Here is a 61,822-nt window from a genome sequence, read left to right as displayed (position 1 = left end):
TGAGATTATATCCACACATTCTAAAAATCAAAAATTTTGAATTAGTTTAACTCTTGTTTAAATAACTTTTAATATTTCGATAATGTTGGCTTTAATTATTTCTTGAGTATAAATACTGTAATCTATAATTTTCTTCTGAATTATATTTTACCCGGAATAATCTAAGTACAGCAACTCCAAAAACCTTTCGTATCGTTAGTAGGTTGACTTCAGATCTGGTTTATGTACAAGACACCGTGGTAATCCATGTTTTAACTCTGATTCAATTTGAGGTAAAACTTATTTCAACATTTTTATCACTGTTTTTAAAATTTTTGCAGTAAAACTTGCATTCTACGTGTTCTTTGGAAATCTCGTGGAAGTATTGTTTTTTTTTTTATGCGCAGCGGTTTGTTTAAGGGGGGGGGTGAATGTTATTTCGGCACTATGACGTCAGACACCAAAGAAAATATCGTGTAATGACACCCTTACACAAGCAGAGTACAGTGGTTATCTTCTGGGAGGTGACGTAACTTCTTGTCTTTGTTATACAAAATGTACCTAAGTAACATTTTCATCCATGATGTGTCAATGTTACGAAACGTGTCTTTTTATAATGTATAAATCTTAAACTACGAAAATGACGTAATACATTATCCGTTAAAGTACAGGTGTTCGTTGTGCAGTGGAGCGCCGTTAAGCCGCGGTATTTGGGGGTCAACCTGCTTAACCGCGGTTTAAATCTTTGTGACTGAAAAGCCGAAGTCGCCAACATCTCCGCCGAGGATACTCATCCGGGCCATTGCGTGATCATTATAATAATGTATAGACTATTCAGATACAATTGACAATTGCCGTTTTAACACAAACGACCAATGCATTGCGATGGTTCGCTTTTCCCCTTTTTAATAAATAAAATAAACACAATTTTGATTAAGACTTATTAATAATATAAAGATTGCAATAAAAATAAACCTTTTTATTGTAAAATTTCATCTTCCCGTGTTACATGCGGGCCGCCATTTTAAATCTCGTGGTAGCGCAGTTGCATAAATTAAATTTTTAATACCGAGTTTATTAACGGGCAGTTAAACAAGAAAAAACAAATACATTTCAAACCACTTTATTTCGCATTTTTTAAAAACCTAACAAATATAAACAAAAAAAGTTAGTTTTATGCTGAGTTATTACATTTAAAATTCTTACGAATATATACGAAACCACATTAAATTTTTATCCACTTTTTACATTATCATCACAATTTTATTCAATTTATTAATTTTAAAAATTACAAATACAGATAATATAGTTCAAATACAGTTTATTTCTTGGTAAAGTATGACGTTATTGTTGCTTGCTTCTTGCTCATTGTTGCCCTCTTCTTGGCGTCTCTAATCATGGACTTTAGTTGTAGTGTTTTCAGTTTGTCTCCCTCACGCTTGAAGTACTCTAGGGCTACCTCGAGTCCTTTGACGGCTTCATCTGCAGTTCTTGTTGGAGCTATTGGGGCAGGATCTTCTTCATCTTCGCTCATGGTCTCTTCTGCTGAAATTGAGGAAGCTACTGGTACATCATCATCAATGGAGAACCACGCTGACAGAATTTCTTGGACGGGAACAGTTGAGTGGACAGCTTTCATTAACTTCTGCTCTGCTTCTTTCACTTCTGCTGTTTCATCTGCGTTATAGATCTGCTCCTCAACAAGTTGCTGTTCAACGAATTTTTGGAACTTAGGGATGAACTCTTCTGCTGCTGCTACAGTGTCTGCTGACTTGATCTCGCCGTTGATTTTTACTTGCAATAAGCCGTGTCGCTGCTTCCACCTTCTTAACCAACCACTTGAAACAGTAAACTCTGGATCTGCATTAGGGCCATGAAGTTCCTTGTGTAGTTTCTCTGCTTGTGCTTGAATAACTGGTCCAGATATGGGAATTCCATTGTTTCTGGCTTCACAAAATGCATTGAACGTTGCCTTGTCTAACTCAGGATCTTGTGCTGTTCTAGCTCTCTTGCGTTTCAAACCACCCTCATCAAATTCATCAAGAAATGCTCTTAATTTATCCTCATCTTTAATCCACCCACGCAATGTAGACTCAGGTATGCCTAACTCTCTACTAATTTTAGCGCGAGTTTCGCCGTTTCGTATTCGTTCTATGACATTCAGCTTTTGCTGAACGTCATACGATGCATGTTTACGTTTGGTACTCATGGGGTAGGAATTTGTCACTATGATATGCTCACTATTAATTCAGAAACTGAAGTGATTTCTATTGGGTTTGTGGTCAATATTTATACAATTCCATAAAAATAACGGATTATCGAATTAAAAATAATACTTTAATTATTGATCACTTTTTTCACGGATTTACCGCGGATTAACTTTAATGTATGGAGAGGTGTGATTCGGTAACAATGGCGGCCTCCATAAAGCTGACATAGAGAGCGGATAAGGTAGATTAACGGTCGATTTCTATTGTAATATATTTTATTTATTTCCCAAATTAAAGCAAATCCTTTTTAAATATCCCCTTGAAGTTATAAAGCCAGGATTAAATTCGTAAGCCGCGTTTTTACACGTTCTTAAATTACCGGTTAGCCGCGATATTCCTCGCTCACAAGACTTGCTACAGCGGCTTAAGCGATTTCGTTGTTTACTGGTCCGCGGCATAATGGCGCTCCACTGTATCGGCAAAACCAAACAGAAGTGAGGGTAGCATTACCCAGCATTCCGTACGGTTACCAACTTTCACGCGAGCTATTTCATTGCCTTATATGGTCATGTTGAAGCAATGCATCCGGCGATGACCTCAGCAGGCGGTGTGGTAGGTCGGGCTTATCGATTCACGTTAGCCGGGCAGGGCTTACACGGAACAAAATATTTTTTGCAAATCTTGAGACGGAATGGGGATGGTGGCTTTTATGCTGAATTGCAGTGTCACGCAGGAAAACCACCAGTTCCGCGTGAGGTAGCTGTTTCAGGAAAAAAAATTACGAGCCACGCAGCAGCTAAACTACTAGAACATACATTCAATTTGGTGTACATATATGTTGAAATGAATGCAGGGTACTTTTGAAAGATTGTAAATTATGTTTAGACTTACAAACTTTCACGTTTTTAAGGTGAATATGTTCAAGTTTTTATAATATTTCTTATTCTGTGTTCAATTGTTTTGTCAACATTTTTTTATTGGATAAGAGTGTTTTTATTAACTTTTATCCATAATAAATCATTTTACTTTAATACGCGTTTCACCAGTAACAAATTATGCATTGCTCGTTAGATCGAGTACACGATAGAAGAGAAAAATGGGACAAACACTATCGGTGAAAGACAAAACAGTTCACGAATAATACATATTAAGTGTATTTGTATGTAATATAAAATGTCCTTCCTTTGTAAACCATGTACTGTTTTAACACGATCAAATTTATTTGCAAACTATAGCTTCCATACAAAAAGTTCGACATCTAAAATATCGCATAACAGAAGTAGTGAGATAAGGCCTAGCGCGTGTGTATGTAGAAGAGTTAAATTGACGAAAGAGGTCTGTGATATCGATTCGCCTGGGCTTTCACACGCTGTGTAGTAAATACATCAATTTCTGCTACACCTAGCGACGGACCGATGTCTAGACAAGTAATTCCGTTTGTCTAAACGAGGCCGACGTAGGAACTTGAAATAATTACAGCTTTCTTTTTGGCTTACGTATTTACCCTCCACCCCATTGCGAAACATCTTAACTAATTCTAGTACAGTATGTGCTTTATTATTATATTTAACTGATGAATTTTTATGGAACAATTTGACGAGTCTCCCACGCTTGTACAGCGGTAAGTATACGGATTTACAACGTTAAAATCAAAGGTTCAATTCCCCTCGCTGGACTCAGCAGGTAGCTCGATGTGGCTTTGCTATACGAAAAATACACACACACAATTTGACGAACGTAAATCAACGAAATTCACAATATTATTAGCGAATGGTGGAGGTTCTGAAGTACATACCTCGAAACCACAGAGAAACATCATTCATTGCTTGGGGGCGTGAGTGCGTTATAATAGTGACAGCTAAATTCCATTGTTTGATAAGAGAAAAATTTCCTCTTTAGTCTATCACTGAAGTTACGAAAGGCTAGCGTAGCTTTGCGAGTCAACAACATCGTAAATTCCGTATTTGATTCACTTAAATTAACAAAAACCTTATTTCTTTAAAAATAAATTTAACGTGTCAACAACAAACTGTTTTGTTTTTAAGTAGGAAGCCACAGGCAGAGGTATCTGTGCACTGCCCACCACAGGTAATGTTTTGTTTGTTTTGGAATTTCGCACAAAGCTACTCGAGGGCTATCTGTGCTAGCCGTCCCTAATTTAGCAGTGTAAGACTAGAGGGAAGGCAGCTAGTCATCACCACCCACCGCCAACTCTTGGGCTACTCTTTTACCAACGAATAGTGGGATTGACCGTCACATTATACACCCCCACGGCTGGGAGGGCGAGCATGTTTAGCGCGACGGGGGCGCGAACCCGCGACCCTCGGATTACGAGTCGCACGCCTTATGCGCTAGGCCATGCCGGGCCATCCACAGGTAATGAACCCGGTTTATAGAATTGCAAGTCCGCAGACATACCACTGGGGGCGCCATTTACGAATGTTGGAATTAAAATTAAAGAGGCTAATTCTTCGTTAAACAGTTTCGTAACAATATTTTCGCATCAGGTTTTTATTGCACGCCGGATGAGCGATTATAGATGTTACTTAGTTTTGTCTCTGTTGGAAATAAATGTTATTTTTAGAATATTAATAACACGAAATACTATTGTGAATAAAATTATTTTTGTTGCTATTTTAAAACAAAGGTTTATAACAAGAGTAACATTTATTTTTACGATATAGTGGAGTGAGTGAAATGTATTATTTTTGATAACTTATCGGGAATCTTCTATAATATTTGCAATTCTTATTTTTCATTACGAAGGTGATGGCTAATACACACAAGTCACTAAACCATATTAGGGAAAACATATTTTTGTGTGTTAAACCAATAATCTCTGTCGTATAAATATAGGTTTAACCAGATACTTAAGATTACAACACTAGAAGTCGTTACTTATATAAAAAAAACAACAAAAAACTGTCGAATATCACGTTTTGTCAGTTGATGTGTAATCCAGTAGGAACATATCGTGCCAGTTCATGAACTTTCTGGCTACCCATCCACCATCTTCAACGTTGAATTTTTGTTTTGAAGCTTAGAAATAATAATTGCAACTAAAATTCGTGACACAAAAATTGTTTATTGCTAAACGCAATAGAAATGTAGCTGTTTATTAAACAGACATCATAACAAGTCATAAATGAGAAATAAAATGACAGAGGTGCAAGCCTATCACATGCTCTTCTACAATGACTTTGAAATAGATCGTGAACGTATGGTGGTGAATATAGTTCTCGTCATGCAATACAAATTAACTTCAGTGTGACAACAGCGCCATCTATTGCAACGTTATAAAATCTTCCTACGTGTGTTTCATTCCAAGTTGGGTAGATCTGTAGAAAGAAAAGCAAAGTCCATGGGAAACAAATTAGGGCTTGTATTAAACATTATGACGTTCGATATCTGGATATTTCAGGTAAGAACATTTTAATTTAAATCAATAAATTTCACTGATATTTCATCAATACCAAATTTAAACAAAACTTACTTACCTCAGAAATAGTTCACTTAGATTATTGTGTGTTTAGGTAGTTTATAATGGGGAGAAAACATTTTTACCTATTGTAATTCTCTTCAGATCCATTTTATTAAATAATTTTAAATTAATTAACAGGTAAAATGTAACTTCAGTAAAAAAAAAAAATTCAAGGTTGCTTAAATTAAGGTAGTGAATTTTATAAACTGTTGTAACAGTTGGTTTAATCTAGCATGATACAACCTCTTGTTACGATTCAACTTGTGGAAATTATGTAACAAGTAACCTTCACTTTGAATGTGTTACAAGTCAAGTTAGCTACACTGACGTTTGTTGGAAACTTTAGTCTGACTGATTCATAACACGAATTTAAAATAATAGTAACAAAAACATATATTAGACATATATATATATATGATATGATTGAGAGGCTGTAAACCAATCCACTACTTGCTTGACCACAACACAAGTAGTAAGAAGTTTCATACTCACACTTAAAATGAGACAGGAATAGCTTGAAAGCTCAGTTAGTACAGCAATAGGACTAGTAGGTCAAAGGTTATGAATGTAAACCTTGGTCTCAGAGTTTATTTTCACTTACAGTAATGTTTCTTAGAAAGTTTACTTTCACTGGCTCATAAAATTGCATGGTCTTAAAGGATTACCAATAAAACTTTAAAGAAATCCTTACTTTGAACATGTTAAGATGGATGCTTATTTGTCTGAGTCATAGTTTTTAATGTATGTTTAATAACCAAATCTCATAATCAAAAGGTCACTAAAACGGGAAAATTACCAAATAGATCTTGTAGTTACACACAAGAAAAAAATCTTCCAATGAACTATAAGCTACCAACATGGGTCCACATCGCCACTAGCTTTATAAAAATTTAAACAGAAGTACCATCAATAAAGAAACTAATTCCACTAATACTCTTGGGATACTCTATGTATTTTAAACAGAAAATGAATGTTATTATTCGGTTGTTTTGTCAATTAGTTAGTGTTACACAAAATCTTGTCCAACATAATGCACAATGTGGTCCACATCAGCACTAATAAGCAACGTGAGGACTATGGCTACATGATCTAGAAGTCTGATGTCATTTCAATGAATACAAAATTATCATTATTAAACTTTTATATTCAAAAAGAGACGACATACATTTAGAGAGGTCAGACCAAAGGCTTGTGAAAAATCCATGCCTGTTTACAAAGAAGGAATTTAGGAATAAAAATGATAAGTTTTGGATGGACTAGTATCTATAAAAGATCCGTTTCACTAGAAATATAAGCCATTTTCCATTAAACTACAGCTAATACTTGTGTGGAGACATTTTAAAGCTTTCTATTTCCACTTCCTAGCCAAACATACTTTAGCCTGATAAGACCGATGGCACCAGTGATACCAATTAATTCCAAACACTCTTTTAAGAGGTCAATGCCATTAACAAGAGATCTCATATTTTCTTGCCTGATTCCCAATCAGTTTTAGCACAAAGCTACACAATAAGCCACGTGCAACCTGACCACCAAAGAGGATCAAACCCTGGATATTAGTATTGTAAGTCCACAAACTTACAGCTGACCCATTGGGAAACTATAGTTTTTCCAAAGTAAAAGGTTAAGCTAGATGTTGCCATTTTCTTAACCCGTTGAACTTCAAACTTGCTGCTAATATTTGTGTAATTATACTAAGAATTCAGAACTTATCTATTCAGGGAATTTTTTGTTGTTGTGGAACAAGAAAACAGAAACACAACAAACAAAATGTGAAAACGAAAACAAAAAAAAAAAAAAACTTACCCTCATCATCACTGTCTAATTCTTCATCCTGCAAAACAAAGTGAAAATATTATTAACAATTCTATTGTTCACTGTCACAAAAATATTACATGTGACAGTAAGTAATGAAGCCTGAAAAAAAGTTGTGTGATTACCATAAATAAAAAAATTATTGTACAATTATGATAAACAAAAAGAAGAGTGAACATTATGAGTGTTTTAGACAAGTTCACAATGTTATAATTAACTAAACAAGTGAATAGAATCTTAACCACTAAGTGTCATAAAACATCCTTAAATATTATTTTATCATGAAACATTTTAATGAAGTTCTAGTATGCAAATCTATAAACCAGCCAACATTTGTAAGTCAACAGAAATGTACAATAACTTCTCACAGAAAATATTTGTAAATGAAAAAGGATCCTTGTTTGGAAATGCTAATAGGTTTCAGTAATAATATCTACAACCCACATTTATTTAAACTGGGTAAAATATAACGTAACTATAAGATGATGTCTACATACAAGTCAAGCCTCAGATAAGGTATTCAGACATTTAGACAACACTAAACTGAATTCTGACAATCCTAGTAGATGTTAAAGTGAATAAGAGACAAAATCTTGGTTTGTTTTAAGAGAAAGTAGACAGAATTCAAGCTAACTGTTACTTTTAAATTTCATTTTGCCACAGGTCAAGTGGCCATAAAAGTGATCTCAAAATATACGTTTTAAATGTAGTTTAAAATTCTAGGTTATCAATCATAGAAACTGAAAAAAAAAAAAAAAAACATAAATATTGATGTCACAGGTATCTCTAAATAAATCTCACCAAGGCTGATAAATCACCACCACCTCCACCAAGTCCACCCATCTGACTCATCATCTGAAGAAAGAATTAGCAATATTAATCATCACTTCAACAATAATGTTCTAGTTGATAACATTGTGGTTTTCATATAGTAAATACGACCATCAGTTTCACTCTTACACCCCTGTGAAGTACTGGCTTCCACTACTGCTGATGGTTATTCAATCTGTATGCCAGTCAACACATTAAAAAATAAAACTGTCTTTACTTGGGCCTAGTGCATTTTGTCTCTCCAAATTTTAAACTTATATTCCCTCATCCTATTATCTTCAGAATACAAAGAAATTACATGTTTTTATCCCCCTGAACAACATGACCTCTGAAAAAAACCCTTTATATGAATTCAATATCCATGATATTTTTATTGGATCACACAGATGAGTAAATGCATGAAAGTTATGAAATAAGTTTGATTAAACCAGAATAACCTTTGACACCAAAGCTAAAGGTCAGAAAGTTTCATACTACAATGTTTCCAATTAATAACTTCATGCTGAATAAATATTATTATTATTTGTTTGTTTTTAAAAATTCACATAAAAGCTGCATGAGGGCTCTCCACACTAAGTGTCCATAATTCAAAAGTAATAAACAATAGGGAAGGCAGCTAGTCAAACACCACCCACCACCAACTCTTGGGATACTGTTTGACTAATGAACAATGGGATTGATCATCAGATAACATTTTTATGGCTGAAAGAGTAAGGATGTTTGGTGATGTACAATATCATTAAGTTCAGAAATTATTATTGTAAGATATGCATCAGACATGCTTACAAACAAGGTATCAAATTAGACCAAGCAGCTGAATCAAACTTAAAACAAGTTTTATATCTCAGCTAATTACCTCTTCAAAGTTGGTTCCTGAATTAAGTTCATCCTCAGAATCATCTTCATCTGCCCATTTGTTAAAATCTACCTTTAACCAGTGATGCTAAAGGAAGAAAAATTATTTAAAAAAAAAAATTTTAGAAATATAAAAGAAACAAAAATGAATTAAAAAAACAAAAAATAAATAAATGGCAATGTACAAAATGTTTCCTTTAAAACATTACAATAATCCTGAACTGCACACAAAATTCTCCCGTGAGTCCAAATCTAAACTTTTACTATGGAAACAAAACCTGTGAGCACTTTGCCTTAAATCTTCCTAGTGTATAATAACACTGTGTAACACAAATTTTGTTCCTGGATAGTGTGTGTTATTTCTTAATTGCTTATGTTGTAAAAGTACAGAAAATGGCCATTATTCCCTTCAAACTTTGCTCTTGTGACCTGAATAATGGAATTTAGAAATTAATCTATTTTCTATGTAAAAACGGACAAATTTGCATATTTTCATTTACATAAGGTCTGAATAAAACAACATATGAATCAAGATTTACATGTATTTATACTAAAGTTATACAAAAATGTTTAGAAGTGAGTAGTTTTTTGAGATTTGTGACTGTAATGTAAATCTCTTTCACGTATCAGCCCCGAACATAGTCTCCCATTATGTTTTCGTCATACGCTCCCAGGTCACAAAAGCAAAACTTGAAGAGGAAAATAGGTCTTTTCCATTTACTTTAGGCATAAGCAATTGGGAAATAACACTTTCTGCCCAGGAACAAGAAAAAGTAAAAAATTGTGTTACATAGTGTTATTAATCATATCTGTAAAACAGAACTGCTACTCTCAAAATGCTACTTTCAGTTTAAATGATTTTGTAGACAAAATGAACAAGCAAGGTTATAAAACTAAACAAAATCTACAAAAACATTCACAATCTGTCTTTCCCAGGAACAAAAAAATTTAATATTTACTGCTTAACAAATTTAGAATGATAATTACCAATTCAAGATAAATAGCTAAGTATTACAATTCTAGCTTCAAACTTTAAATAAGTGAATATTTTAAATATGATTCACCATACAAGGTATCATCTGCCTCTGGCAGGTCAATGCGAGCAGGTCGTACATAGTGTACATCTATAATTTTTAATGAAAGGCATATTACACTACAGTTGGTGTGTCTTAACATAACAGGTGTTACTAATTGTAAAATAAAGTCGAGACCATTAAAAATAACTTAAAAACAAAAAGAGTTCCATCACCTTTTTGTCATCTTTCAGTAACCTGCTCCAATAGGGGCCTTCTTCACTTTTGATAAGAATAAATTCGATACCTCTTCCACATACTGCATACCGTGATTCCTTAGAACAGAAAATATATTTATGTGATTCAGCAAACCCATATAAAACATTTAGTAACCACAAAATACACCATTGAATATAATTATAGCAATGTTTTGTATGTGTGAAACCATACAAAGTCTGAGATGCCCTTCAATACAAACAGATGGATTAACCATGTCCAAGTATTCAAAACCACGTATTGATCTTAAACATTTGTCATTTCTTCATTTTAGTGAAAAGTGGCAGAATGGGATATATGTTAGTGAAATTAAATAATTTATATCTAAATGAAGTTAAATGAATAAACAAAATCATGAGGAATGACTGCATTAAAAACAGCAAATTCCATAAAATGCTTATGTGTGTGTGTGTTTGTCCACCAGAGGGGATCAAATCCCAGATTTTAGCAATACAACCCGTAAAATTTCACTGAATCACCAGAAGACTTAGTTCTTATTAGAAAGTGTTTACAGGTGACAGGCATGTTTAATTACATTAACATATTTCATGACCAGTATCATTTCATAAAGTGAGTAATGTCACTGACTCTGGGCATACAAGATATGTAACACAACCACCAACTGCATTTCCAGGTTAAACTGAAAAGGAATAGTCTTTTGATAAAATAAACCATCCTCTTTAGAGTTATTATTGTGCCTCTCTTGTGAAAGTGGGTTACTCAAGGTCCTCCCGTTTTTCCCTCCATTTAATTCACTGGCTCTTTTGGACTTTGTCCTAGCCATGGCATTGGTGATCCTGCAAGAATGTCCACTGATGTGATGTTTTATATGACCACTTCCAACCTTTCTTCTTGTCATTTCCAAACAAACTTCATGGATTAAAGCCATCATTGACATCTGTGGCCCTGGCCTTAACTTTCAAATTGCCTCTGCATCCTCTGGACATTTGCCAGGTCTCGGGACAGACATTCAACAGATCCTTCAATCAGCATACACTAACACCCATGGATATTATAATCATTAAATCCCCCCCGAACTAACTATAGCATATTTATGGACTGGGCAAAGGGGAATAATCCTATCTTCGAATACCCCAGTTTGAGAAAGTGAAAAACCTTTCCCAAAAAACTAAATAGCTGCCCCGATATTTGATTTATTTGTGGAATCTTGTACGCAGATACGTGAGGACTATCTGCACTAGCTGTTCTTAATTTTGAAGTGATAAACTAGAAGGGTGGTGTAAATACATCATACAGCATTTCTAATTCACTGCTTCCTGCTAGTACAGTGGACAACGTGATTCTGAATATATTCACAATTACTGGAAAATAAAATTTGTACTTTTCAATTTTGTGTACTAAACAATTTATCATTACAAACATATCTGTTTGTTTGAAGTTAAGGACAAAGAGATACAATGGGCTATCTGTGCTATGTCTATCATTGGTATCGAAATCCAGTTTCCAGCATTGTGAGTCCTGCAGAGATAATGCTGTGGCACTATGAGACTCCAATGTATCTTTGTGATTATGATGCAGAAGTTCATTTTTTAGCCCATTTGACATATTAAAAGGAATATATGTTAACACAAAAGCAATGTTTGAAGTTTGCAACCCAAATTGATATCCTTAATTTTGCTACTAACTCAAGTTGTAATTTCTTACATGGCTGCCACAACCATTATAGGTCAAATCTGCAATAGACCTATAAGCCAAAAATCTTTATTAAGGCACTTCCTTAATCTGTCTGTTAGATGTCACATTTTTATCATTAAAGGTACAGTTCCTACACATATTTGCTGGAACAACTGGTCTCAAAACTTGTATAATGTGTGGGAAAAGTGCAGCTTAACAATTAACACTGTGAAGCTAAGTTCTGCTTTATGTACAGAATTTCATCTTTAATGTTTTATAAAAGTTTTTATACATAAAACTTATTTAAAATAAACATTTTGTAAGGGAAGTAACATTTGGTCTGAAGAAACGAGGGTTTTTTAAATTGTTCAATTTTTTTAAACCATAGACTGCTCTGATGACATTACATCTGGTCATAATCCACTCTGTATATTACAATAATGTGACTTAATCAAGTTTAGAGATGTTGGACAATTTTAAAACCGATGAAGCAGCAAGAAGTGTATCCATATACCTTTACTGGTGTACTAATTTCATTAACCTTGCCATTAGTGCAACAAGTGGTAAAAGATCATTTTTGAGACTAAAACTGATAAAACACTTTTGTATTCCACGATGGAACAAAAACAAATTAAGTGCTCTAACACTAATTTACATATAAAATTAAACAAACAGAGAAAAAAATATAGACAAATTAAGGAAAAGTTCTGCCCCAATGAAAGCTCGTGAAGCCCCATTTATTGAATGTTAATCTCAGTTTTTATATGTATTTTTATATAATGTAGTATGGTTACAAGGTCTGCCTGGGTCCCTGCAATTCCTATGAAGTCACAGAATGAAAATATTGTAGTCGCATATTCATGCTACAACACATGGTTGTTAACAGTTAAGCCATTACACAGTGGTTGTAAGTACTTTTTGACTAAAATTAATTTTTATACTTATTGAGAACAAGTAATTTACTACCAAAATCACACATGAGTGAGCAGCAAATGTTATGCTGCAGTTAGTAGATTTTCTCTGTGTATACTGGTAGCATTATGCTTTGACAAAATATTAAGAGTTTCTTATTTGATTGATTAATTGTATATTTTATAGAAAAAAATAAATCTACAAACCAAGTCTCATTGGATTTGGTGTCAAAGTAAACCCATGCAGTACCTAGAAAAGAAACAATAGGTGCACCAAGCGTGTCATTATGGTAAGGAAAGGGTGAACACAGATTTCTGTTAAAAAATTTCAAAACATTGTTTGGTATATAGATAATGTAACTACAGTATATGGTGCCATTTTAAATAGTTAGGGTTACAATAAGATGCTATTGATAAGTACAAGTGAAATGCGAGTTAGAAGAAAAAAGTATTATAATAAAATAAATAAACCACTAAAAACTGTAAAACTTTACCTCTGGTTTAATTTTCTTCAAAAATTCTAGAATGACTTCTTGTTCTTTGTTCTCTGTTCCTCCTTTTCCCCTGTAGGAAAGAAACAAAAACCATGAGAGAGGAGAAAACAAAAGTAACGAATACAATGTGTCATTTAAATATGAAGCTTCATTTGTTTGTAAAATACATATAAAACTAACATATATGGAGTTACTCATGACGTTAGAAAAACACACTGGTTCAAGAAGTCTTGATACAACCTGAGTGCCTTTCAAATGTAGACCTTTCTTCTTCGAGGACAAATTGGAAACCACTTATGAAGTACAGTACTCAAATAGATTAACTAAGTGTGCATGGGGTGGTCTAACAGGTTGACCCCATATTGTGGAAGAAATTACTCTAATTTTAGACTTGTTATGTGTACCTCGTGAAATGCACAAGCATGAGACAAATTAGTCTATATTTGCTGTAATTTTCATAAAATGTTAACAGTAGCTATCATAGGTTAGGGGGATTAATGGTGCTCTTAATAATGCATATCAAGAACAGTTATTCTTACCCTTCTCCTAGAAGTCAGAAAAAAGTACCTTTTGTCCCTAGATTCTAAACACTGAAAGATACTCCTTATCCTACATACTCCCTAGATTCTAAACACTGAAAGATACTCCTTATCCTACATACTCCCTAGATTCTAAACACTGAAAGATACTCCTTATCCTACATACTCCCTAGATTCTAGACACTGAAAGAGACTCCTTATCCTACATACTCCCTAGATTCTAAACACTGAAAGAGACTCCTTATCCTACATACTCCTAGATTCTAAACACTGAAAGAGACTCCTTATCCTACATACTCCCTAGATTCTAGACACTGAAAGAGACTCCTTATCTTACATACTCCCTAGATTCTAGACACTGAAAGAGACTCCTTATCCTACATACTCCCTAGATTCTAGACACTGAAAGAGACTCCTTATCCTACATACTCCCTAGATTCTAAACACTGAAAGAGACTCCTTATCCTACATACTCCCTAGATTCTAGACACTGAAAGAGACTCCTTATCTTACATACTCCCTAGATTCTAGACACTGAAAGAGACTCCTTATCCTACATACTCCCTAGATTCTAAACACTGAAAGAGACTCCTTATCCTACATACTCCTAGATTCTAGACACTGAAAGAGACTCCTTATCCTACATACTCCCTAGATTCTAGACACTGAAAGAGACTCCTTATCCTACATACTCCCTAGATTCTAGACACTGAAAGAGACTCCTTATCCTACATACTCCCTAGATTCTAGACACTGAAAGAGACTCCTTATCCTACATACTCCCTAGATTCTAAACACTGAAAGAGACTCCTTATCCTACATACTCCCTAGATTATAAACACTGAAAGATAAAAGACACTGAAAAAGTGTCTACCATGTAAACTATTTATGTGAAGTGGGAAATGTGAGGGGCAGAGAGCCGGAAATGTGAAGCCTACAAAACGACTAAAAATAACTAGGTACTAGTTCTAGTGTTACTCATTTTCACGACTCGACCTAAAAGGTATACACAAAGCACTAAACTTGGACAGTCACTTAAGGAGTTATTTTCTTAACGAGGCAATAGAATATGATAAAACAAAATGTTGAAAGATATTAAAATACATAACAAGATTGTCAAACCCACATGTGCATCATGTGCTAGAATGTACCTATTTAATCCTACTAATCTGATGTACACTCAGAGTGAACAACTGAAAAGACAGAATACAGTTACAGACTCGGTCAAACTGACAGAGGTTGTTCACAAAGTTCAAGATCGGGTTCCTTGTTCCTTCTTACAGCAAAAAGTCCTACCTGCATCTTGTACAAGAAAATGTTTTTGATATTTAATAAGTAATTCTAAGACTAAAAATGATAATGAAGAAAACCAGGTTTGTAAAATGTAACCAAAGTGCCATTATGGGTGTTATGGAATTCATAATAGAACCACAGAACATCCAGTTGTTGTTACTGGGTAATCAGAAAGAGAGCACAGATGACAAAGAGGTTATTTTTCAAAATATTTATTCCTGAATACACGTGAAGAACACACAGTGAAAAAACATATGACTACACTATTAAGGCAACTTCTTCCTACAAACTCATTAAAACAGTGATGATACAATATGACAGCAGCCATATTGGTGGATTATGTTACCTGGATAATGGTAAAGCGCTTCATTTGGTGAGGATAATGGTGAAGTACTTCATTTGGTAAGTTGTATCACAGATATAATATGATTGGGCCTTTGCATTGATACTTTCAAACAAAGTGAAAAGGTTTGTGAATTCCTGAAATAAAATTGCATCAAACACATTCAGAGATATGTATGCAACTTTGTTGTATATGGGTTCCAACATCTGAAGTTTCATAATTTCAACATCACATACTTGTACAAAGTATCAGGTGCCTTTAGGTTTTATATCAAAACCTAAGGAACATACTGACATAAAGCCTAACAGACTGACAAATGTTGAGAAAAATGAAGTTGTACATAGAGCACAAGATGTGTTGTTTACAGACAAGTTTAAATGAACAAATATCTGATGATATAATAAAGAATGAGAAAACTAGCAACATGTGTACAGTTCTTCAAAATTTAGTTAAGAAAAATATCAAACACTTTGGAAAAAAATATGGATGAGTTAACTTGGTACTATGACGTACAGATTGCATTACCATATGAATGAATGTGAAGAACTGGGAGGCCATATCTCACCATATGACTGAATTACTGTTTTCTATATGGTAAAAATTATTTTATTGTGTCACAAACAAGGATTTCCACACTTTAAACACATAACTACCCACAATAACAATGACAAATGTGGCCAAATTCAGCTTTACTTTTCAGTTTTTATTATGTTTCTGCAATTTTATTATGTTTCATTAATATTAATAGATTCATACGCACTGAGATGCAGAATGCAAAGGAAAGTATTGATGTGTTTTCTGGTAGTGATGGCTCATGTATCCTTTTATGATGACATAGGTAACAATGCTATATCACCTACACATCTGGTAATAATACTTCATTCACAAGGAGACCTGTCAAATACCATTACTGAAATGTTTGAACTTAATAGAAAAAAAAATTATAAATTTCAAGCAGCCAATATAAGAGACTTTAATCTATGCAAAAACATAGTTGGGCATAATTAAGATGTTTTCTATATAAACAGCTGATATATTAACATACTCGATTCTTCAGGGTTTGTGTTGTTGTGAAATTTCATACAAGCTGGAAAATAAATAAATGTGAAGAAAATTTTGAGAAAGTGACCCTTTAAGCACCAACTGCGGTGAGTCGGAAGATGTACATGGCAAAAGTTTCTAGGGTTATTTCAGGATTAATGTCAATAATAGTGAAACAGACAACAGCAAAACAATCTACATTAGACGTGCAAGTATTCAAAACACAAAGGTGATCAAAACAAAATAGAAATGGAAGAATTATAGGTGACCTAATATACAATGAAGATATTCCAAATACAATGGGTGATGTTTGTAAAAGAAATTTCTCTGCTAAGGTGAACCTATCAGTAGCAGAAACAGGTGTTACAACACTGTTCAAAGACAGCTAAGAAATGCACTTAATAGCTTTTAACTAAAATTTCTTAAAAGCTACAGTTTACATTACTGCTAAAGAACCCTCAGAGCAGGAGTTGAACAACATATTTATTTACCACAAAAAACTGTGTACAAAGTTCCAGTTTTGTGGGAAGAATCTCCATTTTTCCCCACCTTAAAATTTGCAAGTTCTTATGAAATAAACTTTTACTCTGAAATAAGACCTATAAAAATAGGTGTTCAGTAACTGAGCTTGATAGCTTACTTTATAGTTTTCTTAGATAACCAAGAATATGACATACCTCATAAAGCAATGTCCTAATGTTTGAGAAAGAAATCAATTTTAAAGTAAATTTTGCTAAGTATCAAAATTCTAAAAAAGTGGTTTAGTTTAGTTTTTGAAATATTTAATTTGAAAAAAAAACTGCAAATAAAAACTAAGGAAACAAATCTCTATTTTGGCTCTAAGCTGTTACCTAAAATTACATTTGGTAAAGTCAAAATAGAATCTGTAGTGTGTGTTAACAATATCTCAAGCCCTATATTCTTAGTTTTGTTTTTATTGTACCCACATCCAGATTGTTTTTAAATTCCCAATGTTTTACTTTTATTATTTAATAACAAGGAACCCACTTTTTAGAAAATAAAAGTTTTGAGATGACTGGGTGATGAAGAAACTACAGGTCCACAATCCCTTTTCCAAAACCCTTGGGGCCAGTTGTGTTTCGGAATTTGGAATTTTTCAGATTTTAGAACAAATGTATCACCCCAGTAGGGTCCAGGGCAGCACCCCATAATCATTTTCACAGTGAAATTAAACACAAAGTCAGAAAATAAAAAGCAAGAAAAAAATATCACTAAACAGTAGATGCATGTGTGACCAGTAGGAGCAGTAAGACACAGCTGACATGCCTGTCAGACTGCTGGACCACACTGCCACACTACACCTGAGTGATGTGGGTCAAGTGGGTGTGGAATCAGGTCAACTGTTATACTGACGCTCTACACTCCAAAAAAAAAAAAAAAACTTCGGTTTTCAGAGCTTTTTGAATTTTGGAACTTTGGATATGGAATTGTGGACCTGTATTACAAATATATGATGTTTGGACAATACTCTGCCATCTTCAATCAAACATTCTCAAAACTTTTAGAGGCTTTTTTTATGGTCAACTATGAGTAAAAAATTACTTGATATAATGACTAACTTTACACAGTATACTGATAATAGACATAACTAATACAGTTCATGATGATTAAACTTGGCTATTGACTATACAATCACATTAGTTTGAAATGTAAAACACTAAGCTGTAGCTGAAAATTATCATTGAGATTTGTTTCAGAATACAGCTAGCATTTATAGTTTCTGTGTAACTAAATTCTCTGTATATAATGCATAGCAATGAGCAGCTGCGTAGCTAGACTAAAACAACCCCAATGGTCAAGAAAAAACATTCTACCAGTAAGAAAAAAAACCTTTTGAAATCAAATATATTCATCTAAATCACTACCTTAAATAAACCTTTGTGTCTTAACACTTTCATGATGGATCACAGGTCAAAGGCCAGTCATCTCATTTGTTGACTTGAATTCCAAATTTTATTGAACTAGTATTTAATGCATTTATTGCAACAAGTTTCAAATCAAATTGTAGATTATAATTCAAACTTTAATATTATATATGAGTTAATATCTTAATTTAAAAGTATACATTAAAAGAACACACCTAAATATTGATGTTTGTAAGTCACATGGTATGTTAAATGCAGCACTGTTTAAAATTAGATGTTTGTAATGTCAAAATCTGTCTGCAGTTTCATAAAAATTAGGATCTCAAATTTTCAATATTAACAAGCTAGAATATAAAATAAACTCGTATCTTTTATTCTGCTGTTGATTCAAACACAATAGTTCTGTTCACTTCTTTCCATTTTTTGGAAATGGTCTCTTATATGCACTTACTTCAATATATGACATGTAAATAACCAATTGACAATTTAGAATATCCACCTATTGGTTTTCTCTGCCATTTTAATCCATGGAAAAGCTACCACATTCTTTCAAACCAAGACTTATAGAAGGAAGATTGTATCTTTAGTCTGCTCAAAGTTTCAAATTGTTTTTAAACCTAAATACAGCTCAGTTACTGAGCTTAATAAAAATTATAGTAGAATTATATGGTATCATACAGTTACTTATATTTTTTAAGTTATTAAAATGTATATATAAAACTACCTTAAAAAAACAACTTTTGTTTGATATCTTTCATGTGCAAAATGTTAAAAGGTTTTCCAATCTATGTTAAGCAGTAACTTTGTTCAAAGGTCGTAGTAAGAAGAGATGACACGAGCGAATGTGCACCTGGTCAATTTAGGAGGTTTTAGAGATTACTCAAATAATAGTTGAGATATTTGGGATGAAGAATAGTTTTAATGATAACATGAAATCACCTTGCACTCAGACAAGTAATGAAACAGTCGCCATTTTCACAAACAAATTCTTAGTAAAATATTTCATTAAAAGATCAGGTTTTTTGTGTACAAAAACTTGTAATCTTCACTAAAAGTCTACCAAACTTTGTGAAGATACACAAACTATATCAAAAGTTATAGTACAAATATTTTAAGTGTGCAAGTATATAGATAACTTGTGTATATTATACCAAGCTCATTGTGAAAGGGTTAAAGTAATTATTTTACAAGTACGTGTTATAATATTTAATATTATGTTTAACAATTTTCTTTCACTCCTTACCTTCATACACAACATAGGGGTTGACTCCCTAAAGACACAGATCGTATAGTGTACAAAGTACCACATGTTAGTTACCTAATGTTCATATATTATTGGCTGGTAATTCTTGTTTGATACTGTGCTTAAACTTTTTACAGGAACACCACACTTCTGTAAAGAAGCCAACTCAAGAAGTACAATAAAAGTTTACACTAGAATTATGTTTTTAACTTATGCAGAATACAGAAGAACCTAAATTTTCAATACCTTTACAACATTCACAAAGCTTTATTTAGTCTTCTAAAAAATGTTTGGGTGCAATAAACCAAGCTATACAATATTTAGATTTACAAAGAAAATTTAACAGATTTTTTTCCTTTCTTTGTAAGCCTAACATTAGTACTTTTTGTGCATTTTTATACATACAACCTTAACAGTCAACAGTAAATATTTTAAAGTGTTGTTTGAACTGAATCTTTTCTGTTTAAGGTTCTTTTTGCCCAATTGTTCTATTAGGGTTTTATGTAATTCCTTGTGATCATTATTATGAATCATTATCATGGTTCACAATAAACAAATATACCTATTAGTTAAAGTTTCAGTATTACAACATTGCATAATTGTAGGTACAGTAATAAAACAGCCTACCTGAAGTAAAGTTTATCAGTTTCTAGTTTAATTGTTGGATTTTTACAGTCCTCTATAGCTATCTTAACATATAAAAGGTTTTTTCTTTGAGCCCATACCACTGGAGGAGGAAGAAGCCTGAAAAATATTAAAACAAACAATTTTAGAAAACATACACAGTTATGGTAACTCAATGATACAAACATACACAGTTATGGTAACTCAATGATACAAACATAGACATTGACAGCAAGTCACTAATTCTTAACTTCTTAAACCCATGAGAATGCTGCCAGCATCTAGCCAAAAATTTCTATTTACCCATTAGACAGTGACAGCATCCAATAACACTTGTCTCATGGGCTGAAAACTAACGAAATCAGGTTATTATCCCAAAATAAAGAAAACTGAAATTTATTAAGATATGGTGATGATTATTAGTAAATTATGAAAATAATTCTGGCAGAACACACAAAAAATTACTGGTTTAAAAAGAGTCGTCCCTCACCCAATATAATAATTAAACCAAACAAAATGTAGCCCTTTGCAGTGCATAAAAATGTGTATGTTACATGGTATTATTTGAGACATTCATAACTTACACAAAAGTAATTAATATTTATAAAAACAACTACTGGCAATAATAAATCTAAACAACCTTAATATATAAACCAATTTTATAGAAACTGTCTGGACCCTGTATCACTCTGATATCTTCATTTAGCATAAAATGAAAACTGCTGTTTCTCAAATTCAAACCATTGGATGTAAATGTTTTAAAATGCAATATAAAATAACTAATTTAGTTGTTTTTTTATAATAAAAAAGTTTGGAAACTTTATTTTTGATCTTAAATAAAATTTCCTATACAAAAAATTAAGAACACTGGGTGCCACAAATGTATGATCAACACAAATACTGTCATCATCTCTGTTTTAATGATTCACTAAAACACCAGGGGTGTTATACTCTGGTTCAAAAGTGTCTGATACATTTAAATCTATTTAATAAATAATGCAATTAATGTAAATGTATAAATAGCATCTCTTTAAAATGTGTAATTAGTTATCTCTAAATTTTCACTACAAAATCCTTTCAGTCTCAAATGGTTAGATGAAGCTTGCCATTTGACCAGCCTTGCTCTAACATGTTAAGCTTGTTTCTTCTCAAAATGATACGCTGTTTAAGAGAGACTCGACTACAAATCTGTTAACATTTTTCATCCACATGATAACTCACTTCAAAGACTATATAATTATAATAAATGTAACTTATTACATTGCTGCCTTGTACAATATAACATTAACAGTAAGAAAGCATATTCTCAAAAAGCAATGACCACTGATGAGGATGAAATGTCTCATACCTCTAAAACTGAAAGCAAAGTCACTAGATAGGTGAAAGAAAAATCTTAGATTAATTCTGTAAGACTACACTGTTAACATCCATAAACTATTTTAATGTGTACAAGTATTTGTTTGTTTTGTAATTTCACGCAAAGCTACATGAGGGCTATCTGCGTTAGCCATCCCTAATTTGGCAGTGTAAGACTAGAGGGAAGGCAGCTAGTCATCAATATCCACTGCCAACTCTTGGGCTACTCTTTTACCACAAACAGTGGGACTGACCATCACATTATAATGCCCCCACGGCTTAAGGGTGAGCATGTTTGGTGCAACAGGGATTCGAACCCACGACCCATGTACAAGTGAAAAATCTTATACCTTACAATATGAAAAACTAGTAAGAAATACATACGAATTAAAAATTACCAAATTATGTCTTATCCTATTTTTATTAACTATTATGACATCAGTATTACTAGCAGTACTAATTTGTTTCATTAACACTACTTAGACCTAGAAAGGTTTCAGTTTCCTAACTTTATAACGTTTCACAATTATAGTCTATGCTTTGTTTGTTTAAAACAAACAGTAATTGCATTACTATAAACGTAATAACAATTTGCATTCAAATAGCAACTTATTTTGGGTACTGCTAATGTTAGTCTACTAACAGTAATATTAGTTGTAGTACTATGACTGATAACCTATTGCTCACACTAGAAATGTCTTGTTCTGAATAATTCCTTTTTTTAGTTGTGAATGTGAATTTAATAAAAACCAATAATAATTAAAATTACTAATCACTTATAATAACAGTAATATTACATTATCTTACTAGACCGTTTTATTGTTGTCTTTACACTTAACTTAGTGCAGCACCTAATAGTAATAATATTCTATATTTAGTAATAAGTTTGACAAATATGAACTTGAACTGTTGAACCAACGGTAATATTCGGCACAACTTACAAGTAACGTTGATAACAACTAATTACTAATAAATCACTTAACCATATTCCACTCAGAAAATACAGGCTACATTGTTTTTTGGATACAAAACTTATCAAATGAATTTTAACTTACTCGTTTTGATTGTTAGTATTTACGCAGACTGACATTTCTTAAAAGTCAAAAGACGTGTTATATGCCCAATACCCACTTTATTTTCATGGAAAATTGTATAATGGTGCTAAGCATGTGCAATACTAATAGAACAGTCCCGCTGATAAGTTAAAGTTCCTTAACAATTAGACACAATATTGTATTAAAACCATTTACAGATAAAATTATATTTCAGTAAAAATATTATTCTGGTAATGCTGTTAAACTTTTCTTTACTTAAACTTGATTTTTATTTTACACCTATCAAGATCATCCCCAACAGCGTATATGTGTATGTACTCAGTCACCGACCATGTTGCTCATTGGATGAAACCACTTGTGAACTATGACGTTTGTAACTGACTTTGAATCGTACAAGTTTCCGCTATATAAATTGTATACAGATCAAGAGAGTAGTATTTAACAATGCTTTGATATGTGGAGATAATTTTCGAAAAACATTTTGGTAATGAAACAATAATTTGAATGAATCAATGTTAAAGTTTTTTTCAAAATATAAAAACATGATAGTTAAAATTTAAATTGCAACAATATAGACAATTATGTAACCACATGTAAATCATAATCAACATGGCAATATTCAAAGACTCTTTCAGGGTGAGTATAATAATTTAGATTACGTTTTGTAGCTTGTATCATATTTAATAACCGACTGTACATGATTTTAATAATGTTTTAGTTCTTCGTAACCGAGATTGTAAACGACTGCTTTCGGGTAGTAAATATTAGCCAATAGACTTATAGGAAAAAATAACTTGTGAAAAGACCACGATTTCAGAAATGAAACGTAATAACAAAATTATTCCGTATTTAAAACTGGAACTGTATATGCTATTCACTTTGTTATTGTTAATGCAAAAGAAGTATGTCGTCAGTGTTTGGGTAAGAAAAGTTCATACCCTGGAGGGTCAGGTTCTCTGTGACCTCTTCCTCCTTGTTAATGCAAAATTAAAAGGTTTCGCTTGTTTTGAATTTCGCGCAAAGCTACTCGAGGGCTATCTGCGCTAGCCGTCCCTAATTTAGCAGTGCAAGACAAGAGGGAAGGCAGCTTGTCATCACCACCCACCGCCAACTCTTTGGCTACTCTTTCACCAACAAATAGTGGGATTGACCGTAACATTATAACTCCGCCACGGCTGAAAAGGCGAGCATGTTTGGTGTGACAGGGATTCGAATCCACGACCCTCAGATTACGAGTCGAGTGCTTTATCTATCTGGCCATGCTGGTCCTAGATTCAAACGACATTGGGACGAAACGTTTCTACCGAGGCTATTTTATGATTACGACTAAAGACAAAAGTAAAATAAACAACAACTCCCAAGAAGCCTTTTTTCTTGTTTTTTAGCCCGAGTCTAGTAATAGAGCGAAATAAGATAATCAACTTAGGATATAGAATCACATTGAAAACAACTAATGATATAGAATCACATTGAAAACCTCTTTAAACGCATGCGTAGAGAGTTTTTAAAACAAATCTGAGTGGTAGATTGTTATCAAAGCATATCACTCCATCGGAAGTAAGTTATAGTTTTATACTGTTCTTCACTACGATTCATTTTTCAGAAATTAGGCTCAACACGTACGCGCAAATAAAACCTTCAACGACACAACTCCCAACAAAGGAGACAGGGTGTAATAAACTGTTTGAAATAAAACCAGATGTTCCTTCAGAGCTTTTTCGCACTTCAGAATGATCTACTAAAGTACACAAACTAATGATAAAAGTGTGCGCAAAACATTTTAATATATATATATACATTCAGACACGTGTGTGTGTGTGTGTAAATACGTTTTTATTATTATAAACACGATTACATATACAATACACGTGTGTGTGTGTGAAAAAATACGTTTTTATTATTATAAACACGATAATAACGTGTGTGTAAATACGTTTTATTATTATAAACACGATTATATATACAATACACGTGTGTGTGTGTGTGAAAAAATACGTTTTATTATTATAAACACGATTATATATATAATACACGTGTGTGTGTGAAAAAATACGTTTTATTATTATAAACACGATCATATATACAATACACGCGCGTGTGTGTAAATACGTTTTGTTATTATAAACACGATGATGACGTGTGTGTAAATACGTTTTTGTATTATAAACACGATTATATATACGCGCGTGTGTGTAAATACGTTTTATTATTATAAACACGATTATATATACAATACGCGCGTGTGTGTAAATACGTTTTGTTATTATAAACACGATTATATTATATAAACACACACAATACAAGTGTGTGTGTGTGTGTGTGCGTAAATAGTACGATTCCACATCCCACCAAACATGTTCGTCCTTTCTTCCGCGGTACATTATAACGTACGATCAATCCCACTTAAAGAGTTGGCGGTGATAACTAAATGTTCACAGTTGATATTGCCTTCGAAAGAGGTGAACAAGGCTTAAGTAGAATTGTTACGACGTAAAATTTAAGAGTCATTTCTTTCATTGTGGGAAAAAAACAACCTTAGTGAAATGTTTTTGTTTTAAATTTGGCCGTAGTCTAGTCGTCCTCAATGTAACAGAGGGAATGCACCTGGTCATCACCACCATTGGCCTAACTTATAACCTATGGCTAAAAGGGCGAGCATCTTTGGTGTTATGGGGATTCGAACCCGCGACTTTCAGAGTACGAATGGAGTTTCTTAATCACCTAGCCATGCCGGGCCTCCTTCAAGTCCTAAACTTTGGGACTAAATTCACAAAGAGAGGTTGACATGATTTAGCTGTTATGGCGCACGACTTTCGATCTGTGGATCACGGGATTGAACCCCGTCACCGAACACACTAGGGGGCATAATAACATTACGATCAATTCCACTATTCACTGGTGGCGAATAGTCCAATAGTTGGCAGTGGGTGATATTAACTACTTTGTTATTACTTGCTGGGACAGCGGTAAGTTTACGTATTTACAAAGCTAAAATTTGAATTAGGAATCTCCGCGATGGACGCATCAAATTATCCAATGTGACTTTGCTCTAATTCAAACAAACTCGCCTGGTTCCTTCTAGTCTATGACTTCAAAATTAGGGTGAACTGACACGTATGAATTACAATATAACCCGGCATGGCCAGATGGGTTAAAGCGTTCCACTCGTAATCTGAGGGTCGCGGGTTCGAATCCCTGTCACACTAAATATGCTCGCCCTTTAAGCCGTAAGGGCGTTATAGTGTTACGGTCAATCCCACTATTCGTTGGTAAAAGAGTAGCCCAAGAGTTGGCGGTGGGTGGTGATGACTAGCTGCCCTATTTTTAGTCTTACACTGCTAAATTATGGACGACTAGCGCAGATAGCCCTCGAGTAGCTTTACGTGAAATTAAAAAAAACAAAAAACAATTCAAACAAAGTTGTCAATATTAGTGTGATCGTGGGTGTGATTGTACAGCACCGTAAGAAATCGTTTAAGTAACTTCATACATTGCTCTCTAAAGATTTCTGTCAGTTCAAGTTTTACATTTATTTCCGCTATGTGTCACGGACTTACTATTACATATTTATTTTTAAATCGATGTTTGTTTCAGTTAAATATATATTTATAAATTCACGTAACTTGTAATATTAAATGTGTATTACGAAATCCCCTCCTATTTCCTAAAAAAATTCTCGAGTATAACAATCAGCAATAGTAATACATATTTTATGAAAGCACTAGCATATTGTTGAGCCAACTGAAATTTCGAGGATCTCGCCTAACCGAAGCGCCAAGAGACAGGTAGTTATATATTGTTAGTTTGCTACAGTTGGTATACCATAAACCTCAGATGTTGTATCTGTGATTAACTACTATTAATACTATTAAATACTATTAAACTATAGATATTTAACTAGGAACGTTTATAGGTTTCGAACACTACAAACCGTTTAAATTCGGCGGTGAGAAACTCACGAGTGACCAGTGAAGAGCTAAGTGAATTGTATGTATATCAACTCGGAATTAATTATCTTGTGAACCCTCTATTATATATCACGGAAATTTCGGGTCGGATAAAAGGCTCAATATTGTTTACAAAACTTTTGTTTATAAATCATTATTTGTGTCAACTATTTGTAATAACCGTTAGTATAAATTGTACTATTGTTTGTTTTTTAAAATATACTTGTATTAAGAAAGAAAATTGTGTGTATCAGTCTTGTTGGCAAATATCATAAATTTGATAGAAATCAACTTCTAAATCTCAATTACAGTTTAACTCAGTTTCAGGCTGTTTCAAATCGTAGTAAGTGATGTAATAAATTGGAGGTTCGTCCGATACAAATTGTAAATAAGCAAGTTTCATTTATTCATATTTAAGATGTAGTAACAGTTTATTAATCTCTTTACTAGGGACCAAAAGGGTTTGAAGAATTGCGAAAATTAGTAAAACATGGCGGGGAATTCTGTAGAGAAGTTGCATCAATATTACAAGAACGGTAAGTTTCATATTTGACCATTTAAAATTCGATTGAAATGATACAATTCATTTGAATGTAAGTGTAACTCCACCTCAGTAGCTCAGAGGTAATTTTGACTACTTACACCTTTAAAACGGATTTTGATACTCGTAGTGGCGCAGCACAGGTAGCCCATTGTGTAGTTTTGTGCTTAACAACAGACAACCAAAATAAATATTAGTATGGTTTATCCCTTTGCCTAACCTACATATTCTGTAATAATTAAAAAGTGTGTCTGTGTTTCTTAGATGAAATAACCTAGAAATCTGAAATTTTGCACCCATAGTAAGTAGGGTCTTTTAATTTCATTAGAATGGCGAATAGCAGGTTGTGTACCTGACCGTGTTGTCCATCATATATACTTCACGTATTCTTTTCTGTGCATTCCCACTTCACGGAAGAAATTTTATTTGTTTTTTAAATTGTAACTTAACAATCTATCATAATACTCAGCAACAGATTGGGCCCGGCATGGTCAGGTGGATAAGGCACTCGACTCGTCATCAGATGATCACGGGTTCGAATCCCCGTCACACTAAACATGCTAGGCCTTTCAGTATTGGGGCGTTATAATGTGATGGTCAATCCCACTTTTCGTTGGTAAAAAAAGTAGCCCAAGAGTTGGCGGTGGGTGGTAATGACTACCTGCCTTCCCTCTAGTTTTATACTGCTAAATTAGGGACGGCTAGCACGGGTAGCCCTCGTGTAGCTTTGCACGAAATTCAAAAAAAAAAACAAAATAAATTGAAAAAACATGGCAGTAACTTCAGTCATATTTCTTGAGCACTATCACCGGAACAAGAATTTTAGGGTCGAACTTGAGCATGGCATTCGTTAATCTAAACCAGTTGTCGACCATAGTCTTAAACGAACGTGTTACATGTAGTCTGACAAGACGTTTTTCTAGCATTTTGTGGTTTGTCACGCTGACTTCAGGCTATTATTGTAGCTGAATGTAGTTTAAGCCTGTCTGTTGGATATAAACAGATAGCCTAAAGTTATTTAATCACTATATCTAAGTTAAAGCTTTAGCAATTCACATTGCATGTGTATTTGTATTTCCACGAAATCCTTGCATAATTTTGGAGTTAACGGGATTAAACTTAACATGAACTGGGAACTAACCCCAGTATTCCATTTTCTATGTAGTTTAGCCTCTCTTACGAAAAAATGGGACAAAACGCTTTGGGACAGTCGCCCAGGCACAATGGGAATCAAGGGGTATATTTTCAGTTCACTGAATACCAATCTGATATCGATTTGTTTCGGCCTCCCTCAGAATTCCATGTTTGACACTGTATTCATACCGCCCCTAACAAACTGGCGAGAGCATAGCTTGTATACATGTTTATATATCACGGGGTTTTATTTTCAGGTACGGATCCCCCTTTGGGGTAGCTACAAAAAAAGTGATGATATAGAATGAGCATGATCGGTATATTGGCGACTCTCTGAATCTCGAGTGTGATATTTGACACCCAAAATAAGTGCTGTCGGGAAAAAAAATTATTGTTTATAGAGGAAACTAGTGTTATACTGATGTAAACAGGAAGTTACTTGTGAATTAATAATTGTTGTTCTGCAGGGGAACAGGAAGTGACGTTTCTCATACAAAAAGAAGCGTAATTGCATTTACATATAAATATATAAGGGCCAAGCGTGTTAAGGCGTTCGACTCGTAATCCGAGGGTCGCGGGTTCGAATCCCCGTCGCACCAAACATGCTCGCCCTTTCATCCGTGGGTCGTTATAATGTGACGGTCAATCCCACTATTTCGATGGTAAAAGAGTAGCCCAAGAGTTGGCGGTGGGTGGTGATGACTAGCTGCCTTCCGTCTATTCTTACACTGCTAAATTAGGGACGGCTAGCGCAGATAGCCCTCGAGTAGCTTTGCGCGAAATTCAAAACAAATAAATATATAATGAAGGACCTTACGTGGTCAGAAAACAGTGGATAAATATACATAATTTGGGTCTCTCCTTTACGTTGTCGTAGTAATAAAATAAGGGCACGTTCTTGAGGCGGAAACGAATTGGTAATTGTACAAATTAACTCTTATTGGTTGTATGTCAATCTATGTTTACTGTTTCAGGTTTTGGTGGGCTTGTTCATTCCATGAATCACCTTAACCAGCCACACGATACACGTCTGGAGTTAATGTACTGATAAAGACAATGATCTTCAAACCAGTGCCAGACCCCATTTTCTGTTCACCACCCTTTTCTTTTAGTTCAGAACTAAATAGTAGTCCAGCGAACACGCCGCCAACCGAAAAAACGATTTCTTTGAAGTTTAAGCATTGTTCACAAAGAATACTAAAAATAAGAATCGTTAGAAAAACAAGACTAGCACGTGGTCTTCATGATAGGTTATGTAGCTCGTCAGTCTGTGTCAGGTTATTAACCTAGAAACTTACTGGTTTTAGGATATATTTTAAAACAAAAGACTCAATCCTCGAAGACAGATCGTGTATTCGAGAACTCGTGAAAGCTGGTACGTGCGTATTATCTTTGTTTCTAGTGTTTAACAGCTCATTCCCATTAAAGAAGTCTGTCTCTCTGTTTGAATTTTGTGCAAAGCTACTCGAGGGCTATCTGCTCTAGCCGTCCCTAATTTAGCAGTGTAAGACAAGAGGGAAGACAGCTAGTCATCACCACACACCGCCGATTCTTGAGCTACACTTTTACCAACGAATAGCGGGATTGACCGTCACATTATAACGCTCCCACGGCTGAAAGGGCGAGCATGTTTGGGGCGACCGGGATTCGAACCCGCGACCATCAGATTACGAGTCTGTCATGAAGTAAAGAATATTAAAGCGAGTCATATTAGACATGTTTGTTTGTTGAATTTAGCACAAAGTTATACGATGGCTATCTAGGCTAGCCGTCTCTAATTTGTGGTGATATACAAGAAACAGTATAGTTAGTTTGTACCGCCAAAACTTGGACAACTTTTGTTTTTCTCATACCAAGTAGTAACTTGACTGTCATTCTTATAATTCGTTCACGATCCAAAAGTACGGAGCGCGACTTTTGTTGTTGTTGTTGGAGGTAATAGGATATGATTATATTATTAGTTATTATGCCTCTCGATTCCATGAAGGAACATAGGGCCGCAATCACTTGCGGATTCATTAACAGGCTGGTTTTTTAAGTGAGCAGATTGTTAGCCTACTGCACAACCACCAATCAGGAGGAGAAACCTTAGCCGTCCCTAATTTAGCAGTGTAAGACTAGAGGGAAGGCAGCTAGTCATCACCACCCACCGCCAACTCTTGGGTTACTCTTTTACCAACGAATAGTGGGATTGACCGTCACATTATAACACGCCCCACGGCTGGGAGGGCGAGCATGTTTAGCGCGACGCGGATGCGAACCCGCGACCCTCAGATTACGAGTCGCACGCCTTACGCGCTCGGCCATGCCGGGCACAATAGGATATGATTGGTTTGGTTTATTTTGAATTTCGTGCAAAACTACACGAGGACTATTTGTTTTAACCGTCCCTAATTTAGCTGTAAAAGATCCCCACTCACCGTCAACTCTTGGGCTACGAATAGTGAGATTGATCAAAATAATAACGTCCCCACGGTTGAAAGGGCGAACGTGTGTTCGGTGTGAAGGGGATTTGAACCCGCGACCCTCAGATTGTTAAGATGTCAAGATGGTTAATCTGGCCACACCGGGCCAGACGGATGTGAATCACGAACCATCATATTCACAATTCATTTAACATAATCATTAATATGGTAACTTGTATTACTGATGCCCTCCCTGTTCAACACTTTGATCTTAATCCAAACACATTAGTTTGATTGTCTCGTTATACGGTGTGTTGGTTGCTTGGTGTGATTATCCCCTTACATCATACATGGGGTGGTGTGTTTGTTGGTTGCTTGGTGTGATTATCCCCTTACATCATATATGGGGTGGTGTGTTTGTTGGTTGCTTGGTGTGATTATCCCCTTACATCATACATGGGGTGGTGTGTTTGTTGGTTGCTTGGTGTGATTATCCCCTTACATCATACATGGGGTGGTGTGTTTGTTGGTTGCTTGGTGTGATTATCCCCTTACATCATACATGGGGTGGTGTGTTTGTTGGTTGCTTGGTGTGATTATCCCCTTACATCATACATGGGGTTGTGTGTTTGTTGGTTGCTTGGTGTGATTATCCCCTTACATCATACATGGGGTGGTGTGTTTGTTGGTTGCTTGGTGTGATTATCCCCTTACATCATCACACATGGGGTGGTGTATTTGTTGGTTGATTGGTGTGATTATCCCCTTGCATCACACATAGTGTGGTGTATTTGTCGGTTGATTGGTGTGATTATCCCTGCATCATACATAGTGTGGTGTATTTGTTGGTTGCTTGGTGTGATTATCCCCTTACATCATACATGGGGTGGTGTGTTTGTTGGTTGCTTGGTGTGATTATCCCCTTACATCATACATGGGGTGGTGTGTTTGTTGGTTGCTTGGTGTGATTATCCCCTTACATCATACATGGGGTGGTGTGTTTGTTGGTTGCTTGGTGTGATTATCCCCTTACATCACACATGGGGTGGTGTATTTGTTGGTTGATTGGTGTGATTATCCCCTTGCATCACACATAGTGTGGTGTATTTGTTGGTTGATTGGTGTGATTATCCCCTTGCATCATACATAATGTGGTGTGTTTGTTCTTTGCTTGGTGTGATTATCCCTTTACGTCAAAATGAGGTGTGTTTGTTGGTTGCTTGGTGTGATTATCCCCTTACGTCATACATAGTGTGGTGTGTTTGTTGGTTGCTTGGTTTGATTATCCCCTTACGTCATACATAGTGTGGTGTGTTTGTTGGTTGCTTGGTGTGATTATCCCCTTACGTCATACATAGTGTGGTGTGTTTGTTGGTTGCTTGGTGTGATTATCCCCTTACGTCATACATAGTGTGGTGTGTTTGTTGGTTGCTTGGTTTGATTATCCCCTTACGTCATACATAGTGTGGTGTGTTTGTTGGTTGCTTGGTGTGATTATCCCCTTACGTCATACATGGTGTGGTGTGTTTGTTGGTTGCTTGGTGTGATTATCCCCTTACGTCATACATGGTGTGGTGTGTTTGTTGGTTGCTTGGTGTGATTATCCCCTTACGTCATACATGGGGTGTGGTGTGTTTGTTGGTTGCTTGGTGTGATTATCCCCTTACGTCATACATGGGGTGTGGTGTGTTTGTTGGTTGCTTGGTGTGATTATCCCCTTACGTCATACATGGGGTGTGGTGTGTTTGTTGGTTGCTTGGTGCGATTACAAAGCTGTATAAACAACAACTACAACAAACTGAAAAATAAAAACCATTATACGTTCAAGCTGACCACAGGACATCTGAAGTTATACAAACAAAGCAATGAAGTTTAACTTAATTTACGTTTAAACTTTCCTGGATTGGTTTTAAAATGTGAATGTTAAGATAAACGTACTGTTCATTGGAAAAAAAATATGTTTACAATACTCTAAATACAGTTGAGAATTTATAAGTAAATCCGTCCTTGACAATAACGAATAGAATTTTGAATTTTTTTATTCCACTTCTGTTGGATATTTCCTCACAGAAATATTTCTTCCCCGATTGCGGTTCTACTTTTACTTTCATTAATGAATTACTTATTCGGTGTTGTAATTATTTTATCAATTAATAAAACGTGAACTCATAACACCGAGAAGGACATCACGACTCTTGGGATCTTGTCAGTAATTATTGTAATATTCAGCGAATATACACAATTCTCTTTAGTTCGCTCTTTGTCCTGCGTGGCCAGGTGGTTGGGGCGCTCGAGTCGTAATCTGAGGATTACGAGTTCGAATTTCCATCACACTAACCCTGCTCGCCCTCTCAGCCGTGGGACGTTATAACATGGCAGTCAGTCCCACTATTCGTTGGTAAAAGATTAGCTCAAGAATTGGCGGTGGGTGTTGATGACTAGCTTCCTTACTTCTCTCTTATTCCACTGCTAAATTAGGAACGGCAGGCGAAGGTGACCTTGGTGTAGTTTTGCGTGAAACTCAAACAAACAGTCAAGTTTACAGATTTTGTTTAATGTGCTATTGCTTTACAATGAATGGCGTAGGGTAATGCGGGTCCTCTCGAGACTGTCTCGCTTCACATTAGAACCTTTTTTTGTTTTTTTCTCCAATTTTCCGGATTGCATAATGAAAAACTTGCGCATGGCGCCGACTTTCCCGATTGTACCCAGGAGCATTTGAATCATAATTTGTGTAATTTTAAATGCAGTTGCCTAACGTGACATTATTTTAAGTTGCAGTTGTTACGAGTGGGATTAGATCTATTGCCTAATATTATGGATCATTGTTATCCACACTTACAGGTGAAACAACCACCAAACACTAAGTGTCTTAATAATATCTATAATTTTTTTATATCTAGTCTGTTTTCTCTAGAGTGACATAGTAATAGTAAAAAATGATAATTCTATAACAATTTTTTCTTTGTCATGCCATTAACCTCAATTAATTAAAACGTATTCAAAGTTAAGATGGCCGTCTTACTTACATTCCTCTAAGAACTTTTATCAAATTTAAATGGCGAAATCAATGGTTGAAAGTCATTCAGTGATGTCTACTTTTGTTTGTAAATATCCAATAATATGTAGCCATCATTGTATTTTCTTTAGGTCCGATCTTGAATTGGTATATGCTAAAGGATTGGCTAAACTTTCAAGAAAACTGACCAAAGCCACAGAAGAAACAATTGGGTATAAACTAATGATTTTATAGCTCGTTCAGTGTTATCTTATTTTAAAACTAATATCAAAATGATTTTCTAGCATATTTAAATGGTGTATATCTCTACAGTTATGTTTAACGAATAATTGTTAGAATAAAAAGTTACAAAAGTAATAGTTGTAGTTCGATCCACCTTGTGTTTTAATTTGTTAAATCAATAATTTTGTTTTATATTTAAAGAATGTGTCTCTAATTTGCAATTGTAATTATGTCTAATGCTTAAGTGTCTGGTTTACAGGAAGTTGGCTTAAGAGTTGCAATTACCAGCCCTCTGATTTTGTAGTGATCATGTTTTTTTTTGGTAATTGTTGACTAATTTTTAACCAAGTGGTTATGGATTCTGTGCATTCTTACGCACGAGGGGACAAATTTTAAACCCTATGAGACCCTCGTGCAATTGCACGGGTCACATTGTTTACACGTGAAGCACATGAGAATTTGCACCTGGAAACTATACTTGAAGATAACACCTACATGATCTTTGTGGAAATATTCGGGGTAGAAGGTTTGTTTTACTTAAAGAAACTATGAAATATGTACTACATGTGCATCTATTACGGCTGGTTTTCAGAGCTCGTTTTAAGGCCCTGAAACCTCTTGGGTTCTGGATGAAATGTTATGAGTTTCCATACTTTTCCTAAGAGTAGTTTTCCAATTTTTTTATACATCTTTTTACTGTGATATATTGAGAAGTGTGGGTGGGGGTCTATCTCCCTATTCTTTCGACACTGTGGTGAGTCATACCACTTGTAGAAAACGTGTGCGGTTATTTCTGACAAATTCATCATATACCAAGATGGTTTGCTATAAATAGAGGAATATATTACGAGTTTATATTTATTAAGGTAAGTGTCAAACTTAACATTTAGTTAAAGTGAATATAGCACAGATGTGTCCACACTGTCGCTTTTAGCGCGTGAGCGAATTTGTAACTACTTATTGTACAATAATTAGTTTTGTGTTCTATTAGTTGTTCTTGTTCGCTCTTGTCAGAGATGTCCACGTGCTTGAGAAATTTAAGAAAAAAATATTTATCAGGGTTAAAAAAATAATTCGATTTATATCTATTGAAGTCTTTAACTTAAAATTTATCTTTATTTTCTTCCAGAACCGTGTCAGCAACCTGGCAAGAAGTGGCAATAGTAATGGAGAACGAATCAGAGTTACACAAGTACGTGGCTGGTCTATTCTTGTCATACACACATACGTATTGTTTGTTTGTTGAATTTCGTGACAGGCTATTAGAGGGATATCTGCGTTAGGCCTCCATAATTTTGATCTGATAGACTCGAAAGGAAAGTAGATGTCAGCAAGACCCATTTCCAAACTCTTGTTTAATTGAATAATTGTATTTGACTGCCACTCTCTGAGCATACGAGGTACCCCCAAAGTGTGTAGTATGTTTTGCGACAATATGATCGGATACCCTCACTACTAGGCTACATGTTAGTTAAGATACTGTTTCTAAATGTTGTTTTACAGTTAAATGTGGGGTTTAATTTTTTATACGTGACGTATTTATAAAACTCTGGGATATATTAGTTACTGTTATTCACGTGTGATGGCTTTACTTTAATTACTGGTTTTTCCCGTAGTTGTGTTGGTATTGTTTTTGAATACTGTTTTTGACTGTTTGTACAATTTAAGCATAGCTGCACATACATTAGTACTGGAGTTAATGGGCTGTATACTAATGGTTGGTTGATTGAAATTAAGCACGAAGTTGCACAGTGAGCTATCTGTGCTCTGCCCATCACGGGCATCGAAACCCGGTATTTAGCAATGTGAGCCCTCAGATATACCGCTGTGCCAGTGGGAGTACATACGAATGATCAGAGTTTCACTTGTTACTGCTGGACACGTAATCACGTTGTAAAGTAAAGGTCGATCCCATTTTTCGGTTCAAAGAGTATGATGAACCTCTCATGGCCACTATGAAGCGGCCTTCCCTTTGGTCAAATATCTCAAAATTAGAGACGTCTATATCCCGAGCCTTCTGACCCGGTTTTTCGGTCTGACTGGGCACGCGCAGATAGCCTAGTTGCTTTGCGCCATAGAACGCCTGACTACGCATAATGTGGCATGTGGTAGAAACTTCTAGTTCAGAAAATCTGAAACTTTGCAGTCTGCGTCCTCTTTCAACTAGATGAAAAACACATTTCTTAAAATCTACGCCTAATGTACGGAGGTCGGCCACTTTCATAACGTTCGGAGCTGTCTTGTTTGATATCACCTGTCACTAGCCATGCTAGGACATCGTTTCAGTATATTATCAGTGCCGATATTTTAACACGACACAAACGCAAGACAGACAGACCTTTGCAAAGAAAAGCGGAAACAAAGCTTTCCTTGGTTGTTAAAAATGGTGTTTTTATGGTGACAATAACTGTTGTACATACGCGGTTTTAAATTTATCCAGTGTTCACGTGCACGTGCACCTAGCAGCAACACAGCTTCTGAAATGCAACGCAGCCACAAAGAACCACAATTTTTTTTTCGCAGTCAACAATATTTACTCGTTCAACGTTCGACCTTGACCTTTCAGAACGAACGAGAATTACCTTTAGAAACACATGAGTGCGCTTTGCTACCGTGTTTCTCCGATAATAAGACCTACCCATAAAATAAGACATAGTGTGATTTTTGGGGATAGTTTTAATATAAGCCCTACCCTTAAAATAAGCCCTAGGCAGGAAGAGGAAAGAAATAAAAATAATAATAATTTATTAATTAGTTTAAAAGTTAGTTAATTAGTTTGTTTAAGTATTAATCAGTTAGTTTAATAGTTTAATAATAGTTTCTTTTAAATGGTTAGTTTAATAGTTTTACTTTGTAACTTCATTTTTTTAATATATCAAAATAAGACATCCCCCGAAAATAAGCCCTAGTGTCATATTTTGGAGTGAAAATTAATATAAGCCCTGTCTTATTTTCGGAGAAACACGGTAGTAGACATTTCTATTTCAGCATACACGGCACACAAAAAAGAAAATGTTCTTTACCCATGAGAAACGTTTATTTAAAACATTTATTCATGACATAACACCTTTAGAAAGCGAACTGCGAGTAACTGTAATAAACTAAACCTACACAGAAAAACGTATAGACATAGCTCTTTAAAACGGAATTAAACAAATCAATACCTTGATACGAAATTAAATACATTGTCTTTATTACTGAGGTCAGTGAAAAGCCAACTATATGGCTCTTACGCAAACTCAAGGTTTTTGCTTCTGTGTTAATTAATAGTGAATTAAACATAACATAATAAGGTCTAAATATTTGCCTCTGTGATACCGATGTGAACAGTCGTTTAGTGCTATTGCTACAGCGGTATGTCTGCGGACTCGCAAAGCAAGAAACCGGGTTTTGATACCCGTGGTGGGCAGATCACAGATAACCCATTTGTACTTGATTAGAAACAATGTATTCGATTATTGAAATAAGTTAATTTATTATTTAATAAATAAAGAGGTTTTTGGTGTTTAAGTAAGTCAAAAACAAACTTGATGTCCCGGTATGGCCAGGTGGTTTAGGCACTCGATTCGTAATTCGAGGGTCGCGGGTTCGAACCCCTGTCACACCAAACATGCTAGCCCTTTCAGCCGTGGGGGCGATATAAAGTGACAGTGAATCCCACTATTTGTTGGTAAAAGAGTAGCCCAAGAGCTGGCAGTGGGTGGTGATGACTAGTTGCCTTCCCTCTAGTCTTATACTGCTAAATTAGGGTCGGCTAGCGCAGATAGCCCTTGTGTAGCTTTGGGCGAAATTCAAAACAAACCAATCAAAGACAAACTTATCAGTATTGTTGAATTTTGCATAATGCTATTCGCGAGGGATTTCTACGTTAGTTGTTTGTAATTTCAGAAATAGACTAAAGGGAAGAAGGCTAGGCTACACTAATCGAATAGTGGAATTTAGCCGCTACTACTATAACGCACCCACGACCCCAAAAGTGAAGTATTTATTTTTTGTGGTTTCGAGGCGTTTATGATGGAACGTTGGACCCTCGTTACACCAGCTTTAACCGCTGGTCCGAGTTTGATATTTAATTAAACTAAAATTTAGTTCTGTTGTATTGAAGTGAACTGAAAAAAAACTAACTTTATGATTCGAATATAAGTTGAATGTTATCTTGGTAATATTAAGTGATGTTGAAGTATGACAAAGGTCAACTTTCAGTTCACGGGTGTTAATCAAAGGTCATTTCTGTGCTTTAAAAAAAGAAGTGTTAATCTTAGTATTTGAATAAGCCACGTACAGTCTCGTTGTAATGAAGTAACTCAATGGTTGGTTTTATAGTTCCGAAGTAAATGTAGTGTTTAGACAGACCAAAAGACAGCTTCAAAATAATATTATTGTTTGCTGAAATTGTTTGATATTGAATAATTTTATTCCTCCATATTTTGAGTTTGTATATATAACACTCTTGCGGTTATTGCATCGTTTTTCAGTTTGATAATTTTTTGAAAGAGTTAATTAATGGCCAGTAGAAACACAAAGAGGGGACATGAATGCTAGCCGGAACTTCACTCTATATAATTTTCTCTGTGTGAGTAGCACTACATCAGGTAAATGATATAGAACGAAAACAGTTGCCTAATCAAACTAGAAGCCATAGAGCTCACCAAAACCCAGATACCCGAACTCCCCTCTAAGTATCATCAAGTATTACTGGGAAAATGAACAAAACAGCGACCCTCTTATTTTTGGCACCATGCTAAATAAGACTTTGAGCACTTACCTTTCATATCTCTACTTACTAGAATTTCTCCAGGTCGTTCAAATACCGTGACATAATTCTGCTCATTTCCCTGAAAGGGGCCGAAAGCCATCTGGAGGAGTTATCTGATTAACCACTGGCAACATTATACAGTAGTGTTGTCGTGCGTCATATAACGTTGCAACATGTACCGTCGTGGCGTCGACGAAAAGTGCACATGCCATGAATCACGAGAAACATTTTGCACTCTGTAAGCTACAGCATAGCATGACATACGAACTTCAAAAGCAATAAATTAAAATTTGTTGTACTTAATTTGGAGTTTTCTTACTGTTTAGACATAACACTTTCAGGATCTCTGGGCAAGTGTATCTAGTCGTACAGTAGTACATTACGACATTCAAAGTGATAAGCCAAAGAAACTTAACCGTAAGAAAAGGAGCAAGAGACTGTTTGTTTTTGAATTTCGCATAAAGCTTCACGATGGTTATCTGCGTTAGCCGTCCCTAATTTAGCAGTGTAAGACTAGAGAGAAGGCAGCTAGTCATCACCACACACCACCAACTCTCGGGCTACTCTTTTACCAACGAATAGTGGGATTGACCATTACATAATAACACCCCACTGCTAAAAGGGCGAGCATGTTTGGTGCGATGGGGATTCGAACCCGAGACCCTCGGATTAGAAGTCGAGTGCCTAAACCACCTGGCCATGCCGAGCCACAGGTAGGTGGTGTGACTAGTTGCCTTCCTAAAAGTCTTGCGGTGCTAAATTAGGGACGGTTAGCGCAGATAGTTTTGCGCGAATTTACAAAAAAACAAAACAACAACAACAAACTATTTTGATTTCGCAGTATTTTTAAAATGGTTTTAAATTATTATTTTACATTAGTTCTAAACTAACCTTGAAGATAACCAGTTTATTTCAAGTTACTAATGACACAATATTCTATTTTGAATTGTAATAAATAAAAATAATAATCGATTAATAAACAGTTTATTTTAATACATTATTTTACAATGTCTGGAATATATGATCCTTTTTGTTTTGTTTTGAAGATCTACGTAAAATAATAGTTGGCTTCATTCATCCTTTTCACGGTTCCAGACTTCCGTGTACGTGTGTGTGTGTTCGTTGTTCTTTGCCTAAGATTATATTATACACAGCTGCTCGGTAGAAGTCAGCTCTAACTTTACCGTGGGAATTTTTGTGTTGACCCAAATCTTGGGTGCGTATTGTGTTTCAACCACAGCTGAGTTTAAAAGTTCAAGGGCGTAAACAACATTGAAAACTTGTGGTGTAAAATGTTCCGGTATCTGATTTGATTATAATGTGTTGTTATTAAAATATGTGCAAGTATATATAACACGTCTAACGTCAAAATCTTGAAAACAATCATGTGTATTAAACTTATTTTAAAAAACAAAATCGGGAGTTAACTGAGTGACTTCTATAATTTTACTACTGATATCCAGAAATAAATTTGTAAGTGATACTTAAAGATAAAAAAAAACAAAATTAAGTACCAGTGAGTTTGAATTTTAAACAAGTTTTGATCACTTTCCAATTTAAAATTATATTATAATACGTAACACAAATTTTGTTGCTGGATAACAGCCTCCCCTCCCAGTGGCTCAGCGATATGTCTGCGGACTTACAACGCTAAAAACTGGGTTTCGATACCCGTGGTGAGCAGAGCACAGATAGTCCATTGTGTAGCTTTGTGGTTAATTCAAAAACAACACACTCCTGGATAGTATGTGTTATTTCTTAATTACTTATGTTGTAAAAGTACAGAAAATCACCATTATTTCCTTCAAACTTAAAGAAATTAACCTATTTTCTATGTAAAAAAACGGGCAAATTTGCACATTTTCATTTACATAAGGTCTGAATAAAACAACTTATGAATCAAATTTTATATGTATTTATTCCAAAGTTATATAAAATTGAACAAAAATACTTAGAAGTGAGTAGTTTTTCGAGATTTGCGACTGTAATGTAAATCTCTTTCACGTATCAGCCCCCAAATATAGTCTTCCATTATGTTTTCGTTATACGCTCCCAGGTCACAAAATCAAAGTTTGAAGAGAAAAATAGGTCTTTTCCATTTACTTTAGGCATAAGCAATTGGGAAATAACACTTTCTGCCCAAGAACAAGAAAAATTTTGTTACATAATCTTATCATGTTTAATTTGAATCGGGCGTTATGCATGAGTGGAGCCAATTAAAAATATAAAAAGCGGAGATAAATATTTTTTATTCAGATTATAGTTAATTTTAAAAACTTGTAGGTCAAGTTTTTGTTTACATATTAAAGATTTATCTGAAATTTACTTAAATACTTAACAGTGTTATCGTCATTGTAAGGCCTACGAGATCGAATTTCTTCGCCGAACATTCTCATTCTTTCACGTGTGGGGCGCTTTTGTTTCACTGTCAATCCAATTATTCGTTGGTAAAGAACAGCGTAAGAGTTAAGGGTACATGGTATTGATTAGATGTTTCTTTACCCTATCACTTCAAACCCAGATAATCCTCTGATTAAGAGTTTGTATAGTTAAACAAACATAATCATAATTAGAGTATTATACATTTAGAAAAACGGAAAATGTACATAGTAGCAGTAGCGTGCAAGTAAACCTGTAGCTGGGGAGATTGAGCGATGTGTATGAACAATGTATAATTATAGTTACATAATAAACAAAAATATGTAAATTAATAATATGCTACCCCACATGAGGTAGTTGACACAAACTTTAATTGTTGACTGTTCTTTACGTGTTGAATTACGTACTACACTATTACAACCTTTAAAGTTTCATAGGACTTAATATCATTGTTAATTCTCTGTAAAGTAAACTAAATTGGTTTAGGTATGCAAATAATGTTATGACATTGGATCTTTTTCAATATTATACAGTAGAAACACTGTTTAATGATTTTATACATACATATATCTAAAATATTTCTTTTCGTTTTCACCAAAAGAAATATTTAACACATACGAATATAGTTTTTGTTAAAATGCGTCTTGTTGTCACCATTATATATTATGCTTCGATAATTGCTTCTAAAATGCCATATAAAGAAGTTGGCATGCTGAAATAGTCCTTGCATCGATTAAAGTACAATCTTTCTATCCTAACAATTTCGAAACTTTAATGTGTAAATTAGGTTTAGTACATTTTATGTATTATATAGTTCTTTTAATGCGTGTAGTAATATTTTGCCTTGACCGATAGAGTAATCTGGAAAGTCGAATGATAAATAAAACATTGAATATTGCGCATAACATTGGGAAATATTTGGTAAAACACGTAATAGTTAGTAAGAAAAGGGATGTTGATATATTTCCTCAAATTTTAATTCAAAGTTGTGTCTTTCTGTGTAACGTTTGAAATTATTCTCTCGCATGCGCCATCAAATATGAGAAAGAAAGCGTAACAGGTTTGTCTTCAACAATTATGAAGACATTTAAAAGTTCGTTCATAATAAATGTGTTACTAATTAAATATTACTTTACGAAAACTGAACTTGAGGTTTTACCGTGTAACACTAAAAGTATTATTTCTTTTCACATTACATTGGTCATTATAAACAGAACGCCAAGCTATAAGGTTTTTATTTTTAAGATAATACACTGTAATGCAGTTTGCTATAATTAACTCCATTAAAAAAATCCTTTCATAATGCGTATGTGTTTTCTTATAGCAAAGCCACATCGAGCTATCTGCTAAGGCCACCGAGAGGAATCGAACCGCTGATTTTAGTGTTGTAAATCTGTAGGCTTACCGCTGTACTCGCGGGCGGCCTTTTCGTAATGAATTTGGTGATTTGTAAAGTTATTTGTATGTCATAAAGACATTTTTTTTAATATGAGGTTTCATAACAGTCTCATTATTTTTATATACATGTATTTCATAATTAAAAGGATGTAGTTAAAGTGAAATTGGGAAGGTCGTATGTAAACCAGGCACGATATTACTCGTAAACAGAAAAGTACATACACGTATTCTCTAAAGGTCATCAAACACAGTTGATTGCATTTATACCAAACACTGCCGAGAAGCTTTCATAATCCAATTCAATAAATGAAGTTTTTGATACAGTAATATTTCTTACTCAGTATAAATTTAAAAGCAACATAAGTTGTCAACAAATATAATATATAACGGTATTTATTATAATTAATTGCTGTAGGCTTTATTTGTTTTTCAAAATTAATTTTAACCTGGATTCAACATTATTTTAAATTCAGCATTCATATTTTAACAACAATGTCAATATTTGTTTTTGATTGTTGGTAAAATGGTTTCTTACTAGTGGCGATATTTCCGTATACACTTTTATGAAAATATATACAATTACAGTATGAAAATTTAAAATGTTTGAGTTTTATCTGTATAGTTATGGGTAAGTTTAAATAAGAAATGCTTGATAACTTTATACTGATAAGATATGCGATATTTAAGTTAAAAATACAACACGGAAATACTGACGACAAAATTTAATACATGATTTAATAAAACAATACAAAAATGTGGTTACTACAGTATTTATTTTAGCAAATGAAATAAATAGAAATTGTTGTCAAATTGTTTATTTCTTTAGTAGAAAGACGTAAATGTACGTATATAGCATCCAATATTAAGCACAAAGTTTTTATTATGTTTGATTTAAGTAAGTATGGCCTGGCATGGCCTAGCGCGTTAAGGCGTGCGCTTCGTAATCTGAGAGTCGCGGGTTCGCGCCCGAGTCGCGCCAAACATGCTCGCCCTCTCAGCCGTGGGGGCGTTATAATGTAACGTTCAATCCCACTTTTCGTTGGTAGAAGAGTAGCCCAAGAGTTGGCGGTGGGTGGTGATGACTAGCTGCCTTCCCTCTAGTCTTACACTGCTAAATTAGGGACGGCTAGCACAGATAGCCCTCGAGTAGCTTTGTGCGAAATTCCAAAAACATTAAGTAAGTATAGGACTGTGAAGTAATCTAACTTGAATTGGTAGGCACATACTGGTCCTGTGGTAGAGCTCTGTTTTTGAAGATGGTAACATGGGTTTGAATTCCTGCAATAGTACAAAATATTCTTCTCACTTTAAACAGTTGGTATATTGTAATAGTAACAGTCAGTCCATTAGCCTAGTTGGAAGTTTGCTGCTAACTGGCTGTCTTCCCTCTGATCTTTAGATATAAATCAGAAATGGCAGCAGATAGCTGCAACTACCTTAAGTTTAAAAGTAGTTTGTTTATAGAAAGGATTTTCATTAAAATATTAATATAAGAAATGTTTATATATGACTGATTTTGTAGTACAAATGAAGAAAATATACTTAAGAATTTAGTTAAATAATTTTAAACATTATCTTGTTAATATTGTTGATACTAAAAGAGATGTAATATTTTCTTCTTGATTCTGTAGGAATCTCTCAGTAGGATTAAAAGAAGAAACTGTGAGACCACTTAAAACAATAGTTGAGTGTCAATACAAAACAAAGAAACTGGTAAGTACTGAAACTTTAAATTGTATATTTAGTGTTTAAAATTAGTAAATAAAAATATATAACTGTTGTAAATGAATTAACTTTCCCCTTATTTCTTTGTGTGTGTTTATAGCAAAGGCACATCAGGCTACCTATTGTTTCTACCAAGGGGAATCAAACCTTTGATTTTAGTTTTGCAAATCTGAAGACTTATCACTGTCCAACTGGAGGACTCCTTACTTCTTGATTCATTAATTTATCTGGGACCAATAATTTAAATTTCATGTGTTGGGAGTAAGTGGCCCTGTGATTAGCCTGCTAGTCTGTGGATCTTAAGGTCCATTGTTCCTGGTACTTAGCTAAAAAAAACAAATTGTCTTTACTTTTGGGATAATGGTTGTGCTATTTAATTAGAGTAGCCCAAAAGTTTGTGGTACCACTGTTGACTGTTCAAAATTAGGAACAGGTGAACGTCATTTGACTTTGCACATATATCTGAAATAAATCTGAAAAATGTGTTAAAGGGTACGTGTCCCTTACGAGCTTATTTGATATAGTACAAAAGTAAACTTTGTGGATCTAGTGTAATGGTGAAGATGGAAATGACATGCTTGGGACGTGAGTTATTGGTAACTCAACAGATAGAGCATTTATCTTAGCTCACCAATGTCTCCTAAAGATCCCACATTCAAATCTCGGTTACAACAGATTTTTATTAACATCTCAATCTTTTTATTGGTACTTGGATAGTTGTTGTACTACGTAACTGAGCAGATAATAAGGCATACCATACAAACATTCTTGTCGTAGCAATCAGTGTATTGCATTGGCTGTTTTCTCTTGCTGGCAGCTAGAGGTATTTCATGTTTTGTCAACCTGAGAAAGTTATGCTGAATGCGTGTTGACAGCTAGTATTGTGTTCTGTAGGTTTGAGTACAAGTAGAGATACTATGTTCATGATAGGAATTATCTGTTTGAGGCTTGAATCAAAATAGCTCAATTGGTAAAACATTGGCCAGAGAATATTTTCTATTTTATAAAAATTACATAGAAAGATTAATTTCAGGAAATGTTTTAATAGTGAAGATTCACTGAGTTGAAGTAAATGGTAGGTTTTTAAACATCTAGAAATTTTCTCTCTTAAGATTTCAGTTTATAAATATATAATTTAATATTCAATAATTACTTTGAATTAAAAACTCAATTTCTGTAGGGTTACATGCAGTCATTACTTTTTATATGTGAAATGGAAACAAGCAACAAGTGTGAGTTTAACCTATCAGATATGACCAACTCAGATCATGTGTTGTAACAATTAATAGATAAATAGATGTATCTAGGAGCAAACATTTGGCAGAGCAAGCTGATTAACTGTAATGTTCTAAAGTTAAAACTTAATACCTACAGGTGTGAATTGACTTCTCTTAGTGTAAAAAGCACATTCAACATACTATTGGTAGGTTGGTCTGGGGTTATGTCCCCCAGAAAATTTTAAGCCAGAAGCATTGTTAGAAACATCAGTTCTACATAAATTTAAAAATGAATAACCTCTGGGAGGTGGGGGGGGAGAAGAAGCCAATTTTGGAGGGTCAAACCCCCTTCTTTACAGTGATGATAGTGGTTGTGTTAAACAATCCTATACAGCAACTATAGATAAAATAAACAGTTTCATTACATTGATAACATATAGTACTTTATTGTATGTTCTTTCAATAGAACAATGGTACTTTATTGCTACTACAGGTAGAAACTATGGTGGAGAAAAGTTTAAAACATCTGTCAGAAAAACGTAATGAGGAAGCAAAGAAGAAAAAAAAACATTATATTTATGTGAGAGAAAATGAGAGAATTCAGAATGAAACACTTGACTTTAAGGTTGTTCGAAGGAAAGATATTATGAGGGTAAGGTGTATTTTATTTGCATATTATGAGGGTAAGGTGTATTTTATTTGCATATTATGAGGGTAAGGTGTATTTTATTTGCATATTATGAGGGTAAGGTGTATTTTATTTGCATATTTTGAGGGTAAGGTGTATTTTATTTACTTCTAATAATCAAGTTGGTAGCTATTGCTGCAGCAATAATTTATAGCCTTTTTATACTTTCAAGCTATCATTTTAAAATATATATGTTGAGAGAAGCATCTTCCTTTTGCAACTCCTTCCTACACCACTGATAATCACAACTTGTTTTTGTAAAACACTTTTTCGTTAGTATAAATAGAAAAATTTATTTAAGCTTCTCTAAGTTTACAGTTACAACAGAAAGTGTTCGTACCCCTGCATCGTGAGTAGTTTTTTCCTCATAACTTTAAAGGTATCAAGATTAGGATGTTCGCCATGATGACCAAGCAGATAAGGACGGAGACGGCGCTAAATTGTCGGAAGTAAATTTTTTGCTGGCTAAATTCCAATAATTATGAACCCAGTGTCTAGTTCTGGAATGGTATAATGTAGTTTATTTGCCAAACCAAACAAAATTTTACAGGAATATCAGTTTTTTTCACACATTCTGTATGAACACTTTCTGCTCCTTCTATTTATGGTTATTTGTTTATAAACAGTTTATTTGTCATTTAATTTACATAAAAATGTATGTAGATGTGTGTTAGTATAATATTTATAATATGTCATACTTCTATTAGCCTAATCGTGATACGTTTTAAGTTATGATAAAAAAACTACTCGGGACGCAGGGGTACAAACACTTTCTGTCGTAACTGTATATGTCAGTAAAACATGTAATTTGAAGCAGTTGTCTGTATTGATATGTTTCTTGCTTGTTTGTGATTATGTACAAAAATATAAATATGAAAAACATAGAAATATAAAGCAAAGCTTTTAATTCAGTGTCGTCACATTTTGCTTTGTTTCTCTACAGTTCGAAAATAGGAAAAAGAAATTGGCAGAAATTTGTGTTAAAGGTGAAGTGGACTATTATAATTCTTCTGTGGATGCAGAAAGAACACGATTACAATTGGTAACAGCAACAAACCGAGCAGCCAATCACTTTCAACATCTGGAAGAGGAAAGATTAGCTCATCTAAAGGAAGTGGCTAAGACATATTCCTCTCATATTACTATCGTGGGTCCTAGGATGGTTCAGGTTAAAGGCTGTTAAAGTTTTTACCCTTTTAAAATGTATAGCTACTTTTGTCTTTTAAGTGCTCATAGAGCAAGCAGTGTGTTTGAATGAGATAATTTAAATAAATTTAGCCATTAAATTAATAGCAATCACTTTTATTGAAATTCAAGTAAACTTTCTTTTTTTATCTACAGTTTTCTGAGAGACTAAAGGACTCTTTATCATGTGTTTGCATCCCAGAAGACATCAATTTAATTGGAAAGCTAAAGGAATCAAAATCCACTGTTCCAGTAACAACAGTTCCACAGTTTTATGTACATTTTGGCTACGTAGTATTGTTTGTTTGTGTATCAATATGTCGTTAGTTAAAATCTATATATGTTATTTTTGCATTTAAAGATATTTCAATTTAACATTTAAAAAATGTTCATTTGTTGACTGTACAGATGTAGCAAAAATACGTTTTGGTTTTATCTTTTTTTTTGAATAAAATTGTTATGTGATTTTCAAATATTTTACACATGGTCATGAAAACGAATGACCGATATTCAATGACATGAGTATACCTCTGTAGCCCCCACAATTTCAGGCAACTTGAAGGGTCTGACAAACTTAAGAATTATAGAAAAGGAGAATAAATGTATTAAGTCCAGTTACTTTATTTGAGGGGTGTAATCCTTGTAGTTATGCCACTGCCAGTATTGGAACTTTGCTTTTTTTTTTTTTTTAACTTAATTTATAAAAATGTAAACTTTTAACATTTACAGATATTTCATTTTTATGTCAACTTTTTAAAGATGCAAACTTGTTCATTGTGTGAAGCCTGCATGATTTTTATGTTGCTGTAAAATGAACGAGTGTATGGAAATGAAATATACAGGATTAGGAATCAACTGGTGATACGACAGGCCTAAGATTTAAACAATTGTAAAATAGTAATATTGTCAAAGCTATAAGTGTCAGTACCTTTCATACTGAATATAATAAATGCTGTTTATAGTGCGTATGTATATAGGACAATTTTTTTTTAAAGGCTGAAGATTTTGATAACTCAATGCAGCTGGAAAGAAGACACGAGTCATTAAATAGAGTATTAAACTTATTACAGCAAGACTTGGAACTTGAAAGAAAAGGAAAACAAAGTATGATTGCTATCTTAATGAAATCTATAAAGTATGGAAGGTCCATAAAAGTAATGAATACTATAGTTTTACTTTGTAATCAACCATTTCACTGTAATTTTTACTTTGTTTCTAAACTTTTTATCTTTAGGTATTTTGACTTTTTTTATAATTAGTTCTAAATTGTCTAGTAAAATGTTTGTCTGTGGAACAAGAAAATCTGTACATCCATGTTCGTCTTAATTGTAACATGTTAACTTCCTTTTTTATTACAAGGTGGTATTGATATTTGATTTGCAGCTGATGTCATCTATAGTCATTACTGTGGAATAAAACTGGAGGGTTAAAAAGTGTCAACCATTTTATTTCAGGACTGGAAGAGTTGGTCAAAGTTTCTCATGAAGACGTGGCAAGATTTGACACTGTAAGTTTTTTTTTTTAATTAACCCCAAATTTGTGAGTCAGGAAGACTTTTTTGTGGGTTAATTCTCTAACAATACTTTCCAGTAAATTCTGTTTTTAAATTCCAAAGAGAAATTTGAGCTCCTTGCAATTTTTGGAATCTGAATTGTCCACCAGTGTGAATAAACTGGCAATAGTGTCCAGGCTGTGAATGAGTCAAACCCATGTCTTCAAAGTTACCACAAGGACCACACACATTTCATAATCTGGTTCCTAATTTCTATAAAGCTGCTTTCTCTGTGGTTTTTGCAAGTTTTGTTGATTGAGATAGCCAAGGAAGGCATACACCAACAAATTATGAAAAAGCAGTACTGTGGCATGCCCAGTCATTATTGTAATTACTTTAAGTATGGCAGTACTAACAGTAGGGATTGGCAAGGATTCCAAAAAAGTCACGTGCCAAAATCTACCCTATCAATGACCATATATATTAATAATATGCTAAAAAAGTCGCTAACGTTTTCAGTTATAATGATTAAAAAATTTCTGAAACAAAGGTGGACCTTTCAAAAGCACTCAAGTTATAGGGTTTCTATTTCATTTTTATTAACACTTCTTGGACTTGCGTGTTTTTATAACATCATGAATAGGAATGGTAAACATATCATGACATACTTAAATATCTTTCCAAACCAACAGATGGCGTTACATATCAATGAATAGACACACCACAGTTTTTAAAGGTAAAGTATATACTTTATATTGATATACCATAAAAAAAACAAAAACGAGCAAGAGTATTAAAAACACATAAATTTTAAGATGAAGTATGGATCCTGCTATAAAAATTAATGAAACCACACATCTCTAGGCCAAATTTTTGTAAAAATTAACTATTAAAAATATGGCTATACTGAAAGTTTATAGATGTGTTCATTCCATAGACATCAAAAACTGAACAATTACAGATGAAAAATAAAATAATTGTAATTTTATTTCCTATTTATTGGGATGTTGTCTACTGATAATCAGAGACAAATACTCACCAAATGGGGTTGTGTAAAGAATGAGATAGTACCGGTAGTATCAGTACCACACACACAGATCAACCAATGATCTTGTTTGTTTTATACCAATCATAAACATTTTTTTTTATTTGACTAGTCATGATATACCAGCATAATTACTTCTACTATTTTGTGACTAATCATGATATACCAGCATAATTACTTCTACTATTTTGTGACTAATCATGATATACCAGCATAATTACTTCTACTATTTTGTGCAAAAGAAACAGTGTGGCCAACCTCCTAAACTTTGCATCTTTGTGGCTAAACACTATTGTGAAGTGTGTTCTTTGGCAGTAAAGTGTAGTTTTTTTAAAGTTAAGAGATTGAGTCTCATATCAGAGTACATTTCTATGGCTTTAATTTGAATAATGAAAACTGTGACACCCTTCTGTAGCCCACCCAATCTCCTGAATTCTGTCTTGTAGATTCACAGACTGGGTATTAAATATTACATCAGAAAAGTGAAACGAAAAATTAGTTATAGAAATGAGGAATAGATATTTTCAAGTTAAAACTTAGGTGCAATCAACTTATAAATGTAAGCTTAGCATTATTTTAACTTTTATGAATTGCTCATATATTACTGTTATATACTCAGGTGAAATTAACATATACTTTAGAACTGTAGTGTACAGACTTGCTACATAACAGAAGATTCACTGAAGATATTTATTGATGATTAATACTAAACTTCTTACTGAGTTGATGTAGAAGGAAATAACAAGACTGGAAGCACAGTGTAATATGACATGAACAAATACAAATACTGTGTGAACTTGTCACTTACATTAGATAAATGTCTTTGGAAGTTCACGGGACTGATTACTGAAGACAAAGTTACAGACTGAATGATAAGTCAGACAAGACTGACTAAACAAAACATTCCTCAACATTAAAAAACAACCCCATATTTTACTGTGGCAACTTGTGCTAACAACGTGATTAGTCATTATTAGTTGGGGCTGTCACTTTTAGATACCCCCTGAATCTGCTATCAGTATTGTTATACAATGTGTTATCGAACAATGCCCTCCCCAGGAAGTAAAAGGTATTATCCATTCTTGAAAGCAACAAATGAACAAAGGTGTTTTCTGAATTAAATCAGTTTAAAGACACTCTAAACCATGTGTTTTGTAAAGACAATGTATTTATAGAACAAATAATGAATTCTAAATAAACTCTAATAATACAAGAAGATAGAAGCGCATGGTATATTCAAATAACACATTAAATTTAGAGACAAAAGGTCTCATGATGGGACTACTTCTTGAACTCAGTTGAATAGAAATGTTTATAAAATACGTTTCTATAATAGAGTGATTAGTTATTGTCTAACTGCAGAAGTATGTGTGGTCTATATGGACTGTGCCTTTTTCTGAAGTACAACTTTCAAAACTATGTGTACACAAAATTGCATGTTGTGACTTAGTTACATGGTCCCTAATAACATATGAATCGCAAATAAATGTAAACAAAAAGCTTACATTTATCAATATTGCAATAATTTGACTTGTTATAATTTCCTTGTCACATAGTCTCTTGGTTAGTTCTTTAGATTGAGAAGTTTAACAGAATATAAAAGTACTATGTACAATGTAGTATGTATATCACACCTGTAGTGAGTGGAATGTAAACACGTCTGTGATTTAAGGATTAAAACATGCATTCACATACATCCTTCAAAAAATCATAGTAGAAAGATTACAACAGTGTATTTAAAGAAACAGCTAAACGTACATGAGTAATAAATTGATCGATTTAAATTATTTTTAAAATTGTCTAGAATTTCAGAACTAAATACTTTAACATAAAATATTTTATTAATATTTCAGTTTCCAACCCTTGAAATGTTTTTGGAAGCCACTCAGAGAAAAATACAGTGTGTTTTAGCTGACCTTGATGCAATGGCTCAACCCAGTACTACTCAATCTCTTGTATTTGATAAACACAAACAGGTAAACTATTATGCTAGTGTTTATTCAGTTTGTGAAAGTGATTTAAGAAACTATTAGGTTGTCCAGAAATAAATGTTTGAATTTTCACAATGACATTTGGAAGCTGAATATTGAGTAACTTATCGTTGATTGGTTGGTTTAATGCAATGTTTGTCACTTATCAAATGTCTTAATTGTCTACTGTTTCAACTCTACTTGGAGTAAGTTTCACAACCCCGAGGCAGCATGGACAAGAAGGAGTTTCATGTTATTTTCCTCCACAACTTCAAACTTGGATGAAAAGCTACTACCAAGCATTTAACCATAATCTGTTACTGAATGTACAGTTCACCATTGGTTTCAAAGTTTTCAGCATGGACATAATTTTTGAAGACCACAAAGGTCATGGAAGGAAGCCATCCTTAGATGAAAACGCATTAAGGGAAGCAGTTGAGACAGACCCTTGCACAACAGTACATGAGCTTGCAGAAAAATTTTGCACGTGCAAGTCAAACGTTGCTAACCATCTGAGTGTGATTGGAGAGATGAAAACGTTGGATAAGTGGGTTCTGTATGAGTTGACTGAAGAATAACAAAATTGGCATTATGAGACCAAGGATGATGCTCCAAAAATTGAATGAATTGGGAATTGAGATTCTGCTTCATCTACCTCATTTCTCAGATCTCTACAGATTTTCATTTTTTCAAGATTTTTTGACAACTTTTTAAACAATAAACGCTTTCAAAACCAGGCAGCTGCAACAGAAACTTTCAGGGAGTTCATAGAAACTGATTTCTACAGCAGGGACATAAACAGCATCGTTACATGTTGGCAAAAGTGTGTTGAAGTAAACAGTGCTTACATTGATTAAAGCATGTTTTACAACACTGGTTTATACTTTTCCAAATTTCACAGTTCAAAAACGAAATTCATTTTTGGACAACCTAACGTTATGCATATTCAAGTCAAGCCAATGACGTTTTCTGTCATTGCTGGAACGTATAATCATTATGTACTTGGATTTGTTTGTCATATGTGTGTTCATAATGTAACATACTAATACTTTCTTAAATATTTCTACTTAATTTACTATAATCAAAATCAATTACCCATAAGTTACCATAATGTAACTAAACGTTTTAAGAATATTTCTTCATATATACAGTAATATTGCTAAAAATGTTTTTCATTCACAGTATTGTAGCTAAAGTTATTTTCTAGATACTTGTACTTCACTTACCACAATAAAACTAACACTTTTGTAATATATGTACTTAATGTAGTTACAGTACTAAGGCTTTCTTGATTGTATTTGTTAATTATTATTTTGTAAATTTGAAGTTAAGTACAAAAATTCCCAATGGGCTATTTGTACTCTTCCCACCAGTTATTGAAACCCAGTTTCTTGCACTATAAGTCTATAGACGTACTGCTGTGCATTTGTATTTGTAATTGATGTCTTGTGAAGTTGCTAAAACTATTAGTTATGTTTATATTTATTGTACTACACGACAAATGTTTCCTATAAATTTCTGTTTATTTATAATTAAGAATTTCTTATTTAATTATATTTAATTCATTATAATGTAACTAATATTTCATGAGTGTTTGTAACTAATTTACTCTAAGACAACTAAAAGTTTTGTGAATATCTGTACGTCGTTGTTAGTAACATAAAAACAAGTTTCTTAATTATTGGTATTTATTCTATTCTGAGTCATCAGGTTTCTACAATAACATGTTTTGAAGGATCTGCTATGTCACAATTCCTTTATGTGGCCACTTTTAAGTTAAAAAATAAAATCAGAGTTATAAAAAGAATTGGTAAATCTCTATATGGAAACTGGTTTTATACAAAAATGATTTTAATAGAACCATAATTTTTTGTTTTTTAACTGGGAGGTTTTTCCTTAACACTCGTGTTATAAAATATGAACTAAACCAAATTTGTTTGAAAATGAATAGCAGTAAAAAAGAATTAATAATTAAGAACTTTGTTTTATGTTCATAAAATGTTTTCATTCTATGGATAAAGACATTATGATCTTTTGTGGCTAGGATGTAAGAACCATTCTGAAAGTCCCAGAATGGTTGAGAGTGGACCAAACAAGTTTATCCAGTAGTTGGTCATCTGATAGTAGTACACCTGAAACTGATCGTGGTTTAGCTGATGGTGTTTCTGACACGCATGAACACACAGAAGGTTGGTGTGCAGTTTATCTGGACTTGTTTTGAGGATATAAACTAGATTTGAAATGGTGTTAATGCAGTGAAATATGAATATTGTAATTTGTTACTTTTTTTTCCCTGAAGATTTGTGTTCAATGATTTGAGAAAATGTCTTCGAAAAGAACATTTAACAATTATTACATAAGAAAAAAGAAAAAATCAGTAAGTCTTTGAAAACTTGAAGTATACAATATCTTTTAGGATGATTACTTTAGAATGGTCAATTAGTCAGTAGAAATGTATGTATACAACTAAATATATTCAGTATCTGTGACATGGTATTCTCTTAGAAACAAATTATATTCTTTAATCGTGTTTGCTATTTAGTTTTTTGCTCTTAAGTTAATTAAAACCAAATTAATTTGTTTAACACATTTAATTTTTATCTTCAAATCATATAAAATCAAACACAAGTATTGTTACAGTTAAAAATAAATCAATCCATTTATCAGTGAACAAACTTCTGTTGTGTTTACCTTTGAGTTTATTCTTTCAAAATTGCACAGCTTAAACAAGTCAATTTCCCCATATCATGCTGCTAATTTAGTTTTGTTTTTTGTAGTGTTTTTAATTCTGATCTAAACAACTCACTTTTGATAAGAAATTCTTAGTTGTAAAATTAAAAAATATTTTCTATCTCATTTGTTTCAACTTTTTCAATTTACTTGTTTTTTAGAATTTGATATTTAATTAAATATTTTATCAATAGTGTGAAATTGTAAATGTATTTGAAATGTAATGGATGAAAAAATGATATAACTTCATACTAGGTGAACAAATATATCTCAGTTATATAATTTAATCTTTAATAAGTACTTCATTTTATAAATACGATTGTCTTGGTTAGAGATTAGAACAACAACAACATAAATTAATTGTCAAAACATATTAAAGCCATTGTAAAGTACAAATAGTGTATAAAACTTTATTGAGGATAAATAGAAAAGTTACATGTTCTGAAACAACTGATGTTTTTACGTAATTTCAGACTCTTCATCAGTGTTTAATTCAAGTGAGCCACTATCTGATGATGTATGTCAGTCTAATTCTGAAACTGTCCAACACTGCCAAGCTGTGTACACGTACCTCGCAAATCTAAGCGATGAGTTGACAATACATCCAGGTTAGGTTTGTTGTTTTTTTTTTGAGAAATAAAACTTAAAACCAGTCAGAATTCAAACCGACAACTTTAATTAAAAGGCAGTTATTTTCACTAAGTCACACAAGGGTTCTAAGCTATTTCTTTCAGCCTGCAACTCGCAGAATCTACTTCCTCCTGTTTTTGTTACAGTATATGATTTAAATGTCTACCTGTAGATATTTTATAATGGCCACCTTAAACTTACTACATCTGGAGAGATTGTGCATGAATGTCTGAAGTGCTTCAATTAAAAAATAGATTGAAGAAAAACTAATAAAAGTAAATTATTGTTTCATATATGTTCAGGTTTTACAACAATTCTGAAAAATTCAATAATTCAGATGAACTACTGTTGAGCTAAACTTGATAGTGACAGTCAAATAGATTATAAGATGTCTTGCTTTAAAAATCAGTATGTAATAGCACAAACTATTGCTTGTAAAGACAACAGTTTTGTTTGGAAAATGTATAGGCTTTATAAATAATTTACACCATCAAATAATACATGAAGAAAAGTCAATTTTTTTAAAATGCCTGAGTTTTAGATGTTTCTTTTTTATTTGATTACACGATTTTGTGTGATCCTCTGTTCTAACTTTTATCAGATTAAATAATAGAGGGGATAACATTCCTTACTGTGTTTGTTCAGCATCTTGTTTTATTGTTTCAGAACTTTTATCTTACATTATTTTCAAAAGTTTAATATAAATCCTCAGCAATAAGTGAAAGTTTTCAGAAAATATCAGAAACGCTGCAAGATTATTTTTTTATTCTCATAATGTCTCATTTGAGACTTATCCTACAGAGGAAAATATTCTGTTTTAACGATGTTTTTCTTTTACAACTTTACATTATTTATAAACTATTGTTTTTTACAGATTACAAAAATTATGATAGATTAGAACTTCTTTTAAATGAAAGCATCAAGTTGAATGATCAAAGCTGCCAGAAAAAAAACCCACTAAAAACTAAAAAAAACCAAAACGGTTTAATATATATAATTTTGTTTTTACCCCACAGGTGGCGTAATATCTGTATTTTTGTTCTCACCCCCACAGGTGATGTAATATCTGTAAAATGGAAGAATAATGATGGTTGGTGGGAAGGTGAACTTAATGGTACCATTGGACTGTTCCCGTCTTCTTATGTTCAAGAAATTTATTTTCCTACAGGTGCTGTTATATAAAATGTTAACAATCAATATAAGTTGGATTTTCTGTGCTAAAAAAGTATTTACGAAAGCTTGTTACACTGAGATCTAACAGTAATATACATTTCACAGTTCAAAAGTTATTCTTATTTCAGGTATATAAAGTTTAGCAGTAAAATAATCTTGTGTGTCTGTGTGTGTATAATAATGTTTTTTTGTTTTTATCTGGTAGATAAGACTATGATGATATCTAAAAGCAATAATCATTTAAGTGATCTTAAATGAGAATTGCATATTAATGTTTAAATATCAAATGTATATAAACACAAGAACACCTGAAACCTGAAGAGTTAGATCATTGGAATATTTCCCTGGTGGCACAGCAGTATGTCTGCAGATTTATCCCACTGGAAATTGGGTTTCAATAACTGATGGACAGAGTACAGATCACCCTTAGTGTAGCATGGGCTTAGTAACAAACAACAACAACAGCATTCATTGGAGTGGGTTTCCTTTTTCTTTAATGAAAACAAAAATATGAACTTGTATATTATGTTTATCTTAATTTTGTTGATGTTTCAAAGAATCTAGATTTTGAGAATTTTCGAAGGCTAATAAAAGTGACTCAAGTAAATATTTTTTTGAGCTGTGTTTTTATTTTCATAGTTCACAATGTAACATTGTCATTGATGTATCCCTCATGTTTTACTTTTTTTAATGACTGCAAACAGAATGGTCTGAAATTAGGCACTTCTGCTACAAATATCAAAGGTTTAGTTGCTCACTGATGAAGACTTATTTTATTACTTTTCTTAGTAAGTTATGATCATTTGTTCTGTTCTCATACTTTGGCACTTTAAGAGACTACTTAATATCTGTGTAGCTCTGGAGAAACTAGGATAAGAAAAAAATAAAAAAATTGCAAGACATGTTTTTTAGTACAAAACACATGGTTTAGAATAAACTGAGACAGTGGTATTATGTATTAAGGAAATTTTGGGCTTGGGTAAAGCACGTAAAGCACAGTGGATTCTAATTAAAGAGTACAACCCTAAGATACTTAAGACTGTTGAGAAACTGAGCATAGAATAACAGTCTTTAAATAAATTATTTGAAACAAAATTCAACTGCACTGAACCAATTGGGAATTAATAATTAAAAAATAATAAAATTCATGTTGGTGACAAATTGTATTATAAGAGAAACAGTTTAATTGTAGATGTTTCGAGTTACCACAATACTGCTCTTCATCTGCCATAAACGTTCTTCTTTATGCTCTACAAAGGGCATTCGCTCAAGACTTTACAGACCAAACTGTTTTTCCTTTGGTAAATATGAATTAACCTGAAATTAATGCAAAATTAAAATAAGGGCAGCAAATGTAAACTTAAGAAACTTATTGGATGCTGGGAGAATGACATAAAAACTCAATCTTTCATGAGCATGAGTTTGACTCGTATGACAAAGAAAGAGAATAAGAAACAAGAAGCTCAGCTAGTCATAATTGGGAGTAATTCTCGGAGAAAGAAAGCATGGGTGCCTGTCAAACTCAGAAATTACTGAACGTTACGAACGAATGCCAGAGACAGGAATTAGACTAATTTTGATTGTGCTAAATCTGAAATACTAAGTTTGACAAGGTAACTGTTGATATGCTGTTCCCATACTCAGTTTGACAAGGTAACTGTTGATATGCTGTTCCCATACTCAGTTTGACAAGGTAACTGCCGATATGCTGTTCCCATGACATATTCAGGAACTTGGTTTGATTTTTTTTTTTTAAATATTACTAAATTTATTAGTTATAGAAAATTAAAGTAATGGTGACAAGTTAAATGCATAATGAGTGATTTTTATATATTCTAGTGAAAGAGAATATTGAAAAAAAAAGGTGAGATCACAGTAACTAATTTCTGGGAATCATATTAACCTGAATTCACAGAAGGGCCCTGTTTCATGAATCTGGCATATGTAATAGTGCCAAATACTTTACTGGAGGTTACATATTACTTTTGAGGTATAACACAGCTAGATTTAACATGTTGATTGCCAAGTATTTCAGCTGCTATGGCAACTCCGAACCAAGTTCAAAATACTTCTTCATTTTGTAACTTTTTTCGTGACGCCATTTTGGATCGAAAATGAAACAATATGCAAGTAGGTCAAATGCATGTATGGTGCTGAGATCTAGCGTTGAAGTTAGGTATTATTGAGAACGAATTAACTCGTCTATGGCACTGTTACCGATCGGCTTGGACGAGTTATCTCGTCTACGGCACTAAACAGGTTAAATCTGTAATTGTGCGAATCTACTGATGTATCATATAGTAAAAATGATATTCTGTGATGTCCAACAAGTAACTTGTAGAATAGTACTGCTACCACTACTTCAGGTAATAACATGTTATTCTCACAATATTGTGTTATCACTTCCAGAACATAGCAATTTATTACTGTAATATAAATATAAAAGTGTTAAAATTCATGAATATTAGTTCATTGTGTAACCTGAAGTACATAGTTGGTGATATAAACATTATGAAGCTATGGAACCCATGTCATACCCAATTGAAATAATGTTTTATGGTAAAATTTCGCACTATTTAACCCTAAAATTATAAACTTATTCCTACACTGTTTTTGATCAGAGGCCTAGTGTATTTTCTGATATACTACTACTGCTGTAGAAGGCTAGTTTCTCCAAGTTCATGCCTCATCAGTACTTTACAGAAGAGTGAAACAAATATAGCACACATAGTAACGGATTTTCGATTGTTGATTTAATTTTTCATCTGAAACGTTGTATTTAAACACTTAAAGTATTTTAGGTTATTAGTGGTGGATAAAGAAGATTCTTATATCCTAAAATGTTTTTTCTTTGTAGAGTTAAGAACAGAACTCTTTCCCCAACATTATCTATATTTTTAATTGTTATGGATGTGAATGGTGTTTTATAGGCTCACCAACTGGAACCTTTGAAAACCTGTACTTAACAAGATGCTGCTACAGCAAAGAAAACAGTCCTTAGCTATGAAATTATTTTTTTGTGGATAACATAAACATAATTCTGGATTGAATTATAATGTTGGACATGATTTTATTTACTTTTGCAGATTTTGTTCAACTTTTGTCAGAAACCAGATTGGATTTGCGAACACAAACTTTACAAAAGCTTTAAGGTCAGGAACTCTGGTCAATGCATATAAAATCGTTGGTTGACTTTCAGTTATCAGTGTAAGATTTCTTCTTTCAGTTTTATGCACCCCTCCCCTTTGGACATATTTCTATCATCATGATAACTAAACAATGATGAAAGAACTTGTGAATATAAGATGGCTGAACTCGCTGACTGGTAACTGGTGCAAGAAGCAAGCATGGTTACAGATCTGGTAAAGGTAGCTCTGTATAGATTGTTCCAAATGAAGATATGTGAATTGTACATTTATTATTACTTGAAACAAATGTGTTTTTGCATTACAGTGGTTGGTGCATATGGCATGTATTACATCTATATCTAGGGGAAAAAATTGAGTCACGGCCTGAACTTCAGAACTATCACGGGTTGAGTTGACATGGAAGTTACAAATCTGAGTTGTTAATGAAGCCATGAATCTTGTGGATTGTCTAAAAGTGCTTTGCAGCTGCAGGATAACTGGTTATCCAACAGAATGGTGGCTTGACACAGCCAGCTAGGTAGAATGCTTGACTCTCAGTCTGAAGGTCTAGAGTTCAAATCCTTGTCCCATCAAATATGCTCGTTCTTTCAACTGTGAAAGCATCAAAATGTGATGTTCAGTTGGACTATTTGTTGGTAAAAGGAATAGCTTAAGAGTTGGCAGTGGGTGGTGATGACTAGCTCCCTTTGCTTTAATCTTTCACTTCTAACTTAGAGACATCTATCACATATAGCCCACAAAATTCAAACAAACAAAACAGAATTCAGCCTAGCGTATCAGAAATGCACATTTCACATGTGAAGTAACTTTGAAGGCAATGCATTTTTGAAGTCTTTGGTATTAAATATCTTGTGATAAGGAATTCATTAGAACCCAACGCCAAAACATCGAGTAATATTTTAAACAGAATGGCTATTCTTCAAGCTTCATTATAAAAAGGCCCAGCATGGTCAACCGTTTTAAGGCGTGCGACTCGTAATCTGAGGGTCGCGGGTTTGCATCCCAGTCGCGCCAAACATGTTCGCCCACCCAGCCGTGGGGGCGTTATAATGTGACGGTCAATCCCACTATTCGTCGGTAAAAGAGTAGCCCAAGAGTTGGCAGTTGGTGGTGATGACTAGCTGCCTTCCCTCCACTCTTACACTGCTAAATTAGGGATGGCTAGCGCAGATAGCCCTCGAGTAGCTTTGTGCAAATTTCAAAAACAAACAAACAAATTCATCAGAAATGGTTTAAAAACCAATAGAATGCCAACTTTCATAAAGAATAAATAAAACAAATCTATTATAATTTACTTTCCTCGTGAACAAAATTTAAGTGAAAAAAACCAAATGATTTACAAAGAGATTAAATAAATATTTGTGCTAGAAATCTTACAAATTATCAAAACTAAACAAAGAAAACTCGCGACTAACATCGTGAAAACACCATGTATGTTGTTTGTTGCTGTAAACAAACTGACATTGGAAATACTGGAAGACATTTTGAAGAAAAAAAACATCAACACAAAACTGATGAAATCGTATAATTACATCATTGCATAACATAGAATATTTACGAAACGTGTGTGTGTCTTCCTTATAGCAGAACCACTTCGGGTTATCTGCTGTATTCACTGAGGGAAATCGAACCCCTGATTTTAGCGTTGTAAATCCGTAGACTTACGGCTACACTATCGGAAGACTCGCGAAACATAAAACTGACATAATTGCAAATTCATTGGCTCGGATAAGATATAGATTGAAATAAAGAAGGAATTTTTATACATTAAAATGCCGAATCAATGCTCACTAAACAGACACTCCGACATTTAAAGAAACCCTGTCTAAGCCGGAAACTGCATGCTACAGAAACCTGTAGAAGCCGAAAATATCAAAATTTTGCGGCATTATCTTAAGATTTCTCTTATGAAAGAGCTTCTATATGGCGGAACCTGCGTAACGCGGACAGAAAACTGTTTTTCACCTACCTCATCTATCAAAGTAGGATTGGTACCTAGGTAAGGAGGATCTTGTTTTGTTTTTGAATTTCGCATAAAGCTACTCGAGGGCTATCTGTGCTAGCCATCCCTAATTTAGCAGTGTAAGACTAGAGGGAAGGCAGCTAGTCATCACCACCCACCGCCAACTCTTGAGCT

The 61,822-nt window shown here is 33.8% G+C and overlaps 2 protein-coding genes across 6 annotated transcripts; one reads left to right on the top strand and one right to left on the bottom strand.

The window, feature by feature from the left end:
* Window positions 1-5,254: 5,254 nt before the first annotated feature.
* Window positions 5,255-23,038, bottom strand: LOC143234346 (prostaglandin E synthase 3-like). The gene is made up of 8 exons (XM_076471636.1): window positions 22,881-23,038; window positions 20,473-20,589; window positions 13,501-13,570; window positions 10,421-10,519; window positions 9,173-9,259; window positions 8,287-8,340; window positions 7,477-7,504; window positions 5,255-5,527 (listed from the first exon to the last, which is right to left on the bottom strand). The coding sequence occupies exons 1-8, from the start codon at window positions 22,913-22,915 to the stop codon at window positions 5,508-5,510; spliced, it is 510 nt and encodes a 169-aa protein (XP_076327751.1). The 5' UTR covers window positions 22,916-23,038; the 3' UTR covers window positions 5,255-5,507.
* On the top strand, window positions 5,496-57,110 carry LOC143234343 (nostrin-like). Of its 5 annotated transcripts, none has more exons than XM_076471631.1 (14): window positions 5,496-5,610; window positions 27,278-27,363; window positions 34,058-34,138; window positions 35,278-35,340; window positions 44,313-44,394; window positions 46,117-46,275; window positions 47,255-47,479; window positions 47,653-47,772; window positions 48,492-48,600; window positions 48,951-49,003; window positions 51,887-52,009; window positions 54,048-54,192; window positions 55,207-55,341; window positions 56,418-57,110. In XM_076471631.1, the coding sequence occupies exons 1-14, from the start codon at window positions 5,551-5,553 to the stop codon at window positions 56,543-56,545; spliced, it is 1,569 nt and encodes a 522-aa protein (XP_076327746.1). In that variant the 5' UTR covers window positions 5,496-5,550; the 3' UTR covers window positions 56,546-57,110. The 5 variants fall into 5 exon arrangements, with proteins under 5 accessions (XP_076327746.1, XP_076327748.1, XP_076327750.1 ...); XM_076471632.1 differs by lacking the exon at window positions 5,496-5,610 and adding an exon at window positions 23,323-23,516; XM_076471633.1 differs by lacking the exon at window positions 34,058-34,138.
* The last annotated feature ends 4,712 nt before the right edge of the window (window positions 57,111-61,822 follow it).

Source organism: Tachypleus tridentatus, chromosome 12, assembly GCF_004210375.1.
Source record: "Tachypleus tridentatus isolate NWPU-2018 chromosome 12, ASM421037v1, whole genome shotgun sequence".
Lineage (NCBI taxonomy): Eukaryota > Metazoa > Arthropoda > Merostomata > Xiphosura > Limulidae > Tachypleus > Tachypleus tridentatus.
The sequence above is the reverse complement of the archived record's forward strand: the minus strand, read 5'-3'. Positions and strand labels throughout refer to the sequence as shown.

Bases quoted from the DNA above. Each gene is read 5' to 3' on its own strand.
- LOC143234346 (XM_076471636.1), bottom strand. From the start codon at position 22,915: ATGTCAGTCTGCGTAAATACTAACAATCAAAACGA. The intron at 10,520-13,500 runs GTAAAGTTTTAC...TTCTGTTCTAAG, and splicing joins TGAAGAAAATTAAACCAGAG to GAATCACGGTATGCAGTATG. The intron at 9,260-10,420 runs GTGATGGAACTC...TTCTTCCTTTAG, and splicing joins TACTGAAAGATGACAAAAAG to CATCACTGGTTAAAGGTAGA.
- LOC143234343 (XM_076471631.1), top strand. From the start codon at position 5,551: ATGGGAAACAAATTAGGGCTTGTATTAAACATTATGACGTTCGATATC. The intron at 27,364-34,057 runs GTAAGTTTCATA...TATTTTCTTTAG, and splicing joins GCATCAATATTACAAGAACG to GTCCGATCTTGAATTGGTAT. The intron at 47,480-47,652 runs GTTAAAGGCTGT...TTTTATCTACAG, and splicing joins TGGGTCCTAGGATGGTTCAG to TTTTCTGAGAGACTAAAGGA.